Source organism: Oryzias latipes, chromosome 1 (genome assembly GCF_002234675.1).
Source record: "Oryzias latipes chromosome 1, ASM223467v1".
NCBI classification, from domain to species: Eukaryota; Metazoa; Chordata; class Actinopteri; order Beloniformes; family Adrianichthyidae; genus Oryzias; species Oryzias latipes.
The window spans coordinates 34,210,053-34,279,634 of record NC_019859.2 but is presented as its reverse complement, the minus strand read 5'-3'; the positions used below and the strand labels follow the sequence as shown (position 1 = coordinate 34,279,634).

Here is a 69,582-nt window from a genome sequence, read left to right as displayed (position 1 = left end):
GAACAAAAACTCAAATTTTTCACATTTTTGATCTTCTTTGAGCTATGGACTCGAACACCTCACAAGATGAATCCCTGTCCATTCTTGTTGAATTTAAAATGTCTGCTGTTTAGCATCCTTAGTGTTTTTCTTTTACTCTGTTATTCAACAAGTGCCATGCGTTTTAGAGAACGGATAAAAAACAGTTAGTCAGACACACAAACTCTTCTTTTTCCATATATTCACGCAGGCGCTGTGACGTGCAAGGGGGTCTGTAGGAGTTATAGGGATGTTGGAGCCAACCAGCTGTTGTCAGGCGAAAGCAAGGTACCACCTGGAATGTTTGGCCAAATCCGAATTGCTTCCCTACCCATATGGTTTCTCCGTACCTTTACATTTATCCCGTCAACCGGAAAGATATGGGGAAAAAAATTCTACTACCGCTTGATGACACCATCAACAGTGGTAGGTCAATGACATTGAGAGTTGTAGTTAAGCAGCTTTACTGCCACCTACAGGACAACAGCCACTTTGAAGACTTTCAGTCGGGGTTTAGACCTCACCACAGTACGGAAACTGCACTAGTTAGAGTCTCTAATGACTTGTTATTGGCCTCAGAAAAGGGACTACTTTCTATTCTGGTCCTGTTGGACCTCAGTGCAGCCTTTGACACTATCGACCACGGTATTTTACTCCATAGATTAGAGCAGGACATAGGGATCAGAGGATCTGCTCTCCAGTGGTTTAAATCCTATCTGTCTGATAAGTATCAGTTCGTTAATGTAAATGGCCATTCCTCTCAGTGCACTCGAGTCAACTATGGAGTCCCACAGGGCTCAGTCTTGGGACCGATCCTGTTTACGCTTTATATGCTACCCCTAGGAAACATAATCAGGAAACACAGCATTAATTTTCATTGTTATGCCGACGATACGCAGTTGTATTTATCCATGAAGCCTGACCAGAATGACCAGATAGAGAAACTGAACGCCTGCATCAGTGACATCAAGACCTGGATGACAATTAATTACCTCCTCTTGAACCCAGAAAAAACTGAGGTCATTATACTTGGTCCTAAAAACCTCAGAGATACTCTGTCTGCTCAGATAGTCTCCCTGGATGGCATAAGTATAGCCCCCAATTCCACAGTTAGAAACCTTGGGGTTTTACTTGACCAGGATTTATCATTTAAGGCTCACATATCTCAGGCGTGCAGAACTGCCTTTTTTCACCTGCGGATTATTGCTAAGATCAGAAATATACTTTCTAAGAGTGATGCTGAAAAACTCATCCATGCATTTGTTACGTCGAGGCTGGATTACTGTAACTCCTTGTTAGCAGCGTGTCCTAAGAGTTCCTTAAGAAGTCTCCAGCTTGTTCAGAACGCAGCAGCTAGATTGTTAGCTGGAACCAGCAGAAGAGATCACATCACTCCTGTGTTAGTTTCGCTCCATTGGCTCCCAGTTGATTCCAGAATCAAGTTCAAGATCCTCCTGTTAACCTATAAGGCCTTACATGGAATGGCCCCGTCCTATACTAAGGACCTCATAGTCCCTTACCATCCAATAAGAACACTTCGCTCGCAAAATGCAGGACTGCTTGTGGTTCCTAGAATTGGTAAAAGTACGGTTGGAGGTAGAGCGTTTAGCCACCAAGCCCCTGTCTTATGGAATAAACTCCCAGCTCATGTAAGAGAGGCCGACTCAGTTTCTACATTCAAAGTTAGACTGAAAACATTCCTCTTTGGACAGGCTTATTGTCAGACTAGTTAGTATTCAGAGATTATTTAACTTAATGTTAATTTGTTTAAATTAAACTTAATAATAACTATTTCTTTTAAAAGGCTGTTAGAAGTTGAAGCTGGGGTAACTATGGTGCACTGGGGTTCTGTCCTCTTTCCTTTTTTTACTTCTACCCTTCCTCTCCTCTATTTTTGATCATCATTTATCATTTAGTTCTCCATGCCTCTGTTTGGTGCAGTGCGATTCATGTATTGTCCCTCTTTTCCTCTCCCCTCCTGGGGAGTGGGAGTGCTTCCAGACTCCAGTTGGTTCATCCGTGCTCCAGTTCCTGACCGTTTACCTCGCCTTTGCTCCCGCTCCTACACCTGGCTGTGGATCCTGCCTCTGGCTCATCTCTGGCTCGTCTCTGCTCTGTACCTGACCGAGTTCCTCGTCTCTGCTCCTGCTCCTACACCTGGCTGTGGTTCCTGTCTCCGGCTCGACTCGCGCCTTTGACTGTCCCCACAACCACGGCTGGATGAAGCTCGTCTGCTGGACTTTTATATATGTAGTTGTAGATTTAGATAAGTTAATTCTTCTCTAAGATTTCTGGTAAATCGCCTGTCCGTCCTGGGGGAGGATCCCTCCTTCATGTGGGCACCCCTGAGGTTTCTTCGTTTTTTCCGGAATCCGGTTTTTTTGGGAGTTTTTCCTTACCGCGAAGGGGGGTCTAAGGGCAGGGATGCCAGTATAGCTTAGTCAGTTTGTTAGTTCATTTTAGTATTTTCCTATTGAACTCTTTGTATTCACGATCCTTTTGATTTCATGTTTTACTTCGAAGCCCATCGAGACGACTGTTGTTGTGATTTTGGGCTATACAAATAAAATTGAATTGAATTGAATTGAATTAGCGCGACATCAGCCCGAAGTTGCTACAGATCCACCTTAAAAAAACACTTTTGGATACCACTACAGCTCTAAATGCCCCTACAGTTGGAGCAATGGGGAGGAGCAATTCGGATTCGGCCTTTGTCAGTCCTTTGCAGGGATCAAGTTTTCATACTGGAAACAAACGATAAGTTCATCTTTTAATTTGCTCTACGTAAAATGTTCTACTGGTTTAGTTTTAGATTTAAAAAAAAAACTCTTCCTCTCTCCAAACTTTTTTAAGTCTCTTGTGATCGCTATAGATTTTATTAGACAGACAGGTGCTTTGAATGTTTTTGTTAAAGTTTAAATTGAATTGACACACTTTAATTCTCTGTTTTCCATGTTGAAATTTAAACACATTCAGCTGAGTTTTCTTCTGTCAACTATGTGGATTACAATCTGTCAGGACAAATCAGGGGGAAAAATGCATGCAGCTTGATCAGTTAGCACCTCATGTAGCGCCTTGCCAAACAAGAAAACCCCAAGCTCTTCCCAAGCAGCCAAAGGAAGCTCCTCAGCATTCAGCGGGGCGCACACCAAAGACTCCAGTGACTTCCAGTGCTCTGGTTTCATACTTGGGTTGCTCAGATCACTTATCACAGGCAGCTGCAGGAAACAGACAGATTTTAATTAGATAGCACGTCGGAAATAAACCTGTGGTAGCATCGTTCATGATTCCCATCTGCCAAAAAAGAAAATCGATGGCTCCACATACCCAGCCTCTGCTTCATGAACTCCACTTTAACCTTTAAACCCGGGACTAAAGTGTTTGGAGGCAGCTTCTCCAGCTTCTTGACATGCTCGCTGAGTTTTCAGTCTGTGAATAGAGCCGCTCAAAGTCCACTTGCTTTAATGTGTTCTAAGAGTATGTACAAAAGAAGAACTGTTTTTGCCTGTGTATGGATGCAGACCAAGCTTACATGTAAATTTCCCATTAGCATCTCACCTTCCACCGTCGCTCATATTAAGTTTGGCACACGTGCAGAGATTCCGAAAAGAAGCTCCTTCAGCCCAAACTCTCAGTTCAACTTCTGCAGGGTGTCAAATCGGGTCCCTTCCATCTTTTTTCATCATCATTAAAATAGCTTTTCTTCACTGCAGTAAAAGTTCCAACAAAAAACAAAAAAAAAACAAAAATTGCTGAAAAGAATCTTGAATTTCTTCTGGTAGGCATCTGCAGGCAGTTGTGAGGTTCTGTCTGGATTTCACTCAAATAAGGACGCACTTCAGAATAAGCTTCATTGATGTCGAAGAGTTTTTGTCTAGCCACAGGGGTTGCAAGCCAGTTGCCTCTGTGCCGGTCCCAAGCCCGGATAAATAGAGAGGGTTGCGTCAGGAAGGGCATCCGGCGTAAAAATTGCCAAAATAACCATGCGAATCATCCACAACACTTTAGACATACTGGATCGGTCGAGGCCCGGGTTAACAACGACCGCCACCGATGCTGTTAACCTACAGGGTGTCGGTGTAAATTTGACTACTGTTGGTGGAAGAAAGAGGGGAGGCAGAAGGGTCCGTGACCAGAGAGAGAAGGGAAAAGGCAGGAACATAGGTTTGAGAATAGGGACTCTTAACGTTGGCACAATGACAGGGAAAGGCAGAGAGCTGGCAGACATGATGGAGAGAAGGAAGGTAGATGTACTGTGTGTGCAGGAGACAAGGTGGAAGGGCAGCAAGGCACGTAGTATTGGAGGAGGATACAAACTGTTCTATCATGGTGTTGATAGGAAGAGAAACGGGGTAGGTGTGATTCTGAAGGGGGAGTTTGTAAACAGTGTTCTAGAGGTGAAAAGAGTCTCAGACAGGATGATGAGCCTAAAGTTAGAAATTGAAGGGGTGATGGTGAATGTAGTCAGTGGGTATGCGCCACAGGTTGGCTGTGAGTTAGAAGTGAAGGAGAGATTCTGGAGTGAGTTGGATGAGGTCATAGAGAGTTTTCCCAGAGGAGAGAGAGTTGTTATTGGAGCAGACTTTAATGGGCATGTTGGTGAGGGCAATAGAGGTGATGAGGAGGTGATGGGCAGGTTTGGTGTGAAGGAAAGGAATCTGGAGGGACAGATGGTGGTGGACTTTGCGAAGAGGATGGAAATGGCTGTAGTCAACACTTACTTCCAGAAGAGAGAGGAACATAGAGTGACATACAGAAGTGGAGGTAGGAGTACTCAGGTGGACTACATCCTATGTAGACGAGGTCATTTGAGAGAGGTTAATGACTGCAAAGTGGTGGTAGGAGAGAGTGTAGCCAGACAGCACCGCATGGTGGTGTGTAAGATGACTCTGGAGGTCAGGAAGAAGAAGAGAGGGAAAACAGAAAAGAAGACCAAGTGGTGGAAGCTACAGAATGAAGAAACTTGTGAGGAATTTAGGCAGAAGTTGAGACAGGTTCTGGGTGGTCAGGATGAGCTTCCAGATGACTGGGAAACTACAGCAGAGATTATCAGGGAAACAGGTAGGAAGGTGCTAGGTGTGTCATCTGGAAAGAGGAAAGACGGTAAAGACACTTGGTGGTGGAATGAGGAAGTACAGGACTGCGTCCAGAGGAAGAGGTTGGCTAAAAGGAAGTGGGATGTAGAAAGGACTGAGGAAGGTAGACAGGAGTACAAGGAAGCGCAGCGTAGAGTGAAAAGAGAGGTGGCAAAGGCCAAACAGAAAGCTTACGATGAGCTATATGACAGGTTAGACACAAAGGAAGGAGAAAAGGACTTGTACAGGCTAGCCAGACAGAGAGACAGAGATGGGAAGGACGTGCAACAGATAAGGGTGATTAAGGACAGAGATGGAAAGGTGCTAACAACCCAGGAGAGTGTACAGAAAAGATGGAAGGAGTATTTTGAGGAGCTGATGAACGAGGAAAATGACAGGGAAAGAAGGGAGGAAGATGTGGTTGTTGTGGAGCAGGAAGTAGCAGAGATTGGAAAGGATGAGGTTAGGAAGGCTCTGAAAAGGATGAAGAGCGGAAAGGCCGTTGGTCCTGATGACCTACCTGTGGAGGTATGGAAGTGCTTAGGAGAGACAGCAGTGGAATTTCTAACGAGGTTGTTCAATAGGATTTTAGAGAGTGAGAAGATGCCTGAGGAATGGAGGAGAAGCGTTCTGGTTCCGATCTTTAAGAACAAGGGTGACATGCAGAACTGCAGCAACTATAGAGGAATAAAGTTGATGAGCCACACAATGAAGCTGTGGGAAAGAGTAGTGGAAGCCAGGCTTAGGAAGAAGGTGGATATTTGTGAGCAGCAGTATGGTTTCATGCCCCGTAAGAGCACCACTGATGCCATTTTTGCTTTGAGAATGTTGATGGAAAAGTACAGAGATGGTCAGAAGGAGCTGCATTGTGTGTTCGTAGATTTAGAGAAGGCGTATGACAGGGTGCCGAGGGAGGAGCTGTGGTACTGTATGAGGTCGTCTGGAGTGGCAGAGAAGTATGTCAGAGTAGTTCAGGATGTATGAGAGAAGTATGACGGTGGTGAGATGTGCTGTAGGTCAGACAGAAGAGTTCAAGGTGGAGGTGGGACTACACCAAGGATCAGCTTTGAGTCCTTTTTTGTTTGCTATGCTGATGGACAGGCTGACAGACGAGGTAAGACAGGAATCTCCCTGGACAATGATGTTTGCGGATGACATTGTAATTTGCAGTGAGAGTAGAGAGCAGGTGGAGGAACAGCTAGAGAGGTGGAGGTTTGCTCTGGAAAGAAGAGGCATGAAGGTCAGTCATAGTAAGACAGAATACATGTGTCTGAACGAGAGGGATCAAGGTAGAAGCGTTAGGTTACAGGGGGCTGAGGTGAAGAAGGTGCAGGAGTTTAAGTACTTGGGGTCAACAGTTCAGTGTGATGGGGAGTGTGGAAAAGAGGTGAAGAGGCGAGTGCAGGCAGGTTGGAGCGGGTGGAGGAAAGTGTCAGGAGTGTTGTGTGACAGAAGAGTGCCAGCAAGACTCAAAGGAAAGGTGTACAAGACAGTGGTGAGACCAGCTCTGCTCTATGGGTTAGAGACGGTAGCAGTGAGACAGAGACAAGAGGCTGAGATGGAGGTAGCGGAGATGAAGATGTTGAGGTTCTCCTTAGGAGTGACCAGGTTAGACAGGATAAGGAACGAGTACATCAGAGGGACGGCTCATGTTGCCTGTGTTAGCAACAAAGTCAGAGAAGCCAGACTGAGATGGTTTGGACATGTTCAGAGGAGGGATAGTGGATATATTGGTAGAAGGATGTTGGAGATGGAGCTGCCTGGCAGGAGGGCAAGAGGACGGCCAAAGAGGAGATATCTGGATGTCTTAACAGAGGACATGAAGTTGGCTAATGTTAGGGTAGAAGATGTTCATGATAGAGTGAGGTGGAAAACGATGATTCGCTGTGGCGACCCCTGATGGGAAAAGCCGAAAGAGAAAGAAGATGTCGAAGAGTTTTTGATTCTACAATAAAAATAACATATTTACAATTAAAAATATATTTACATGAACACACGACAGAGAATAAAAGAGTGTCATTCAGAAGATTACAGGTAAAAGTACAAGTAAATGATGCCTGACGAGGTGTCGGCACTTTCCTACTTAAGACTGGAGGCAGCGCCGGGCGAGTTACGCCACAGTTTGGGAATGGATTGTAAAAGCTTGGGCTAACGTGTCTGCTTGCACTGTTCTTCAAACTTTCGTAAAAGCCGGCATCATTGATGAGGAGCCGCACGGCAACGAGACGGACTCTGACAACGACGAAAGGCGACCTGGCGTGTTTGACAGAAATTTAGCCCAGCTGTTTTTTTCAGATACAGAAGATGAGGACTTTTGGATGCTGTTTCATGACCGAAAAAAAGAATAGACGGATTAAATCCTAAAGGAGGATAAACAAGCAAAACAGTGAATTCAGGTTTTAATGTGGAGAGAATGCAGAACAAACAACAGAGTTGACTGATAATCTGACCTGAATTTGGAGTTTGACACTCTGAAAATAGAGGTTTTTCTCCAGGAGAGACTTCAAACAGGGACAGTCTTGATATTTAGGTTTTGAAACCTATTAGTTACCATGAAGAACAATATTGTTTTGCCCATAATCAATCACAGCTTGGACAGATTTTAAATAGCAAAAACAAACTTTAGAGGGGGACAAACAGGTTACGCTAGGAGGACCCTTAGACTTTCAAGGCGATCATTTTTACCAAATGTAATGAAATTGCTGTGCTACCATCTTAAATTATACTCAGCATTTTAACCCAAAACTACCAAATTGTTTGTTTTGGGAGAAATTTTACATTTTTCTGCTCAAAAGAAAAAAACAGATCATAAATATGGGTCAGGATGTGTATTCTGTGTAGTCTGGATGTCAAACAGTAGTAAGTGCTTCTTATCTTGGCTCATTGCCCAATCCTGTATGAGAATTTACAACATAATCAAGGCCCTACAGGCAACAAGGAAGTTAACAAATGTAGAAAGGTGGAGATAATTCAGCCTCCGATTTTCAGAGCTTATCTAAAGGAAGGCTTGCTGTCCCAGACCGCATTTTTAAGCCAACCCCTCTGTGAAACTATGTGATAAGAAGCTATTGGCTAAAGTGCTGTCCAAGTTTTTTCACTCAGACCTTTTAGAGCACCTGTAGCCTCACACCTGCAGAACTCCATCCCAGTCCAGCATCACTGGGGTCAGAGGCTGTTGAGCTGTAGGCTTGGTTTGGTGCTGATAGGTTGCTGTGCCCTCTGAGGTTATGGAAGAAAAAAGGTGGAGGAAGTTGATTTTGGGTATTTTCTTCACCTTCACCTAGAAAATTGAAGAACATCCCCACAATGACAAGATGTTGGAGAGATCAAGTCTTTTGGTTGTCGTGGGGACATCTCGGTGTTCAGCTGTAAGAGCTGAATAAAGTTCAGCAAACCTCCTCACTGAGAAAACTGTCTCCACTTCCCAAACCCCAGACGAATTGGAAATAATAGATTTATTTACAGAATCTTTAACTCAAATATCCATTGAATTCATTTAGATTTGGGTAAAAATGTATTGATTTTAAGACTCACAATGTTCTTGTGGCCTATTTTTGATGGAGGACACATAAAGAAAATTATATTTAAAATTGCCTTTCTGAGTATTTCTTTATTCAAATTGTTATGACTCGAGAGCAGATCAAAGAACGCTTGGAAAAAAATGAGTATTTGTGACACTGGCTGGGCCAAAAGCTCCCCTCTGATGCATCAACTTGCAGACAAATAGATCCGTGAACGTCTTTGTTTTCTTTGTCCCGATCTAAACTGTGCGGCTGGATACCTCAGATATTGGTCGCCTTTTCTGTTGTTAGGTTGGGGGTGTGAGGGGCTGTAAGCTAGCAAGAGAACATGTAAACAGAGAGCTCTCAGTTATGGGTGACGGCAATGGTAGCACTTTTCTGACAAAAAGTGCTTAACGTAAAAATGTTTTCCAAATTTAAAAACCAAAAAGCAAGAGAAAAAAAGAAACACTGTAAAACACATACAATGGCCCAACCAATAAGATGTGAAATAGAACTTTGGCCTGATGCTACATGTGGAAACGATATATTGGGGACAAAAGATGATTGGAGTGGAACTTTATCTGCACACAGTTTTTTTTTTTAACTTGTCCTGTCCAACAGCTAGGCAGACAGATGAGAGCTGAGGGCCTCTTGTGTTGGACATATTTTACTTTAACAAGAGGGGTTATTAATCTTCAGACAAACCAAAGGTATGACTGAATAAACCCCTTTTGTAATTGAGGCCAAACTTTCTTAATTTCAATCATGTTTGAAAATCTTTGGTGTTGGACCGGACGGAAAAAGAAAGAAGGGAAGAAGAGAGAGGGACGTTAGACAGAGGGGGGGGGGGGGGGGGTAGGAGGGTGATAATAGGAGGGGAAGGGGGGTAAGACCATGAAGCAGCATAAAGCAACAAGTTTACTGGTTGTTAATCATTATGGTAAGGTTCAAATGCTGTACAAAAAGGGCGGGGCCTGTTCACACACACTCAAATATTATAAACACACCTGCTAGCTGCAAAAATGTCCACCTGTCGACATGTACACAAAACAGATAGTGTTCACACACGCATACTTATGCCTTAAAACCAACTAGTGTGAAATATTTCAGTCATTCAATCATGCAAACTGTTAGTGCAAAGGTGAGCAAACACCTGTGCTCAGGTGAGTGTTTATGTTCTTCTAAAATGGATGGTGGAACGTGACAAGAAGGAGGGAGAGTGCCCAGCCATCCCCACCCCAAGACCCCCACCGCAGCAGCAGCGGCAGCCGGAATCCCCCCAACAACACACGGGAATCGGCAGGGAACAACCGCCGCCCGGGCGACCAAGCCCGCCACCCAGGCCAGGGCCAGCAGGACCGCCGCAAGGCCCCCAGAGCCAGAGAGCAGGGAGGCACGGAGGGAAAGAGAGCGCCGCCCCAGCCCAACCAGGAGAGCAGCCCCCCCGCCGCGCCGGGAGCGCCCAACGCAGGGCCCCACCGGAGAAGGACGCCCACAGCCCCAGACGAGCACCCAACCACCACCCAGGAGTTCCGGGCATCCCCCCGCCCCCACCCCAGGTACGAGCCAGGACCCCCCAAGGGAGACCCCCTCCGCACTCCAGGCAGCCATCCGCCCGGCCCACGGTTGGTCCAGGGAAGAGCAAGGCAGGGGCCCGCCGCCCCCGCCCAGGAGGGGGAACCCCGGGGAAAAAAAGAGGGCCCACAAGGGGTGTTGTAAATATGGCCCGACCAGGCTCGGCCACAGTTGGAAATTTGGCGGGGCCCAGCGCTCAGTAGCAGGGACCAGAACCCACCCCCCAGGAACACGAACACCCCCGGCTCAGATGTAATGTGAAGCCCCCCACCGCGCGGAGAGAGCACCGCCAGGCCCAGGAAGCCGGCACCCCGGGGACACAGCCGCCGTTGCAAAGGGGCCCGTACCCCCCACCAGGGAAGAGGTAGGGGACAGACGGTCCTAGGTCCCACCTTCCTTGCAAAATGTGTGTGCGTGTATGTGTGTTTGAGAGGGTGTGTGTGTGCATGTGTGTGTGTTTATGTTGGGATGTATATATTGAGGGGGGAGGGGTGTGTGTACTAAGGGCGGTGCAGTTAAAATTGGCGGGTAGGGCACTAAGGGGACATCTCCTGATTACTCACAGTGACGTCCCCTCACCCTCCCCAGCAAGGGGCCCTAAATGTCTAAGGTGCGGTTAAAATTGGCGGGTAGGGTGCTAGGAGGACATCTGCTGCTTGCTGGCAGTGATGTCCAAGCACCCCCCCTACCAAGGGCCCTACATGTCTAAGGTGCAAATAAAACCGAAAGAGGGGGGGCCCACTCCATACGGCAACCATAGGAGGGGGGCCACTGCCTAGTAACCCCCCCCCCCCAAGGCCCATCGCAGGCTAAGCCCCCCACCCCCTCACCCTAATATGAGGTTATATGAGGAAGGGGGTAAGTTGGGGACAGCTGGTAGACTGTCCCCCGGTGGTCAAACAGCTGTCCCCCAAACCCCCCCCCCCAGCAAGGGGGCCAGGCCCACTCAGCCCAGGGGCCCCACCCCCGGAGGCGCCGACACCCCAGGCCCAGCACCACCCACCCCACACAGAGAGAGAGGAGCCAGAAAGCGTCGTCCCCCCCGGAGCAAGCCCAGGCCCCCACCCCCAAACGCCGGCCCTAGAAGAGCTCTGGTCAGGCCTCGACGGGACCGAGGCAGCCAACCGGCCGGGGAAACCGCCGATGGCCTCAGCGGAGACCCCGACCCGTCAACCCCCCCTGCCCGTACCAATGCCCCCCCACAGGACAGGGCCGACAAGACCCCCCCCCCACCCCACCCCAGACCCCGCAGCCGAAGCGGATGATACCCAGAGCGACCGGGGGCCCCAAAAGGGTTGTCCCGTCCCGCCCCAGAGCCAGGGAAGGGCTGATACCAGCCCCAGGTGTAGATGGACAGCCCATCCGGCGCCGCTGGGCCCCCCCGAGCAGGGCCCCCCGCCAACCCCCCCAGCACAGGCAAAGGGACCACCCCCCCAAGCCAAGCCAGACCACCACCCCACCCCCCCCACCACGCACCCCCACACCCAAGCCCAGAGCACAGTTTTTTTTTTAACTTGTCCTGTCCAACGGCTGGGCAGACAGATGAGAGCTGACGGCCTCTTGTGTTGGACATATTTTACTTTAAACAGAGGGGTTATTATTCTTCAGACAAACCAGAGGTATGTCTGAATAAACCCCTTTTGTAATCGAGGCCAAACTATTCATTTTAATCATATTTGAAAATCTTTTGTGTTGGACCGGACGGAAAAGGAAAGGAGTGAAGAAGAGAGAGGGATGTTAGAGAGAGAGAGGGGGGGGGGGGTTAGGAGGGTGATAATAGAAGGGGGGGGTTAAACCATGAAGCAGCATAAAACAACAAGTTACTGGATGGTTATACTCATTACAGTGAGGTTCAGTCTATAAGGGCGAGTCCTGTCCACAAACACACTCAAATGTTATAAAACACACCTGTTGGCTCAAAAAAGTGTTCATATGTCAACATGTACACAATACAAATATTGCTCCCACACACATACTTATGCATTTAAACCAACTAGTGTGAAATATTTCATTCAATCACGCAAACTATTAGTGCAAAGGTGAGCTAACACCTGTCCTCAAGTGAGTGTTTATGTTCTTCTAAAATGTATGATGAAATGTAAAAGGAGGGAGGGAGAGTGTCCAGCCATTCCCACACCAAGACCCCCACGCAGCAGCAGTGGCAGCTATAACACCCCCCCCCCCAAACACCCGCAAGGCAGCAGGTAGAGAACAACCGACCCAAGGTGATCACATCCACCATCCAGGCCAGGACCAGCAGGACCGCCGCTAGGCCCCCAAAGCCAGAGAGCAGGGAGGCATGGGGGGACAGAGTGCAGCTCCAGCCCAACCAGGAGAACAGCCCCCTCGCCCCACCGGAAGGGCCCAACGTGGGGCCCCGCCCCAGAAGAGCGTCCACAGCTCCAGACGGGCACCTCATCACCACCCAGGGGTTCTGGGCATCCCCCCAACCCCAGGTACGAGTCCAGGACCCCCCAAGGGAGACCCACCCCGCGCTCCAGGCAGCCACCTATCCGGCCCATGGTTGGGCACAGAGAGAGCAAGGTAGGGTCCAGCCGTCCCCGCCCCAGAGGAGGACACCCAGGAGAAGAGGGGGTCCACAAGAAGTGTTGTAAATATGGCCCGACCAAGCTCGCCCACAGTTGGAAATTTGGCGAGGCCCAGTGCTCAGGGCAGGGACCAGAACCAAGACCACAGGGACACAGACACCCCCTGGCTCAGATGTGATCCCCGGGTCTTGGTCTTGCCAGAGAGATCAGGGATCCCTCTCCCTGCGTGGAGAGAGGACTGTCGGGCCCAGGAAGCCAGCACCCAGGGAACACGGCCGCCGTTGCCAAGGGCCTGGTACCCCCTGCCAGGGATGGGGTGCTCACAGCTTTTTGTAATGCATGTTTTGTAATACACCCCATACCCCAGCTGTCCTTTCTTGTTCTGTATGTTTGTTGTATTTTGCATTTTGGTTAAAAAAAAAAAAAAAAAAAAAAAAAAAAAAGCATTTCCCCACAACATAAAGACGACTATTTGGAGTAAACTACATGACACAAACTTACAGTGCTGATATTACAAAGTTTATTTTTGCAAACTATAAATACAACAAAGGAAAGTGTTGTCGTCAAAGTGTTTCTGTTTCTATTCTGGCCGTCTTCCTGCGTTGAGCGGTCAATATCCCCAGCTGAAAATAAAAAGCTCTGAAAAGGTTAATGGTGGAACATTTATGGAATTACCTTTTGAACATGAAATGGAAGTCTGCAAGGCCCTACCTGCTGTACAGCAGAAGCTGCCTTCTGTTCAGCCTGTGTCAGTCTTCTCTGGAGACGGCCGGCTTTCTCCTGATGTTCTCCCAGCTGCTTCTCATACTAAGACAAGTTAGTGAGGAGAAAACATTGCTTCCTCCTGTTTTGAGCTCCAAAGTTTATCATTTAGTTGAATTACAAATCCAACTACCATTACCACCGCTCTCCAATGTTTCGTTTGTCATCTCCCAATCTTTATTTTACCTACTATATATTGTCAAAATCTGTGCTGTAATTATTGACAGCATTTGAGAACTGGACTGAGTGACCCGTCCCCCTTGGTGTTCCAAACAGGAAGTGGCTCCAAGAAGCCAAAACCTTCTATAGACTTCTATAGAGAAATAAACAGCTGTTACTCCGTCGTTCTATTGGTCAGAAGAACCGTTCTGGATCAGAAACCTCTAACATATTTCTTGCTAATCCTCATTTTTTGTCGGATTTTTTCTGTGGTGCAAGTTAATAATAAATAAATATAGGCGGAGCCTGCTGGCCCCCATTTTCCACATTCCAATTGACCGATTCTCCCAAGCTGGCTTTCATGGGGTAGGGGTGTGGACTTCCAACAAGCTCACTCCTGATTGGTGAGAGCGGTTGCCATAAAAACGACTACTCAGACCGACTTGGACCACTCACTGCATATTACCCTTGTCTGGCTCCAACATGGCGCCGTCCGTATCATAGGAAAATGGCGACTGAATCGACTTCATCTCATTGGAGCTGGAAGTACACCACTCAGCCCGTTTCTCTTACACAGTCAAAGGTTGTGTTGTTTTACAAAAGGCGAGCTACACAAACCTCCATAATTGTATCATGGTCTCTTTCCAGCTGGGCCTGGAGCTCTCGAGAGCGCTGCTTCTGCCGGTTCAGCTCCATTCTGCAGAGGAGAGCAGAAAACGTCTGTGATATCTCGTGCTTCAGCTGTTGTTACTCAGAAGGCCAGATGTGTCATTTTTGGTGCACGTTTCAAACATAGGTGAGATGCTTTTTGTATAGGATTCATCCACAGAAAATGGACCTAAGAATGTTCTGAGTTTTTTTCTTTTTACAGGGTTAGTTTAGAGAAAAAAATGAGTGTTGAGTAAAATAGTTTGTTTCTTTGCTAAAATGTCCACAGCTGCTCTGAGCTGCAGAGACTCTGCAGTGTTTGACTCCATTCAAACAGTGGTCTCTTCATAAGAGACATGGCTATCTGCTTTACTGTTGTTTTTGATTTTAAAGGATCTATGTATTATGTTTTTATTTTTTATATCTTACTTTCGCGTGGTCTGGGACTTCTTATTAGCTTTTAGTTGTTTTCGTGGTAATATGGAGAGTTTGTTTCTCTTAAATAATACGATCTTTTTTTTTTGCGGCTTCATTAAAATAACTACTGACGATGACATCTTACCAAGTTTTTTTTTAATTTACATTCTTTTTCAATCATTTAGATTTTCAATAAATTAGTTTGATATTTACCAGAAAATCTTTTAGTATTTCTTTTGTTTGAATGGAACAGTGCTTTATTTTAAGCACCAAACCTGCAAAGACATGAAGACATTCTATAAAATGGAATACAGTTTTCTTGTTTTTCACTTTAACTCCTGATGACAAGGACAAATATGAGGCGAATGACGTCGATTTCACCTGCTTAGAAAATGGGAGTCCTTGTTGGTCAAAGCTGGTTAAAGTCCCACAAATGTCAGCATAGAGGCTGAAGTCTTACTTGAGGCCTGTGATTTTGGCTTCAAAGGCCTGCACCAGGTTCTTGGCCTCTTCCTTCCTCCGTTGAGCGCTTTTCTGCTGCGCCGCGAGGAGCCGGGTGAGGTCGGCGCTGGAGCTCCGGCTGCTTTCCTCCAGCTCCCTCACTCGCGCCTCCAGTCCCTGCTCCTTCACGCTGTACTCGTGCTCCATCTGTGAAACCTGGAGGAGGAAAGGAGGGGGAGGAGGAGGAAGTTCAAGCCACACAAAGCACAACTAAACCCATGCAGGGAAGCAACCGAAGCGGACCGAACAAACAGAAAAACACAAAAGCGTGGTACTCATTGTTGCACAGTAAAGAAGTCTTTCTTGCATGGACTCTTTCCCTTTAGTAATAGCTTGAGTGTGCGGTTTCACAGGTCTGCAAAGACCTGTTTTTTAATAAACAGAGTCAAACCTTCAACACGAGAGAGCAGCCACGGTAAAAATTTGGACTCACCTCATAACCGGTGAAAAGCAGTGCTCAACTTAAAATCAAATAAAATCACTAAACAATATGATAGCAAGAAATAACAATAAAATCAAATTAAAGTACAAAATTATTAAAAATAAAGTGGAAGAAAGGGGTAAAAATCTCTCATGGAGCTCAAAACACAAATAGTTTGAAATCGACTAACAGAAGTTCACAGAAACTTTTCCAAAGTATTATGGGATGGCTGCACGACCTACAGCTTGGTGGCCATGTTGTGGCAAAGTGGGAAATGTGGCGATTTTCACACAATATGTGAAACGGAGACTTTTGTTCACACATTCCACAAAGTTACGTCTATAACCACAACCAAGGTTTCGTTGACCTTTGAACTCAGTCAGTAGGAGACTGCCATCTTGAATAAAAAAAAAAAAAAAAAACTACAAATTTAAGCTCCTCCTACTGATTTTAATCTATCACCTTCCAACTCCGGGAGCATCATTGGGAAGCTACTCGGGGAAAAATGTAGGAATTACAAACAGTAGATTTTGAATGATGTTAGCGTGGCGAGCACCAAAAGTGACGTTTCCCTCTTGTTCTAATATAATTTACCAGAATATAGTGAAGATTTAATTCATTCGTCTTTGTCCCAAAAATAACAAAAGTACGATATGATATGAACATAATAGTAATGTGGGCGTGGCAAACAAAAAACCTTAGTTGCCAAGGAAATCCAAGGATTCTCCTTTGCAGATTCTGCTAAAAATGACATAAACCCATTTGTCCCCCTCAGGCGATCCAAAACTAAAATGGTTGCTATGGAGATAAGACCAAGAAAAAAGCCTCCATTTTAAAACAATGAAGTGTTGTATTTTCAAGAATTTGTCACATGCAGCTCTGTTTAGGGTGGCAGGGGCAGAAAGGACAGCCAGTGGGGGGAGCGGCAGGTAGTGCCTGAGGGCTATACAACGACAATTACGGTTTAAATTGGTTGAATACTATAAAGCTTTCAACCTATTGTTTACCTGTTTCTCTTGCTTTATTACAGTATTTTCTGCCATTTTTGGCACTTAACTCCTAATTTTTTCAGCTATTTTATCCATTCAACTATTCAAATGTTCAGTTCTTTCTGCTTTTTAACACTTAACATACCTCATACATCAAATTGACCCAGGAACAATGTATTTATTTCAATTTATTTCTAATATAAGTCGCTGCGGAGTATAAGTCGCACCCTTTGACAAACTATGAAAAAAAGGGCGACTTATAGTCCGGAAAATACGGTATTCAAGATATTCCAGGATTTTTGTCTCCATTGAATTACATGAGGAATCTTTGGTGCAGAAGCTAATTTCTTTATTCATTGCCAATAATTAGACCTTAAGTTTCATTTTCATTCAGCAATATAGCATTCAACTCTGCATTTTCCTCTGGAAACGCAGCTCCTTTTAGTTCAAAATGTCTCTGGGTGTTGGGGTGTTTTATAAAGCTGAGGCCCCTTATTATTTGCTGTCGTCATGCCTGTCATAAAGCAGAATTATAATGTCAAAGTAGGAATGACTGCAGCATAAGAGCAGGCGGAAGGAGGAAGGAGCACACCGCTGTCCTCCTCACTTCACCCAAAATGTTCCACTTTTCTGTGAAGCAAAAGCTCAGGGTTTCTGATGGGGATGAACATAACCACTGTGGGGGTAAAGTGGGTGGTGTGACCACACAAACTGAACAGCTACTTAGCCACGCCACAACTGTAAGGAGTGTGTCTGTGTTACCATTCATGCTCTCTTTCCCTGCACTTTTAGTCAACTTTACTAAAAAGAAAAAAAAAAACTAGCAGACATAAACAATCTTTTTCGGCTTTAGGGGATTTCAGAACTTTTCGTGGGTGTTATTGCTTTGAAAATACCGAATAGCTGCTCTCTCATGTATCCCAGAAGTGGGTTGCTATGGCGACAAACAGTAACAAATACCCCAAAACATGTTTGATGAAAAAGTTAAGGAATGTCAGGGACGCTTTTTTTTCTTTTTAGTTTGCAGTCAGAAATAATTTACTTTCATAGTTGGCAGACCTTATCACAAAAAGGGTTCATTTCTTTCCACACGATTTATGAGAACACGGAGTAAACTGCAGCTCAACTCTTACCGACGCTGAAGTTGGCTTCCTATTCACAGCTTCTGACTGGCGAGGGCACTGAAGGAACATTCTACTGCATTTTTCACACTAAGACCACCTAGGACCAGGTCCTGTTCAAAAACCACTGGACCTGGTCTGCTCAAACCTGGATTAAATTATGAGTTAGATAGTAAAGAATACATTAAACACAGTTACTGATGTGTGAAACCTTTATCTGATATGTTAAAATGTGAAATAGGATAATTTTATCACGTTTTATGAGTCCTCCTCAGACAAGGTCCTGTTGAAAAACTGCTGGACCTGGATTAAATTTTGCATTAGTTAGTAAAAAATACATTAAACCTTCATCTGATTTGTGAAAATCTGAAAGAGGATCATTTTAACAAAGGTTTCACAAATCAGTTGGCGAGTTATTCTTCACTATCTAATGTGGGGGTTAAGAACTGCATGTGGCTCTTTAGCGCTGCCCTAGAGGATACATTTTCAAAAATGTTTGAAAATGTAAAAAGATGGGGGAGAGAAATATATTTTTTGTTTAAATATGGTTTTTCTGTTGGGGGACAAACATGACACAAACATTCTTAACGTGTTCCAATGCTGTAACTACGTGTAGAATAAATATTAAATGTCAACATTTCTGTCAACGAGGATTTGCGTCACAGCCTGCGACACACGTTTCTATCAGCAGAGCGGGACGCTAGGCAAGGTGGCTGATGTAAAAGAAACGGCGGCTGTGTGGTGGACCATGGATCCCAAGGACAAAAAAAGAAAATGCACTGAGGAGAACAGAGGATTCGACGTTTCCTGGACAGAATCATTTGCATTCATTGCCAATGCGGAAGGATTGCCTGAATGTTTGCTTGCAAACGTCTGACAGCCGAGCTTGAAGTCGTCACTCGCCAAAACGCCCGGCTTGGCCAAAGCCACAACTGGAGCGAAATTGAAAGCCTCCCAACACTCGAGAAACGTGTCTATGACACATGGAATGCTCTTCCTGACAGTTATAGGAACATGAAGACCTCCGCATTTGGGGTATCATCCAGCTTTGGATCAACATACCTGTGCGAGCAGATATTTTCAAACATGAACTACATCAAATCACAATAATCGCAGCCGCCTCACAGGTGACAGCTTGCAGTCCTGCGTCAAGATTGAAGTTACATCTTACATGCCCGATGTTGAGAAGCTGACCAGTGATGTCCGAAAACAGAAGTCACGTTACACGGGTAACAACACAATCCTGTCATAGGCACATATTCAGTAACAAAGTAGCTGCTTTTATAGAGTGATGTCTTATTTTTGTCAGTACATATTTGGAATGACACTTCGGGATATGATTGCGTTTTGTTGCTCAGGTCTGAGGATAGCTGCGGTGGTTGCATGTCATAAGAGAAGAGGATGCTGCTGCGTTTTACCCTTACACTGACTTGCTTGGCATTTCCACAGAAATCAGACTTAAACTGTATATTTTTGATTTTATATACTTTACCTTTTCAAAAGGCTGCGGTTTTATTTTTCTAAACGCTGCTGCATTTTATTTCACTCAGTTTAGTTCCCAGAGAAGGGGCACGTCGTGCACCTTCGAATCCTCAAAATAAAAATGACATAAAAAAAAAAAATCAGATTTCTTTATTGCATTTCTTTAATTTTATCAAAGCAATGAAACGTAATTCATTCATATTGTAATGAAGTTAAACTTGTACAACAGAGCAGTCACGTTACGCGTCGTTCATAAATAAAAATTTAATCATGAATGCTCATTATGTATTTGTAGCCAACTTAGTCATTTTGATAGTAGGCTAATATAGCTAATATAGATACACATCGCATGTGTTGCCTTCACTATAAGATTCGTAAAAGGCTTTTAATATTTTGCGGCTCCAGGAATATTTGTTTGTTTGGTCCAATATGTCTCTTTCAACATTTTGGGTTGCCGACCCCTGATCTAATGTATAATTGAGTCCAGGTTTGAGCAGTCCAGGTCCAGCTTATTTTCACCTGGTCCACCTGGTCTTAGGTGGCGTCAGTGCGTAAAATGCGATAAAAGGATACCATTTAACATTTGAACAAATCAGATAAAAGGCGTTACAAATCAGAAAATTTGTTTAATGTATTCTTTACTATCTAAATCGTAATTATATCCAGGTTTGAGCAGTCCAGGTCGTGTGGTTTTTGAACAGGACCCGGTCCTAGGTGGCCTTAGTGTGAAAAAGGAAGTGGAACGTTCCTTTAGTGTCCTCGCCAACTAGAAGCTGTGAATAGGAAGCTAACTTCAGCATCGTCTCTTACCAGGACTTTGCACACATGCAAGTGGAAAACAAGTTATGTTTAGTAAAAAGCGTGGCTGCCGTTCAGTCCCGTACGTGTGAAAGCCCCTTCAGTTAAGCCTTAGTCGCATCTGCCCGCGTGACGGTCGACCTGTACGGGTGCTGTGGGTGTCTAGGTTGTGTGTGCACCAACAACCCCCTGTTGTTGGCATTGTGTGGGCTTTGGACAAAGTATTTGTTAAATGTCTTGTCGTTTTGTTTTAAAAATGTGATCATGTTTTTACTGAAGCACTTTGGGTAGCATGAGTTGTAAAAGTGCCATAGCATTAAAGTTTTGGTTTCATTTTGATGTCCACACAAACTGCACTTTGACTGTTCAACAGTCGAGCTGCAAGCCCCGAGCATGCACGTATCTCTTGAACAGCACTAACGGGCCCCTTGTGCAGTCTGCAAGATTCAGGGGGTATCAAAAAGAAGAAGTCCGTACGACTCGCCCGCGTCTCACCCTTACCTACCGTATTTTCCGGACTATAAGCCGCTACTTATAAGGGCGTCCGTGGCGCAGCGGTAGGGCGGTTGACCCATGATCGTAAGATTGCAGGTTAAATTCCCGCCTTGCACGCCCATGTGTCGAAGTGTCCTTGGGCAAGACACTGAACCCCACCTTGCCTCTGGTGGGAGGTTGGCGCCAGTGTTCGGCAGCGGAGCCGCCATCAGTGTGTGTGAATGTGTGTGTGCATGGGTGAATGGGACTGTGACTGTAAAGCGCTTTGGGCTTTCGTAAGAAGGTAGAAAGCGCTATATAAGTATACGCCATTTACCATTTAATTTGTCACCAACTTCCAACCGTGCAGCTTATTCAATGATGCGGCTAATTTATGCTTTTATTTAACCGCCACCAGGAGCGCTCCGGCAGCCTCAGAGGGGAGACTGCCTGCATAATTCTATGTCCATCAACAAGCACGATTGCTTTGACACAAACAGCATGGAGCTCACTTCAGCTCTTAGACACTTCAGTCATGGTGCAATAAAAGAAACACCCATGCTCAGCCGCATCCCACAATCCTTTGGTGCCATTGGACCCAACGTGCACGTGACCGCCAATACAATATGACGTAGCTTTCAAGTTAAAAGCAATCTTTAAAAGCAGTGTGAAAAAATCCACCATCACCAACGGGTTTGGAAAAGCCGGTCTGCTGCCTGCCAGAAGTTTCCTTCACTGTTGTGGAAGGAAACTTCTGGCACGTAGAGCAGCATAGAGCACGCATAGGCGCGTGCCACGCGCGCTTATAAGTCACTGCTGCTCTCTTTTACTGTTATGTTTTTTTAACCAGCCCTGTTATTTCCACATTGCTGCCGTGTTACTGCCCCAAGGAGGGGAAAGCTGCTCTCGCGTTACGCTGCAGCTTACTGCTTCTTCTTAAACATGCACACGGTTTCAGCACATATACATCCTCAATCTACAACACAGTGTGACGAACCGGGGGTTTGCCCCGCCTTAAACCCCTAAGACTCATGGGAAGTGGGGAATCTGAGTGTGAATTTCCACACCATAAGTGAGGGAGCTGTGAGCTGAAGTCAGGTCCATGCTGTTTGACAGATGTGGGCGTGTTCAAATAAAAAGGCTAAACTACTAATAACTCCTCCCTCTCTGAGACTACCGTGGTCTCAGTGACGTGCCAGGAATTGAATTGAATTGCCACAACATGCGGCTTGTATACAAGTGTGGCTTGTGTATGTAAAAAGTGGTTAGTCCTTATTATATTGGGTGGGTGCGGCTTGTAATCAGGTGCACTCTATGGCCTGGCAATTACGGTACCCTAACATGTTGTGTGCCTGTAGCAAAAACCTGTGCGTAAACATTTTTGCTCTACGGGCTCACTGAGTCGTCTACATTTGTGAAATGTTGTGTGCACCGCCTGTATGCCCCAAACAGGTTGATCCTTTCTTTGCCCGTATCCACCCGTAGGGGGCAGTTGACTAAGGCGTTACCTCCTGTTTGGCTTTCTTTTGAACCAGCATGGTGGCTTTGCGCAGCTCCTCCATCTCTCTGCGCAGCTGCAGGTTCTCGTGCTGCAGTTGCAGTCGCTCTTCGCTGACTGACACGCCGTCGTTGTGGGCTGCAGCCAGCGAGCTCCGCAGCCGCCGCATCTCCTCCTGGCACCGAGACAGCTCCTCATTGTGTCTACAGAGGACGGCAAACATCTGACTTCCTGTCCAGTTAGCCCACAAGTAAAGCAGAGCTAGGAATTTCTTACTCCATTTCCATTTTCTTGAGCTTTTTTTGGGTGGTTTGGAGAGTTAGCAGTGCGTCGTCCTTTAATCTCTCAGCATCTAGACACCTCTGATGGAGGGCATCAATCTTCTGGAGCTCAGGCTCTGCCCTACCCTCCTTATAAACCTGAAACAAAAACACGTTTAGCTAAACGGCTGGAATCACCAAAATCTGGGAAAACCCAGGAGCAGGCTTCAGCGTTTTCTCTTTTACCCGTTCCAGCTCCTCCTCCACGGCCTTTCTCTCACGCAGGGACCGCTCAATCTGAGACTGTTTGTCTGCACACTCCTAAAAAAAAAAAAAAAACAGGTTAAAACAGACAGGAACGGGGGTCAAAACGCTGGCAGCAGGCAGAGCAAACAATTTGAGAAGAGACTTCACCAAAATAATTCAGGATTTGATGTTTTTACCAACTGCAGGACGGACAGCTCCTCCGACATTCGATGGATCCGGATGTTGCACTGCTTTCGTTCATTTTCCACCTCGTAAAGACACAAAACTCACATGTATATTATTACCCTAAAGGATTTTAAAAAGTTTCCTTCAAAAACCCACTCTGATCATCTTCTGATCTATTTTCAAAGCGTTGGTCTTTTAATTATAATTATGCCGTTTTCAGGCAAAAATCTAAAAACCCTTGTCGTTTTCTAGGGCATAGTTTCTGCAGAGCGGCAGGAGCTCATCAGAAATTCACCCGAGTTGTGGGCGGGACCACAGGAATGGAGCAAGGAAAACATGGATCTATGTCTGCAGGGGGATACATCAGAAGCAGCGGAGCAGGGAGCTATTTTCCACGTCACAAATGAAATCTTTTTTATACAAAATGTTTTTGTCTACCATGACTTTAATAAAGAAATAATCAGAAATGCAATTTTAAGCTCACATTATTTGAACCTGTTCTACATAATCAGAAAAACCAAAATCATCTTTATTTGTTTTTTCATAAAGCTGGTCTTTGAGAAAGAGGTGAAGATATTTTTGGGACTCATTCTGAGTGAAAACCATTTTTATTGTCATTAATATTTTTGGACATATTTGCTCCAGGTCATCTCTGTTTGACTGATACGCACTCAGGAAATGGTTCTTATGCAACAAAAATGTTGAAACACACAAATACACGCGGTGCATGTGAGTGGGACCACCCAGCTTTCTTTGCATGCAGCTGTCCTTATATGGGCATCAGCAGAGCAGGTTCCTGTAATCACCTGATCAGAACTTCTTCAATCATTCTGATTTCTTATGAATGCAACACGAATACATACGATTTTTGTGGAATTTAACAAACTTCAGGTGGTATAAATGTTTATGGTTTTGTCTAAAGACATTTTTTATTTTTTAATTCAATCATGGTGTTGGCTGCATTTTGCTCCCTAAATGTTTACCTTTTTTGGATCTGTTTAATGTGAATGGCTGAAAGTTTGCAGACTTGACAGGAAATGTCCCACAGCGTCTGAACAGAGAATAAAGCTGGACATGCCATTAAAATTCCATCCTTCGTGCTTAAAAGTCTAAGTGGTTTCTACGTCCTCAGGTAAGGCTCATACTCTGAAATATCTTCGTCTTGGTAAAGGGCAGTCAGAGGGTAAGATGGCAGCCGGCGCCTCAGTCACACCGCGCTGCATTAACAGGATTAAGCAGTTGAGGAGTTTGATGAAGAAGGCTCATTTATCGAGCATTAATCATCACGTCTTTGGTTGAGGTTGCACGGGGTGAAAGTGTGCTGCTTTGCTTTGGGCTACATGATTCATGTGTTTGGAAGAAAAAGAAAAAACGATTGGGCTCAGTCACCTACGAGGCCGTAGCTCAATGTAAAGCTAATTAAAAGAAAAAAAAGTCGGTGGTTTCATCGTTTGATCTTTAGGAGTCTTCAAAGGGAAGCACGCAGCATTGGCATTTCAGTCCGTGACTAAATCCGCCGCCTTTAAAGAATGCGCCGACTTACTTCTAAGCTCATAAGCAGATTTTTTAGCTATGCCCTGAAATATTCACACATGCATGGTGCAGATCTTCACCTCCTTCCTGGTTCTGACAGCAGCCTCCTGGATGAAGAGTTTGAAGGCCTCCTTGGTCTTCTCCAGCTCCTCAGTCTTCTGTTTCTCTCTTAGAAGAGCCTGTCAGGTGAAACGGCAACGATTCAGAGGGGAAGCTGGGAAAAAGCCCTGCCCACTTCTAAAAGCCGCTACAGATGGTCAACCTGGTCCTTGTGCAGCGTGGCCTCCTCAGCCAGCTGAATGTTCTCTCGGACTTTGGACAGAGCTTGGTGTTTCTCCTCCTCTAACGTGGTGCAGCGGGCCTGGAGTTCCCCCACCTTCTTCTCCCACACAGCTTGCTCTCTGTGAACCGCCTCGGCCTCCTGGGAGGCAGCCGTTAGCCTGTAAATGGGGAGGAGAAGTGGAAATCAAAGCACTATAGCTCGGCCTTTCCACTCTGAAACAAGCAAAGAACTCCACGAGTTTCTCCAAGAACAGCAGTGAGGTTTTGATAAATAGAAAACGGTTTCCTGCTTCACACCACTTAAAAGTTCCTGTGCCGGCTAAAATGTGCCCAGACCACCTCGCTTTCATCCACGTCTGCTCATCTGAACAGATTTTTATTTAGTCTAAGGAAATCTTTGCATGGCGGTCGTCCAAACTGGTCATGCTGCTGTTTCACAACAGAGGGTAATGTTCTCACCTGGTTTCTAGTTGACTCAAGGTTCCCTGAAGCTGCTGGAGTCGTCTGTCGGCCGCGCTCTCACGGCCCTGTGCCTCTAACAGCTCTTCCTCCTGCGGGGGTGGATGCAGAATGCATGTTGGACAACTGCAGGAATCCTTTTGACAGAGCCTACAATGACTTGTGGGAACAAAATCCTAAGGATTTAAAAATCTTTTTAATGCAAAGCTTTTTTTTTTAACATTAGTTCAATAAATAGACTCAAACTCTGCTTTTTTTCAGGTCTTTGTATGTTAGTTTGTTCAAATGTAATACGTTTTTCTCCTCCACCAGCAAATCTAATCATTTAAATTTGCACTGAGCAGCTGAAAACAATAGTGCTGCACACAGTTTTTACAGATTTACACTAATTTATAGATCTGGATAATTGAACTGCATGTTTATATATTATAATTCTGTATTCTTCTCCTATTGTTAAGTGGAGTTCTGAAAGGTAAATAAAAGGCATTCATCAGCTTGCTTAAAGTCCCACTTTAATCATCTTGTGATCTATTTTCAAAGTGGCCTTTTAATCACGATGATGCAGTTTTTAGACAAAATTCAAAAACGGTGTCGTTTTCTAGGACATAGTCTCTGCAGAGCAGCAAGAGCTCCTCAGAAATTCATCTCTGAGTTGTGGGCGGGGCCATTATCAGGGCACATCCCCCCCCCCGTTCCCCTCTCGATTGCAGAGAGCTCTCTGTTTACACGCTCTCCTGCTAGCTTACAGCCCCCCACACCGAACATTACATTCAGAACAAACATGGTGATCAATATCAGAGCTATCCAGCCGTCCAGTTTAGTTACAGATTCCAGCTCAGACGAGGAAAACAGAGACGGTCATGGATCTATTGGTCTGCATGTGGACGGTCAGAACGGAGCGAAGCTGGGAGCTTGAGGTCCACGCTGCATATTTTCTATGTCACAAGGAAACTCAAATTACATTTTTTTTACTGCTCCTGCTTCACAACGATTTGGATAAATACTCAGAAATGCAATACTGCACCTAGATTTCTTAATATATGTCCTCAATCATCAGAAAAACATTTGAATCTTACTAAGAATGAAATGCAACCCTTTTTGACACAACTTCCTGCCTTTTTCTGTGCAAAACCAATTAGACGTTTTAATGATCGTCCGTCTCTTGCAGAAAACCCAGTAAAAGTCAATACATGATCCGTTTCTCATCTGTTCTTAAACAGATTCTTTTTCAATCACTTACCCGTCTCTGAATTTGTTCCTGCAGATTCTGCAGCAGTTTGGTCATCTCCTCCACTTTGGCTGTGGCCGTCCTCAGTTCTGCTTTAGCTCGTCTATGGCGGGGAAAAGGGGGTTAAAGTTTAGGCACGACCACAGGATCACCACTGCTGTCTGCAGGACATCTGCGCCAACCGTTAACATTTAAACCAGCTTTCCTGTAGACCAGATGACTGGACATTAGTTTGTGAAAACCGTGTGAAGAATTACAGAAAATGTTTGACTGCTGTCATTGCCAACAAAGGGTATATGTAAGGATTAAAGACCGACGAAGTGTGCATTATCAGAAATGATTTAAGTTTCTGATAATGCACACTTTTAAGGCCACTAACCCGCTTATACCATGGTCACAAATAAATATTCAACCAGTTTTTACTCCTTTATTCTAGTCATTTTTTTGGTTTGCAACACTTTTTTCACAAAAAGCTGACTATTTATTGCGTGGTCGGGCACGTTGTCTCGTTACCGCCCCTTAATCCTCGACAGCAGCGGCGAAGGAAAGCGATATATCTATGCTGATGGTCACGATAAACCCTCAGTTCAGAGACAAAGTTCACCTCTTACTGCTCGTTTTTGTCCAGACGATGAAGCGAAAGTTTGTTTTAAAGAAGCCGGCGCAGTGATACACAACATTTAAGCTAATAATAATAATAATGGATTGGATATATCTGCGCTTTTCATGACACTCAAAGCGCTTACATTGTGTCCATTATTCATTCACTCCTCATTCATACTTGGTGATGGTAAGCTATGGTTGTAGCCACAGCTGCCCTGGGGCAGACTGACAGAGGCGTGGCTGCCATTTCGCGCCTACGGCCCCTCTGACCATCACCGGGACCATTCATGCACATTCACACACCAGTGGAGCCACACTGGAGGCAAGGAGGGTGAAATATCTTGCCAAAGGACACAACGACATTTTGGCTGGTGGGAGCGGGGATCGAACCGCCAACCCTTCGGTCATTGGACGACCCGCTCAACCACCCGAGCCACCGTCGCCCCATAAGTGGCTAAGTGACCGGAACTTCTTTTTAAGGCGTGCGGTTATCACTGTGGCATTTCACTTTTTAATGCACCCCCAGCAGCCAATCAGAACCGAGAATTTACCCAGACCATGGCAATGTGTTTTTCTGGATTTCTTTATTTCTATTTTGTCTATCATAGTTGAGGTTTACCTATTATGAAAATGACAGGCCTCTCTCATCTATTTAAGTGGGACAACTTGAGAAATTGGTGGCTGACTACAGCCTTTTTTGCCCCACTGCTTGACGGTGCTGCTGAGGTCATGATCACTCTGTGGGCGAGTGTCTTCATCTGACACAGCAGGAAGTTGGAGCAGAGACCTGAACAGTGGTGCGATGCATCCTTTTGGCCAACACAGAAAAAACACATGCTGCAACATGGAGTCCTGTCGACAGAACATCGCGGCATTTAGGAGAGGACACGTGCCCAGGGTCCCATAGACCAACCTGTTGGGTCTGAACTCTCTGAAGATGTAAGGGTAGACCAGAAAAACGTGACTCATTCCTTCTGAGGGACAGACAGCAGACCTCCAATGGTTTCTGGCTGCGTTTGTGACTGCAGCTCACAGCTTTTCCAGTAGATCAGTCAAACGCAGGAGAAAGATCTCACCAATAAATGCATCTTTTACTTTGGCAGCATCCAAGTCAAGAAGAAGTGGATCCTTTGCAGTTTTATTTTTGAGCCCACCTTCAGTTCTGAAAATATGTCTCACAGTGAGAGCTCCAGGACGACACGTGTCACTCTCAGTCTGCACATGTTTACGGAAACATGTGGAAGAGCAACAATGGATCTACAGAAATCAATGCAAAAAGCAGGACCTCACTGAACCCACTAACCCTTGGGACTAAAGACATGGACGGAAACTGCTAATAGTGACTGAAACGGTCAAAAACAGACATTTGTTTTTGATTTGAGATCATTGTGTGTGTTTGTATTTAGCTAAAAGGGAGGCACCAAGGATTTTGTGGACTTTAAAGGACTTTAACTTAGAAGACAAGTTAGATCTTAGAAGTCAATTCCATCTCATCTTTCCTTCTATCAAAACAGTTTTTTGCTACATGCGTCCCAGTTTTCACTTCATTAAACAGGGTTTGGATTATATAAGTTCGCTTCCTTCCACTCCCTTCCAAGCAATCTTTGATTTGATGTCTTATCATCCTAAGTTTGATTCGTCTACATATGAATGTGGAACTTGTTTTGTGCATTATTCTTGCTTTGATTGCTTGAAATAAACCATTTTAAATCAAAACCAATCCAATGGTCTCCAGCTGTGATGAATTTCTGGTTAAAACTAACACAACTAAGCTACTTCCGCTTGTGGGCAACTACGTACATCCATTTCATGAAAGCAGAGAACAAATCCGTGTTTTACTTGTTTTTTTTCACATTGTATGTTAATGTTGGTTTACACAATGACATCAAAAGGAGAAAGTTTGCTTCCAAAAGTAAGGGGACACGGCTAAAGACAGACATTTTCATGTAAACAACACCGATCTGCTGTCGACTCTCCAAACTGGACATGACTGAGCGGTCTTACTTGGAAAGCAGAGGTTACATAGGCTCCATAGTTTAACAAACATTAGTATGAACAAAGGAAGCTGAAAGCATTCAAAGTAGTGAAATTCAGTTCACAGAAAGTGTAAAGGCAAATGAATCTTAAAAAGACATTGAGCTAAGTTCAGCATTTCTTCTTCCATGTGCCATAAATCTGTGAGACAAATGCTTTTGATGCATCTTCAGCTGAAAAAGTGTCTGGTGAAGCAGAGAGAGCGTCACGGAGCGGCCCTATTGCTATGCATCAACTCTGAAGCGAGACCGCCTCCCGCCGCCCTGATCTCAGTTACCTGAGCTGACTGTGGAGCTCCTCCATTTCCGAGCTTTGCTCCGCCACCGTCTTCAGGAGCTGCTGGCTCGTCTGCGTGTGGCAAGAGAGACACGACTTCCATTTGTGTTGCATAATGTCAAACACTCCGCCCCCGTTCCTGTCAAAATCAATTTTCCCCCTGAAAAGTCTCTGAAAACTTTCAATGTTCCTCCAGAGGAGAGCCACAGAAGCTGCTGTCAGTCAGCCCGTCTCACCGTCCAATAAGACAGTTTGAATGAACAGCCAGTTAGGGGAAGCCCCAGGCTTATCCAGTCATTAAAAATGCATTAGAGGGATATAACATCACTATACTATCTGCCCACATGCTGTAATCCGACCCAAGTTAGCAGCAGATGTATGTAGAGGGCCAAGTCTGGTTTTGCTAAACGGATCCCGATTTGGGGCGATCAAAGACAGCAGGTGACAGAAAGGGTTGCGCACTGAAAAAAAGAGGAAAAAATACTTTGAGGATTACAGATGAAGCTGACAGACCATTTCTGCAGGAGGACAGTTCTGGTCTGAGGGATTTAGAAACCAATTCACTTAGTAACGAGACTAATTATTAGAGGAGGGTTCATTTCGGAAAGTGCACAGCGTTTCGATCCCGTGGCTAATTGGAAGGCAGTAATCTAACACGCTTTTAATTAAACTCTACTTACTGATTCCAGCTTCTGATTGGCCACTTGGAATTTGTAAGAGTGCTGCTGGAACTGAACAAGCTGATCCTGTGAAGGCAGAGAAAAAAATGGGGCATTCAAAAGTGTTTAAGTGCTGGTAATTACCTCCTGCTTATAGGGAGTATTGACTGAGACAGATTAACTGTAATTAACCTCACTGCAGAATGTGGCTCCACCTAGTGGTGGAAGAGTCCGGTCCAGATCAGTGTTGCCAGATTGGGTGGTTTAGATTCTGAATATGTGGACAAAACTGATGTGGACAGGTGGACATAAAAAAATTTAGCGGGTTTGGGAACAGTTTGGTGGTTTTTGATTCGTAATTGAAATACCGTCCCCTTTTGGAAAAACTGCGACCCGACAGTGTCGTGGCTCGTTCACAACCATTGCTCCAAATCCGGGGATTTCAATACTGAAGCTTTAAAACAATCCGAGTCATCTGACCTTAGCCCCAACAATCAGCATCTTGGATTCCGCTTAGCAAATGTCTAAAACACTGAAACTGAAAATAGCTGATGCTCATGAAGCAGGAGGAGGCTTTAAGATGACAGCACAGAGTTTTCAGATGCCAATGTCCTCCATTAAGAAATGGCGCCAACAGGAACAGTGGAAGACCTCTATTTTTAAATTTGATTCGTGACAAAACTATAGTTCAGATGCAAATCTTAGTTGTAATATAATGTACTTCCGGCTGGACGCACTTAGAGCTCAGACGTTTTTTTCTGCTGCTGACCTTTTAAAACATGCTGGTTGCTACACTAACATCCATAAATACAAAACCCTGAACAAAGTCCAAAGTCTGTGTCTGCCTCCAAGCACCATAAATGTGAGACGTTAGAATCCAGACCAATCAGCAGCTGTTTGATGGCACGTCTGTCACGCCAATCTCAAACTCATGGACGCAAAATTAAAAAGTTAGAGAAAAAGCGAGATAAGATGTCAAAACATTTATGCTGCAAGCGCATAAATATTTTTTTTGAAAGAAAAAATGTCATATTTTCATTTGCTACTTAGAAAGTTTTGTTTGCAATGTGGTGGCGTAAAGATTACTTCATAAAAATCACAAAAAGTAATAACACAAGAACAATTTCCACCTTTGTTCATGATAATAAGTTACCAGAACCCCTAGTATTGATTATTTATGCCTTTTTTCCTTTTTGGTCTTGATGTTTGAGGCAATAGTGGCCTCATGATCTCACGCTTGATCTCCAGTGGCTGCTATTAAGTTGAATTATTATCCATTATTTAATGGTTTTCTGGGACTGCAAGGATGGTGGCTGTATTCTCAGTAAAAGATGTCTAAAAATCTGACTTTCAATCCAAACAGGAATTAATAAGTAATACATGGATAATTACTGCTTATTGCTTTTATCTCGTTTGGTCTGATATTTATCTCCACTGTCCATCCTATCAACATCCATCATCCCCTTTATATATATAGTTGCCCCCCCCATCAAGAAGAGTCCAGGAGGCGCTGAAGCTCACCGTGTCCAAACGCAGACTGTGTTGGGCTGCACTATCAGAGCGAGGAAATTCAGAGAAAAAAAATCCATATAACTGGTTAACCTCATTTCTAGCAGTTTTTAAAGAACTTTTGGTCCAGAAAATCTGGACTCTATCTGGCAACACTGATCTTGATCCAAGGAATATGTCGGCTCAAAGTGGGATTAGGGCTGGGAATCACTGATAAAATCCTGAATTTATTCTATTTCATTTGGAAAATTTCAACATTTAATTTAAAATATGATGTCAAACAAAATAAATGAGCATTAAAAAAGATCCCCTTCAGTACAAAACACCAAAGTGTTCACAGTAGTGATATCAACTAAACCAAAAAAGAAGTTCTAATAAAAGCTGGTTGTAGTCAGACTGATTGGTTTTCTGAACTCAGCCCTACTGTGGGAAACATGTGTGCAGGTTGCTGAACCTTCAGCTGCCGCCTCTCAGCATCCTGGCCTTCGTGGTCGGAGACGGTCTGCTGGTGGATCCGCTGCAGGCGGTCCAGCTCCTGATCGGCTGTCTGCCAGAGCTCCATGGCCTTTATCCGCTCCTGGACTCAAACAGAGACCGCCTACAGTCAGTCCATTTACTGAACCCCCGTGTCCTGCTGTGTGCACACAATACATCTGCTAAAGGTTCTCCTGAAAGCAGAAAGCACAGTCATTTACTGTGTGTTCTTCAACGGACAGATCAAAATCCCATTTTCTAATCCAGCATCCAGGCGCAGGGACAGCTCCCAGCATGCAACTGCACCGTGATCTCGAAAAGCGTTGGACAAATTTCCGTTTCATGTTTGACAGAGAGCTGCATCTTCCTCCTAATAGTTTCAGCTTGTTTTTGTCTTTATTGATGATAATTGTAGAAATTATCAAAAGCGTAGCTCAGATTTCCAACCAGTTTAAAAGAGAAATCAAATATCACGATGGAGATGAAACATTTCAGCTGAACAACTAATCTGTAAGACTGAGAGACACTTGCTGCTTTTCTTCCAATCTCCGCTCACACCCACCGGTTCCCATCGCTCATCTGGCCCACAGCAACGCATATGACAGCAACGCCGATATCAGATTCAATAAAGCAGAGTGTAATCTATCCCTGCAGCCATGGCGCCATGCGCGGTGGAATCCCCGCGTGGCGCTCCAGCCTCACACGGAATCTGTGCACATTTGCACAGCAAGCAGAACAGCTGTGACCTTGTTACTCGGCTCAGACTGAGAGCTGAGGCAGAGGAAAACTGCCGTCTCTGGGCCAGCACAGAGTTTTTTTTCCTCACAGAGCCCCTTCCTGGTTATTCTTTTTCAACAGTCCTCCAGACTGCCAGAAGGCCTTTGGGAGCTTTTCTTTGGACATCGGCTGTTGTCTTACTCATTTTTGATCTTCGTGCTTTGAACAGATTGTGTTGAGAGTCAGGTTTTGTTTTGGCTCTCAAAAGGGATTAATAAGCCAAAAACCCTAAAAAAAAAACTACAAAAACTGCCTTTTCTTCTTCTCTGGTTTAGCAGCTTTGGTTTTTGCCATCCTTTAGGTCTTTATTGTATTTTTGGGGGGGTTCCGACATTTATAGAAGCGCCTTTTTTCATTTATTGAATTTTCTGTTGATTTCATTTGGAGATCTGTTCATAAATTCCCATCAGCCTCTGGGCCAGTGGACATGGAGCTGCTGAAGATGCTGAGCCGGAAAACCCAAAGCCTCCCTGAGGGTTGCATTGTTCCCCGGTGGGAGTTGCAGATGCCCAGACCTGCTCGGACAGCTCCAGCTGCTCTTGGAGGTTCCTGATGATGGCGTCCTCCTCCATTGTGCCGCCGCTCGTCCCTGAAGCCACAGGCAAAGAATGGAGCTGCTTCTCAACGCACTCTTTGAGCTCTGCATGCAACCTGGTGGAGATGGGAGGTGTCAGCAGCAGATTTTGTTTTGAAAGGATATCTTTGAAACTTTAGAATTTTTCTGACTTTTCTGTTGCACACTTGTCTTAAATTAGTCAAAAAGCCATCATCCACTTTATATATATAGTTGCCCCCCCCCCCCCCCCCATCAAGAAGAGCCCAGGAGGTGCTGCAGCTCACCGTGTCCAAACGCAGACGCGCGTTGGGCTGCACTTTCAAAGCGGGGAAATCAAGCTTGGATGTCGTGGACCGTGGTACATAACTAAGCTTAAACTTAAACCGAAGCAGTATTTGACTAAATTCAATCACCTCATCAGTGGTAACTGTTGGAGGTTTTAAAGGAGCTGAGAAAAGGGGAGAACTACAAACAATGAAATGAGACAAACCCTCTGCAACGGTGATCCCTTAAAAACGCGAAGCTCATCAGATAAAGACAGAAATAGACATGAATCCATGATTCAGAAAGAAAATCCCTAAACATCATAAACAGAAACTTCTGGCGGCTTCTGCAGGCTTTGGCGTGAGAGGAGACTGAAACTCATAGGTTTGATGGTTAAAGACCCACTGCAATGAAAATACAGCCTTTTTCTGATGGAGGACATATAAAAAGAAAATTAAACTTAAAGATGCATTTCTGAGGGTTTTCCTTATTCAAATGTTTTAATCAGAAGAGGTCTGTTTGAAATTTGTGATGTAAACAATACGCTCCGCTCCATTCTGGCGCAGACAAATAGCTCCATGAACGCCTGTTTTCCTCGTCTGAGCTGGAATCCTGATTTAAACTGTACAGCTGGATTAGGTCCGTCCATTAATTTGCAAACGAAATCATTATTGCAATATCAAGCTGCGCAATACGCATATTGCAATAAATGGTTAAATGTGCCAAAACAATCTTATGGCAGCTTGAAGTATTTAACAAATCAAATAAATCCTTTTAAGCATTTGACCAATCAGATGGACGCCTTCACGTTGTTAACCAATCAGGATGGAGCCCTTTTATGTTAGATGTTCACCTCCTATGTAAACGAGGGTCATTTGGAGTGTTATTTAAATTAAACTGTTGCAGTGAAATGGAAATTTTGTTTTTGGTTGTTTTGCTATTGGTTCATGTATCCCAAGTTATATCGTCATCGCAATATGGATCATTAATATTGCATATTGCGAGTTTCCTCATACCGTGCAGCCCTACACTGGATAGTATCACCACTAGTGTCAGGTTGGGTTGTGAGGGGCTGTAAGCTAGCAGGAGAGAGCGTAAACAGATAATTATGGATGAAGGGAAGGGGGGTGGGTCTCTGCACCAACAGTCCACAACTTAAGCAAATATTTAAGAAACTAAACATCTTTCAATCGTACATGTTTTACCTTATTCATTTATATGCAATTTAATCAGCATTGTAACTTTGTTCTAACTGTTTAACATTCTTGTCCAGGGCTCCCTTGAAAAAGAAGTTTCACATTTCAATGGGCCCCTGCCTTGGCTAAATAAAAAAATAAAGAAAATAGGTCCTAAAAAAAACGACACAGGCTTTTGGGTTTTGGCCCAAAAATGGCCTGATCATAATTACAAGAGCACTGGGAACACTTTTAAACAGATCCGAAGGTGATTGTAGTGAAGAGTGAATACCTTAATGAGGTATAAAACTCTCAGTTTGTGACGTTTTTCCTGATGTCAGGGTTAAATGCAGAGTTTCTTCAAACACTTTATAAAAAATGTCTTCTGTATATTCGTCACATAGGATTCCTTTTACCACATCATTTTATATTCAGAGTTTTCTTTGGTGTTAGGTAAAAGAAACTCTGTTTGTAAGCAGTCTTTGTAACCATGACTCAGCAATTTGAACCACTTTAACCTCCAGAGCCAGTTGGGATTTGGACCTGGAACCTTCTTCCTGAGGTGACATCACCAATAACCCTCCCAAAATGATTTCTTCCACGCATAAAAGCCTGTGGTTGGTAAAAATCCTGCATCTTTCTACAGATTTGTGGAACTCGTTTACCTTTCGTTTTCCTTCACCACCCGCTCCAGCTGCACTTTGAGGTTCGTCATCTGCTCCTGTTAAACCAGACCAGAAGTTACTTCAGGCTCTTTTCTCTGCAGTCGAGTTTGTCCAGAAGCTTTGGAACCTGGTTTTTCCGTAGCCGCTCAGTCATGTCAGCAATGTGTCGATCGTACTCTGCTATGAGAGGAGCCATCAGACTGCAAACCAGAGAAATGTTCGGCTTTATTTCCACCTTGGAGGAAGCATTTTACACATATCTGCACACCGGAAATGTTTCGGTCTTTTTCAAGAAAAAATAAATCAATAAAATGAAAATGATTTAACAGACCTTCTGTCTGTGAGCCAAGGTGCAGAACTCTCGGCCCGCCAAGCCTCTTCAACCTGTATGACGTGAGAAACGCGACAACATAGATAAGGTTCATCAATACTCTAATACTCCCAAATCCTCAGTCTACAAAACAAAATACACGACGATAAGTCAGAGGATCATGGAGCATTTCTGCCATTTTCTAACTACATGTTTGCTTCTGTAATGATGCTAAGAAACATTGGAACAAATATCTCAGCATGTTCCTCTGTAATTTCTTCTCCTTTATCAACCATTTTCCTCTCTCTACATTCAAAGTGACATTTCCAGCTCCTATTGAATTATTCCTAAGCCACCATAGCTGCCCATCGTCACAGATAAGTCTTTGTTCCTTCAATCCACTTGGTTTTGTTCGTGTTCTTTAGAATGAATAATAACTCCAGTCGCTGTGATGACATGAAGCCCAAATAAACCTTTGTGGAATCATTTAACTCTGCTCAAATGATCAAAAGTGAATGACCTTTATGAGGAAATCAGGTCATCTTAAAGGTGCTAAACAGAAACTGAACAATAGCGCTCACTCAGAAGCCTATTGTAGCAGAAGTTCTGCATTTTTTCCTCCCTTAAGGAAACCGATTATTTGGCCTTGTTGCATCAAAACATTGTATTATTTATAGAGTGTCAGATAAAGCTAGACAAACCTATATTTTTAGCTTTCAGTACTTGTAGTACAAAGAATTGTACTACTAAGACAAATTTGCATTTTTTTTTAAGAATAAAAAAATGAAGCTTGAAAATTTCATTTCACTGCGAATCAGGAGACGAAAGAAAAATGCCGTTTGAAAAAAAGAGCTTTTTTGTGGAGTAGAAAATGCGCTGGGCGGAGCCACAGGCTCCCTGCTCCGCCCCATTTTGATGCATCCGCTTGCAGACAAATAGATCCGTGAACATCTTTGTCTTCTTCATTCCAGCTGGAATCTGTAACAGAACTGTACGCCTGGATAGCCACGATGTTGCTCGCCATTTTTTTGTAGCACCGCTAATGCTAGGTTGGGGTTGTGACGGGCTGTAAGCTAGCTGGAGAGAGAGTAAACAGAGGGATGACGGGAAGTAGGGGCAGGCTTGCTCTGCTCCAACAAATTCAAATTCAAATTAATATTTAATTATATAGCATCTTTCATGACGAGAAGACAGCTCAAGGTGCTGTACATATAAACAAAAACAAATGCAATAAAATACACAAAGACAAACACCAGTGGAAAATAAATAAAATAAAGAGAAACCAGACAGTCCAACCCACAACTCAGAAGCGAATACCTATTGAACCACTGCCGCTCTGCAGAAACTATGTCCTAGAAAACGACACAGGCTTCATAATTAAAAGACCGCTGGGAAAACTTTGAAAAAATATGCAAAGATGATGGGTGTGGGATTTAAATATGTTTTACCTGAGATGATGTAGACGGAGGATGGAGTCCATCCTGATACTGGCGGAGAGAGAGATTTAACCTGCGCACTGGAAGTAAAACACATCATTAATGCTCCATCATCTGCAGACGATATTACCACGTAATTTAACTTCTGAAAAAGACCATTTCCCAGTGAAATAGTGATAGATATAAAAATCCAAACTAAAGCAAATATGAAGGAGTGTATTGTAAACAGTTTTTCCTTACCTTGATCGCGCAGGTAGTCAAGTTCTGCCTCCATCATGCTGATCTAAATCACAGCAGTTTCTGTAGAATGATGATGGCTTCAAGAAGAGACAGACACCGTTTGTAAACAAAGTCAGGCACAAATTAACCAACCGACTGCATTACAAACCCTCGAAACACCCAGCAGAGGACATATACTGGTTGCTCTAAGTAACGTCAGCATTTGCAACAGTCAGAGACAGATCGGTAACCGCTTAGCTAGCAACAAAGCTGTCGTTCCGATCCACAAAAATACCCAAATACCGCAGAGTAACTTCACCACACATGGGGCACAAAACAAGTGACATAACTGTTAAATAAAAATGAAAGAACAAAGTTGACTTGTCTTACTTTGATCGGCTTTTCCGCCGCTTGTTTTGAAGCAAACAACAGCCAATGGCGACAGCCGTGTGCACCGCTAAAATACGTCCGTCTGGACATCAGCAAAGCCCTGTAGTTCCGGTCAAAGACAGGAAGCAGTCCACAATGCACGAAGTGAAGTCAGTGTTATCTCTAATTTGTAGAACGTTTTTTTAAGTACACTACTTGAAATCCAGTTGTTTTTATTGTTGTTAAACCACTAAACAACATTAATATTTTAGCATATTTTGTTAGTAATTCTAAATTGACCATGTTTGCTGTGTAGTTATGTTGGAAGCTCTACCTCCATATTAGCCTTATTTAGTAGATGGACTTCTACATTTATGAGGAAATATGTTACTGATTGACAAAGCTCTGATGGAAGTAGATAACGAAAAGCTTAAAGGTTCCAGCAGCGGCGTTGTGTGGAAACAGGCTTTGACACCATGGCGTTGAGTCGTGGACTTGGGTTTTTAATGCTGCTTCACCTTTTACTTTGCTGTGAATCTCTGTAAGTGTGTGGCGCTGTGTGTCCTCACAACCCACTGTCTGACCTCTGACCTCTCTCTCTTCGCAGATCTTTGCCACAGATGGAGTTCTCCATCAAGCACACCTGGGACAGCAACCCCGTGGACCACGACCCCATCAGGGTGGTCTTTTCCCCTGGGCTGGGGGGGTTGAAGATGTATGTGTATGGTCCGTTCTTCAATGATCCTGCGGCTCCTGCTGGACCCCCCAGTCAGGCGTTCCCGGGACTGTGGGATTATGAAGGTATGTGAGCCAACGGTGGAGCCTAACTGTAGTTTGTTTTTCATCCATTCTACCCCCGTATTGGAAATAAAAGCTGCATGTTCTTATTCAATGCCAAACAAACTAGTAATTGAGTGTTTGTTTGTTTGTTTGGTAAAAATAAGTCTCAAAAATTGCAAAAGGATTTTGCTTTAATTCTAATATGATTTTTTGCCCCCCTTACATCTTTAGCTAGAAGACAGAAGAGACAAAAAAAATCCTCTAAAGTTCAATAATTACTGCATGTGTTGGTTCATATTCATTCATTTTTAAAAGATACAGTCTGTTCTTTATTTGTAGCAAGAATAACAATCACAATAATTGTATGCTCTTTCTCAAAATGTCAGACATCTCAAAAACAGGAAATATTGTTTATCAGATTCCTTTGACGCCTCGATGATGATGATTAATAATGAACCTTTAAAGTTTCAGAGGTCGCTTTTATGGCCGGCTGAAATGAATTGCATTTTATTGCAGCCATGTTGCTCCGGGGCCTGTAACATTACATCTTTAATTAGTCCAAAAGAAAGACTGCGATCTCGGTTCCTCCCTTTGTCACGCTGTGTCCGCATGAGGCAACGCTAAGTGTTTAAACAAGCTGAAATAAGACTGCATTGAGTCCAAGAGAGATCCACTGCGTTCACGACACATTGTGATTATAGTTACTGCATTATCGTTATCATGTCGATGCATCTATTAAGCCCGGTAATGAGGTTAAGTATTAACAGGGCCTTCTAATTGACCTTAAAGTTGGACTTCCGGTTAATGAGACATACCAACATATTTGGCCTCATTAATGCTTCGTAATAGATGTAAAACTAACCCCATCATAGAGGAGGAAGATAATGAGCTTGTTGCCAGGTTAATGGGTATGCTGTTGCATTATCCTATTAAAACTTTCTGTTCTGTTTTTCTTGCATATTCTCACATAATTCTTGGGCTGTAATTAAAAGAAATGATTTAATTATTGTCTGTTTTTTTCCTAACATAGTTGCAGCTGGGGTTAATAACAGCTGTTAAACAGTTTGCCATTGTGAGATTGGAGGTCTTATCTTCATTTTCTCTCTTTAATCTCGTCAGTTGTGGAGTCTTTCTTCCTTGATAGCACTACAGAAAATTACCTGGAGGTGGAGCTTTGCCCGTGAGTAGCAAGCTAAGCTCTTGTTGTCCGTGGTCGTTTGTTTGGGGGTGCTCAGGAAGTCTCGCACATCTTTTTCTGTGTTTCAATTTTAGGCACGGACAGCATCTGATCTTGCTGCTGTCGGGAGTGGGCCAAGCATTCACGGTAAGCCAAAAAAAAAGGTCTGGAGCCGTTTTTAGGTTTGCTGATGAACAACGTCTTCCTTTGCTCCTCACGTCTTCCTTCAGCAACAGCTGCCCATGGTGTTCACCACCACAATCACAGGAGACCGGTGGTTTGGGGAGGCTCTAATCCCCTGGTCCTATTTTCCTCCCAATGTCAACAAAATGAACTCCTACGCTATTCATGGGTCTGGAGAGAAGCGGACGTACGAGGCCCTTTACCCCATCCCCAAAGAAGAGATACAGGAGGGCCAAAAGCCCAACTTGTGAGTATGCGGACTCCTACAGTTCAGGGCAGATCCATCTTTGCAGATAATTTCACTCCTGCTGTATGTCTCAACTCCCAAAACATGCAATCAATGCATGTTTCTGACAGGAAAACTGATATTTTCATTCTATCCATCAGTCAATCTATAGATTATTGATTAGAGATAAATAAATTAGGTGAGTTCTGAGGAAAAGGATTTATATCCGCAGTTGAGGTGTTTTCATTTAAGCATTGGTACGGTCCAGTCCGGCAATTCAGGGGAGTGTTTCCACTCCAAGTTGGACCGCCACGGCACATGCCTGCTGCAGACCAATTGCGTAGTTTGAATCATAGTAGTGCAATTACAGTAAAAGCGAAGCCATCAACAACAACAACGGAGGTCATCCAGCCGTTTCTCTTTTTCCCGCTTGGCCTTTTTGTTCTTAGAATGTACAAAGCATTTAATGTTGAAGATTACGGGCGGAGAAGAGGAATACGCTGGCGCTGGTTCGGCTCTTTCTATTGTCGTAATGACTGCCTGCCAATCAATGGGTTTCAACAGTAGCTCCGTCCAAACGGTCCATTTTCCATAGACCTAGAACCAACGGAGGCCCAAAATGGTACTATTTGGTCCTGCCCCAATGGGTCAATTTTATAATGGAAACACTCAAAATACCGGACTGGACCGGACCATGCAGTGGAAACGAGGCTTTATTGCACTGAGGCTTTCTGCAGGCCAAACAGAGCTTCATTTGCCTTTTTTCTACAGTTTTAAATCAAATCAAACTTTATTTATAAAAAACAAAGGAAAGAAGCATTTCGTTTTTTATCTGTCAGTGGTTGTTCAGACTTCAGAAAGTTTCCTTTCTCCAACCCCATTTTTTCGTCTGCGCCTGAGTCACCCCGATTAGAATAAAGAAATAATCAGAAATGCAATGTTCTGCCTAATTTTCTTAATATGTGTCCTTCATCATCAGAAAAATTTCACAAGAACATGTTAAAAAAATATTATTTTCATCAGAGTGGGTCTTTAAAGTAAAAAAAAAAAACGGTGCAAGAGTTTGAAACTTTCCTTTTAATCTGTCATCTTGGGACTGTGAAACATTATTTACAGTTATAATTTTAAGTCACACACAGATTTGAGAGTCCCTGCTCGTCTTTTTACCCGTTTCACCTGTGAGAAATGCATGTTGTTATTGCTCATTATTGTGACACAACTGCGTATCAGTTACTTTGATTAGCTGCTGAATTTATTTTGAAGTCTTTAACTTTTTAGCTATTACTTTCCTATAAATACATCCAAATCTCAAACTCTTCCTCCAGATCTTAATAAAGTTTATTCAAACAGCTTAGATGTGCAGAAATGAGTTCCCTGGCTCCTTTGTAACCGTTTTCTGTCTGTCCCTTCAGCCACCGTCTGGAGTATTTCCAAGAATTCCGCCTGCAGAGCATTATGGGAGAGGATTGGATCCAGCCAGAATCCGATCTGTGGCTGGGAAAGCCATGAGCTGTCAGAAAGAAAAAAAAATGCAGCTTCTTTCTATTTGTGTTTTCTTTTCACTTTCTTTGCACATAAACGCAAACTCACCACAACAGCAGCGGGGCAAAGCCTTTTGGACAGGAAGCAGAGAGCCGACTGTCTTCAGGAATCAGTCATGCTAAACGAGATGACAGGAAAGGTGTCATCTGTCTGTCACTCACATCAGATACACACATCACAGCTCTGGACATCAGCTCTGGCGGCCTGAACAAAGTGTGGCCTGCAGCGCTGACGTGCTCGCGGACTTCCAAGGCTCAGCTTGACATTCTGCTCCGCTCCTGCTCAGCTCGTACATTTCTTCCAACATTTGCTTCTTTTGCCCTCATAGTTTGTCTTTTGTCCAAAGCTCCATTCTCCATTTATGATTTTACTCATTTTCAGACCAGCCCTTCACCTGACTGCAAGGTAGTTCTCTAACAGAATTCTCCTAAAACAATGCCACAACGATGAGACACAGCAATACATTGAATTGTGGTTGGATGAATGCAGGCTCATTAAAACAACTTTTAACATGACGCACATTGCTTCTCACTGTTTTCCAGTCAATCCAAATGTCATAAACACTTATCAGGGTACCTTCTCAGCCGTCTTCCTGCCAGGAAACGCCCTGCAGCATGACCCCACCAGAACAAAAAAGAGAGTAAAAAGTGTTGAGTCTGTATGGGGCGCCGAATGTAAAAATTAACCTCATGAAAATTTTGTGTCACTTTTACCACATTTAGACATTTCTTTCCATTTATGCTGCATTTATATCACATTTTGTCTATATTTATCACCAATAAAAAAACAATCTGTGACATGAGGATATGTACTTTTAGAGTTTAAAATTAAATCTAAATATTAATAATAAATAATAAATATTAATGTATATGTAAATAATAAATGTAAATGTTAAATCGAAACACATACCTAAATCCCAAACGTAAATATAAATGCTAAGTGTATATGTTATATCTAAATGTAAACCTAAATGTTAAATGTAAATGTTAAATATAAATATAAATATAAATGTAAATGTTAAAAATAAATGTTAAATATATATCTAAATGTTACATTTAAATGTAAATGTGAAATGTAAATGTTATATCTAAATATAAATATTAAATCAAAGACTAAATAGAAGTATAAATGTTAAATGTGATTATTAAATGTAAACCTAAATATTAAATGCAAATGAAAATCTAAATGTTAAATGCTAAATTTAAATGTATATCTAAATGTTAAATCTAAATGGTAAATCTAAATCTAAGTCTAAATCTAAATTTTAAATGTAAATGTTAACTCTAAATGTAAATGTTAAATACAAATTTTGTATCTAAATATAAATGTTAAATCTAAATCTAAATATAAATATAAATGTTAAATGTAAATGTTAAATGTAAATGCTAATATTAAAAGTAAATGTAGATCCAAATGTTAAATGTTAAATGTAAATGTAAATGTTAAATATAAATGTAAATGTTAAATGTAAATGTAAATCTAAATGTTCCGCCTAAATGTTAAATATAAATGTAAATGTTAAATGTAAATGTAAATCTAAATGTTCCGCCTAAATGTTAAATATAAATGTTGACTTTAAATGTTTGGGAAATATGCTAATGAGGCCACGCCCCTCACCGAATAGAGCGGTCCTTGTTCAGACGAAAGTTGAACCTTAATCATGGCAAACTCTTTGAGACCTGAGGATATTGAAAGGGCCGTTGTTTCAGGAGTGCGAGCTGCATTGCAAGGTGTCCTGGCACCTACACCTGCTGCTGCAAATCTGGTAAGTGGAAAAGTTAAATAAAATAAGATAAAATAGTTCTATAATACTATTATGTGGAAACGGATTTTTAGCTAGCTAAACAGCTAGTCTTTCCAAGCTAGTCTTAATTTTTTTTTAGCTAACAAATGGCTAACGTTATCAAGGCATCTTTTGACATTACAGTGTAATAATATAATGCTATTTTGTAATTTCCTTGACACATAATGATGAAAGATATCTCTGAGTAGGCCTGCTATGTATGTCTGTGGTATTTTTATGCCACTTTACATCACTGCAACTCTAAATGAAAAAAAGAACATTGGCGGGGGGGGGGGGGGTCTTTTTATTTATTGCTTGTCTTCTTTCTCATTACAGATCTTTCTTATTTGCTAAAATCTGCTACAATCACTTATTTTCAATGTAAACTTTCTCTGTTACATGCTCCTACTCTACAGGTTAACACATCATCACCATCCACAAGTTCTGCCGCTTCACACAGACCGGTAAGAACATCATCAGTTGTTTTCTTCCATTGAGTACAGTGATTACATTTTTTACAACTGTTGTTTTTTATTTTTATAGTTTAGTGTTTAACTGATTTTTAAAATGTAACAAAACATCCATATGATTGTTCTTTTACCACCGCCCACCTCAGGTCAACACTCTGCCGCCACCCATAGCATCCACAAGTTCAGCCACATCTGCAGGGGCTGGCACATCCCAGAGATTGGTAAGAACTGAATGACTTATTTGCTTTTAATGAGTAGAATTACCATCAACTTTGTTGTGAAAGTGTACCTTTTAAGATGTTTTTTTATTTGTTCGCTGAATAGATTATTTTTTGTTATATGTAGAAGTAATTCAATTTGTCTGTTTTTGTCCCTTTTTTCACCTATGGTGTTAGGTTGGAACAACCCTAATTTCCAAAGAGGACATTGAAAGATTAATATTCTTGGGGACAACACTCTCAGAAACGGCATCAATCTTGGAAATATCAAGACCAACGTTGTACAAGCTTATGAGAGAGTATGGCATAAAACACCAAAAATTCAGTGACATTTCCGATCAGGAACTGGATGAAGTAATTCGTGCAATAAAATCAAATCACCCTCATGTTGGAGAGGTTATGCTCAATGGACATTTGCGTGCCAGGAACATCATAGTTCAAAGACATCGTCTCAGAGACTCAGTGCAAAGGGTTGATTTTGCTGGAGCACAGTCTAGGAGAACATCAGCAGTGCAAAGAAGAACATACTCTGTCCCCTTTCCAAACTATATATGGCACATTGACGGCAACCATAAGCTCATAAGATGGAAATTAGTCATTCATACCGCAATTGATGGGTACAGCAGATTTTTGACTTTTCTGCATTGTTCTAACAACAATCGTGCTTCAACTGTCCTGGATCTATTTAGGAAAGGTGTGAACAAGTTTGGATGGCCTATGCACATAAGAACTGATCATGGAGGGGAAAATGTTTTGATTTGGGAGGACATGAGAGTGCACAAAGGAGTAAGTTCTGTGTTGACAGGGAGCTCTGTTCATAATCAACGTATTGAGCGATTTAATCGTGATTTGAACTGTAACTGCCGAAACGTGTATGCGCCCATTTTCTATGAGCTAGAATCCCTGAACATGCTGGATGTAGACAACCCGACTGATTTATTTTGCCTCCATTATGTATACATTCCCAGAATCAACTGCACACTTGAGGAATTTCAGGCAGCATTCAACAGTCATTCCATCTCCTCTGAGGGAAACAAAACCCCTGTTCAGCTTTTCACCCAAAACACTTGTTTTCCAATGCCGAATTCTGCAACTTCTGCTTCGGTAACTGAGAGAAGCCCAGAATCATGACAAAGCTCAGATTACCTCTTCACACCACTTACTGATCAAGACTTGCAAGAACTGTCTGCAAACGTGAACCCACTAGAAAATGATGGAAACCAAGGAAAAACACTGTATCAGAAAGTGCAAGAATTTATAAATAATAAACTAGCTACTGGGTAGCACTGTTGAATGTTTTTGACATCTATGCAAGTTCACTGATATTGTGATTAAAAAAATATCACCAAATATTTGGTCTTTTATTTCCCTGCAGAGTTTTCAAAAATTCCTTATACAGACGTATCATTTTTTAACAACACACTGGTTGACAAAATTGTTGGTATCCTTAGTTAAAGAACGAAGGTCCACAATGCTCGCTGAAATTACTTGAAACGTTCAAAAGTAACAATAAATTAAAATTTATTGAAAATTAAATAATCCAAATCAGCCATTACTTTTGAGTTGTTGATTAACAGAATTATTTAAAAAAAAGAAAACTAATGAATTAGGGCTGGACAAAAATGATGGCACCCACAACCTTTTGAGGCAATCACTGCAATGAAACGGTTTCTGTATTTGTCAATGAGCCTTCTGCACCTGTCCACAGGTATTTTGTTCCACTCCTCATGAGCAAACTACTCCAGTTGTCTCAGGTTTGACGGGTGTCTTCTCCAAATGGCATGTTTCAGCTCCTTCCACAGATATTCAATGGGATTCAGATCTGGGCTCATAGAAGGCCACTTCAGAATAGTCCAACGCTTTTCTCTCAGCCATTCTTGAGGTTTTTGGCTGTGTGTTTTGGATCGATGTCCTGTTGGAAGACCCATGACCTGAGACTGAGACCAAGCTTTCTGACACTAGGCAGCACATTTCTACCCAGAATGCCTTGATAATCTGGAGATTTCATTTGACCTTCACAACTTCCAGACACCCTGTGCCAGATGCAGCAAAGCAGCCCCAAAACAGAACTGAGCCTCCTCCATGTTTCACAGTAGGGACAGTGTTCTTTTGGTTGTATGCTTCATTTTTTTAGTCTACCAACATGGAGCTGATGTGCCTTACTAGAAAGCTCCAGTTTGGTCTCATCTGTCCAAAGGACATTTTCCCAGAAGCTTTGTGGCTTGTCAACATGCATTTTTGCAAATTCCAGTCTTGCTTTTTCATGATTTCCTTTCAACAGTGGTGGTGTCCTCCTTGGTCGTCTCCCATGAAGTCCACTCTGGCTCAAACAACGACGAATGGTGTGATCTGACACTGATGTACCTTGATCTAGGAGTTCACATTAAAGGTGAACTCTAGGAGTTCACTTTTAATGTCTTTGGAGGTTGTTCTGGGCTCTTTGGATACAGTTCCAACTATCTGTCTCCTCAATTTGTCATCAGTTTTCCTCTTTCGGCCACGTCCAGGGAGGTTGGCTACTGTCTTACGGGTCTTCAACTTCTGAATAATATGTGCCACTGTCGTCACAGGAACTTTAAGCTGCTTAGAGATGGTTTTATAGCCTTTACCTTTACGATGTTTGTCTATAATTTTGTTTCTAATGTCCTGGGACAATTCTCTCCTTGGCTTTCTGTTGTCCATGTTCAGTGTGGTACACACTTTTTCACCAAACATTAGTTTGTTTTTTTAAATAAATCTGTTTATCAACAACTCAAAAGTAATGGGTGATTTTGATTATTTAAATTTCAATCCAATATAATTTATTCCTACTTTTGAACTTTTCAAGTCATTCCAGTGAGCATTGTGGAATTTCTTTCTTTAACTGAGGGGTACCAACTATTTTGTCCACCACTGCAGTTCATTGTAAGAGCAAGTCAGGGCACTAGAGGAAATACTGAAAAGAAGGACTTGGTCTACTCTAAAAGCAATGACACAACATCTAGTTTAATTGTTTGTTTAATGTTTCATCATTTGAGTTTGTAATTGAAACCTTTTCCATAAAGAATGAACATCCAATAGGCTTTACATGTGAGACAACGTATGCAAACACTTTCAACACACAACCATGTTGCTCTGCTAAACAAACATCTATTGACATTTCAAAAAATAACCTATTATTTGAAATGGATCAACATGAAATAATGGGTGTACTCTCTCTGGTGTTCAGAAAATGCATACTTTTCTACAGACAATACCAATTCCTTCCCATAGAAAATAAATAAATATAAGTTTCCCGAACAAAGAGATCCAAATCTATATTTTACCATTTTTCCTCTTTTGTAACTTTTCATATTTAACTGTTGTCTTGAGTGGCTTTACATGGAAACAGAAAAAAGAAAACCGTTCAACATTTCCTGTTTTTGTTTAATTAAATACAATTTGCTCATCAAACAGCAGAAACAGATCCTCAACAAAGACACAAGTAGCACATTTTCCTGCTTTTATGAATTAACTAAAATTATTAATAACATTTAAACATAGCAAAACTCCATACAAAGGCAAATTTTTTATATTTATTAATACAGAAGTAAAAAAAAAACAGAAAAACATCACTGAGGTGTTTTGGATTAATACAAATAACGTATCCATTCTTCTACATTTCTTCTCTTCTCCACTTTATTTTCCCTTCTTACTCACCTGGACCCTTTTCCCTGGAATATATTTTCATGTTTATTTAAACTGCACTAAAATTTGCTCCATTCATAAGCGCTACTAGGAAGTTATATTCAAACTCATCATTGTCAGCTAGATTTTTGGAATTTACAAAGATTTCAAGCTCATTTGAGCACGTATGAGCGACTGGAAGGTACTTGTTTTCATTATGAACAAAGCTTAACTTTGGACTTGGTTGAAATCCAACTGCTGGAACTCTGCTACTTCCAGTCACAAAGGCGAGAATATGTCCAGGATTTAAATTTCTGAGAAAGGTCTTCTCTGCTTCTGTCAGGGTTCTGCCATGAAGACATTCCTCAACTTCTCTTTCTGTCATTGTAAGATATTATTAGAAAAAAAAAATTAGAAAAAACAATATTCAGATTCACTTGTTCTTCATTGCAATAAACTGTTCTTTTAATACTGCAAAACTGGTTGTCTAAAATTTCTACAAAGTTTACATTTTCAATATGACGGGTAAATGTGCTAATGAATTTTTATATTTTAAACTCCACATTTTCCCTTACCTGAAATTTTTTAGACAAATTATTCACTTTATTTGGAACCATATAAAAAATGTTTTTTTATTGAATTGAATATAATTCCATACCTTCGTAATTTTGTATACTAAAAAGAAAAATTAAAATTTCCAAAATGATAATTAAATATGCCAGCAGTAGCTAAAATGTAATGCTTACTGAAAATCAGCATTTAAAAGAAAAAAAAATGTATAAGACTTTAGGTCTTAGTGCAAATTAGAGCAAATTATGGCTTGTCTGCTTTATTTATTTTACCTTGAACACTATTGAGGAAATCTCTGAACTTAACCACCATCAGCTCTTCTTTTGGTCGTTTGTTGCTTCCCAGAACGGAGTAGCTGGGCTTCAGAAGGGTAGCAACCACATCTGCTGTAAGATCACTGCGAACCTTGGGCATCTCTAAAAGAACCCGAAGGGGAAGGTTCTCTTTCAGAAGTGGTAAGAGCTGTAAAAACATAACATCTAGTTATTTTTATACATTTCTGATCAACTTTTACCTACAAACCAGACACTAATGAATGTCAGCCTAGACTTACCTCATAACATTCCAACCCCTCAGCTAACTGATCGTAGCAGCTCTTTCGTTGTAGTAGAACATGGAAAATTATAGCATTTTTAACAAATGCATCCTTGTTGTCCATGGTAACAGGGTTTGGAAGACCTTCAATTTGGTACCTCCATGACTCACAGGATTCTATTGCTCGTTGCAGATCATCATCAGTTGTTGCTTGATCAATCTTAAAATGTCAGAAGGAGAAAATATGTGTTTATGAAATGTCATCAATTTGTATTTTAATTGCCAACACCTTCCCTGACACTTTACATAGAAAAATAGTTAGAAAATGAATGATAAAATTATTACAGAGTTTAACCACTTTCATAAACATACTGTCTTGAGGCTGTCTCTAAGTTCCACATCGGCAACATCCTCTGGAGAAACGCGGATGTCGAACATACGCCCAGTCAGCAGGTAGTCCAAGACAACAGACGAAAGGAGAGCAGGACATTCTCCACCTTGGACAATGATGGTAGACATCATCTGACCAATAGTGCGGTAGACTCGATTTTGGACATGCGAAACATTTAGTCTTGGAATGAAGCCATTGGGGGACTCTGCAGATCAAATAAAATATGTTCATGTCAGCTTTAAACAAACTTAATTTTATTAAACAAAAATTATCTATGCAGTCTGTTATTAACTTAAATTTCTCATTTAACTAATGAAAAATAAAAAAGAATTCACCCTCAAATGCCCCACTTTCTTGGAAAATTGCTTTAACAAGCAAGCGAAAGAGTTCTCGACGGGGACCTCCAAGATCTTCTGCATCTTCTGTGGTGTTTTCATCACTGGCAAATGTTACATAAAGCATATCGGTGCTTTCAACAAATCTTGGTCGCCTGAATTGTCGGATCGCAGATGTCCACACATTTCTTCGGCTGACAATGATTGACCTAAATCCTTCTGTAACAACCATTTCACTGTGAGCTTTTACAATTCCAGTTATTTCTTCTGTTGTCAACGTTTTAATAGACCTTGAAAAGATAAAACAGCAGATGTCATCGTTACAAAGATCAGGAAAATGAAAATATTGTCAATAATTAAATGTAATACTGAAATAATTAAAACCTCGACTCTTGTGGAACCTGGACAGTTTCTTCTTCCAAACTGCGTCTGATGGCTTCCTCGACTGCCTCCTCTTCTTCGAAATCAAGTGGTCTTGAAAAGAGATTCAAAAAGAAGAAGAAAAAGCTAAATTGGACGAAAAAAATGTAAATGAACTGGTTTTTCTAACAAATCCAGTATAAAACATACATGAAATCAGAGAAACGAGTGCCTCCTTGTTCGGTCTCATGTTCTCGATTTGTGGCATCTGCCTCCATTGGTTCATATGGACCGTCAACATTAGATTGCTCCAATGTCTCAAGATCTAAATGGAACAGATTGAGCAGAAGACACATTATGAAATGATAGTTGGAAAAAAAAAGGATGCAAACGACTCTCTGGAAATGACCAATACGTTGATCAAAATCAATCAGGTAGTGTGGGATTGCTGATGTAACATGGGGGTTGGATGGAAACACAGGTTGATAATCTTAACCTTGAAACTACCCACCTCTACTCTGAAAAGTTGGACTTTCAAAGTCACTGTCATCCGTGTCAAAAACTCTGTGCTGAATGATAAGATGTGGAAATTTTGTGTAAGAAAGCAATTTTAAAAGCATATAAATTGTAATTTAGACATAACAAGCATGACTAAATGTTCAAAGTTAATTTGTGATTGCAAAAACAATTTACAACAATAAAAAGTGTCACATGTAAAGATGATGCTGTGCTTAGTTATGTTCATATCTAAATAATTTTAACAAAAATCGCATGCAAATAATATTACATGAAAAAGGTTTACCAGTACTTTCACTATCAAGCTTACCTGTGTTGGCATTTCCATTTCAGCCATAATGTAAAGACAGGTATTTGAGCAAACAGAAGAAACTTCTTTCCCCCCCAGGGAAAGTTGAGTGTGACATTGGGCTTCATTAATTTTTTGCACCCTTTTATTGTGCTCAAGTACTGAAAAGGGAAAACATCATGCTCGGAGATGCCAAATGATCCTCTGAAGATAGCAGAAATTTCTTCTCTGAGCTGATCTTCAGACCACTCGGTGGTAAAGGAAATTTTTCCAATTAGACCAGCTTGAGCCAAGCGACTTCTGTTTTCTCCTCTAGGTATGACGAAAACTGATTCCCTTGGAGAAAATGGCAAACATACAACGTCTTTTGTAAACGTTTTCACGTTTTTTCTTTGCTGATATCCTGATCGACCTCTTCTTGATTGAAAATATGATGGAAAAGGAACCTGTTAAGAAGAGAGGACACAAGATTTATTCTTAAAAATTACCAAAACTAGATCAAAGTTAATGGAAAATGGCGTATACTTATATAGCGCTTTCTACCCTCTTTCGAAGGCCTAAAGCACTTTACAGTCACAGTTCCATTCACCCATGCACACACACATTCACGCACTGGTGGTGGCTCCACTGCCGAACACTGGCGCCAACCTCCCACCAGAGGCAAGGTGGGGTTCAGCGTCTTGCCCGAGGACACTTCGACAAATGGGCGAGAATCTAACCTTTAATCTTATGATCATGGGTCGACCGTCCTACCGCTGCACCACGGCTGCCCAAATGGGTCAGCAGCAGTCATTACTAAGGTATAAACCAGTGGTGGGCAAACTTAGGCACGGTGGCCATATGCATCCCTAAAAACAATTAATCAAGCCTGCCAAATTGTAATTACTTATACTAATTATCCTTACTGTTTTATTTGCCCTGGTATCTACCCATATTAATTCATTGATCTTTTTGTAGGAGCAGAACGTTATTGGGCATTCATGTGGTGTTGGAAGATGTTGTTTTCAGACATTTGCGCATGTTTTCCAAGTCTGAAAGTCTTTTTTTTTTATCATCATAATTTCTCTAATTTTGCCTTTTTCTCTGACGGACATCCACCCTTGGGTGCAATTTGCACAAACATGAGAACAAAAGCCAAAGCTTTGAAATAAAACCTGTTTTAAAGATATAAAGTTTTAATCAAGGTTAAAGCATGTTTTCGTCCATATTCTAAGTTATTTCTTTCTATTATGATACAGATTCCCAAAACACTCCACACCATCTATGGCCCACGAGTTGAAAAGTTTGCCCATCTCTGATATAAACTTACAGAACTCATATAAACAGGAATATATATTCGGTAACAAAAAATAATCTATTCAGCGAACAAATAAAAAAACATCTTAAAAGGTACACTTTCACAACAAAGTTGATGGTAATTCTACTCATTAAAAGCAAATAAGTCATTCAGTTCTTACCAATCTCTGGGATGTGCCAGCCCCTGCAGATGTGGCTGAACTTGTGGATGCTATGGGTGGCGGCAGAGTGTTGACCTGAGGTGGGCGGTGGTAGAAGAACAATCATATGGATGTTTTGTTACATTTTAAAAATCAGTTAAACACTAAACTATAAAAATAAAAAACAACAGTTGTAAAAAATGTAATCACTGTACTCAATGGAAGAAAACAACTGATGATGTTCTTACCGGTCTGTGTGAAGCGGCAGAACTTGTGGATGGTGATGATGTGTTAACCTGTAGAGTAGGAGCATGTAACAGAGAAAGTTTACATTGAAAATAAGTGATTGTAGCAGATTTTAGCAAATAAGAAAGATCTGTAATGAGAAAGAAGACAAGCAATAAATAAAAAGACCCCCCCCCCCCCCCCCCCCCCGCCAATGTTCTTTTTTTCATTTAGAGTTGCAGTGATGTAAAGTGGCATAAAAATACCACAGACATACATAGCAGGCCTACTCAGAGATATCTTTCATCATTATGTGTCAAGGAAATTACAAAATAGCATTATATTATTACACTGTAATGTCAAAAGATGCCTTGATAACGTTAGCCATTTGTTAGCTAAAAAAAAATTAAGACTAGCTTGGAAAGACTAGCTGTTTAGCTAGCTAAAAATCCGTTTCCACATAATAGTATTATAGAACTATTTTATCTTATTTTATTTAACTTTTCCACTTACCAGATTTGCAGCAGCAGGTGTAGGTGCCAGGACACCTTGCAATGCAGCTCGCACTCCTGAAACAACGGCCCTTTCAATATCCTCAGGTCTCAAAGAGTTTGCCATGATTACGGTTCAACTTTCGTCTGAACAAGGACCGCTCTATTCGGTGAGGGGCGTGGCCTCATTAGCATATTTCCCAAACATTTAAAGTCAACATTTATATTTAACATTTAGGCGGAACATTTAGATTTACATTTACATTTAACATTTACATTTATATTTAACATTTAGGCGGAACATTTAGATTTACATTTACATTTAACATTTACATTTATATTTAACATTTACATTTACATTTAACATTTAACATTTGGATCTACATTTACTTTTAATATTAGCATTTACATTTAACATTTACATTTAACATTTATATTTATATTTAGATTTAGATTTAACATTTATATTTAGATACAAAATTTGTATTTAACATTTACATTTAGAGTTAACATTTACATTTAATATTTAGATTTAGACTTAGATTTAGATTTACCATTTAGATTTAACATTTAGATATACATTTAAATTTAGCATTTAACATTTAGATTTTCATTTGCATTTAATATTTAGGTTTACATTTAATAATCACATTTAACATTTATACTTCTATTTAGTCTTTGATTTAATATTTATATTTAGATATAACATTTACATTTCACATTTACATTTAAATGTAACATTTAGATATATATTTAACATTTATTTTTAACATTTACATTTATATTTATATTTATATTTAACATTTACATTTAACATTTAGGTTTACATTTAGATATAACATATACACTTAGCATTTATATTTACGTTTGGGATTTAGGTATGTGTTTCGATTTAACATTTACATTTATTATTTACATATACATTAATATTTATTATTTATTATTAATATTTAGATTTAATTTTAACCTCTAAAAGTACATATCCTCATGTCACAGATTGTTTTTTTATTGGTGATAAATATAGACAAAATGTGATATAAATGCAGCATAAATGGAAAGAAATGTCTAAATGTGGTAAAAGTGACACAAAATTTTCATGAGGTTAATTTTTACATTCGGCGCCCCATAAGTCTGACGCTAATATAGACGTTCAAAATTTTATAAGCTAAATATAAAGTTTGAATGAACTCAGAGCGCAGGCTGGGGTGCCGAAAAGGGAGTAATGGGGGGGCGTAAATGTGATAGATTCTAAGTTCCCAGACTAAGAAGGCCTACAGAGGCCACTAACAATGATGAAATGATAAAACAGAACAAATAAATTCAAAAAGTCATTAACCAATAAGGTATCACAAATATTTTATTTTCAATGTCATGGTGGCACACCCCATGTCCGTAAATATGAGAGAATAGTATGTTATTTAAATAGCAATACATTCAAATATTTATGATGCTGTTTTTATTAAATAATAATCGACATCCCCTCGGTCAAAATTATTTTCCAGAAAGTCTGAACAGAGTCAAGTACATCAGAAACAGCAGCTGCAGCATCAGTCTCCAGCTGTCCCTCCCCCCAAACTAGAACTAGCCTCAGAGCTCCCAAACCAGGAAGTATGGCAGCATGTGTCTCATATTTCAAAATAAAATTCAATACCAGAAATGCTTTTTCATTAACACAAATATATTAGGGTGAGGGTGTGATGCGCCTTCGGGGGGGGGGGGGGGGGGGGGGGCTACTTGGCAGTGGCCCCCTCCTATGGTTGCCGTATGGAGTGGGCCCCCCCTCTTTCGGTTTTATTTGCACCTTAGACATGTAGGGCCCTTGGTAGGGGGGGTGCTTGGACATCACTGCCAGCAAGCAGCAGATGTCCTCCTGGCACCCTACCCGCCAATTTTAACCGCACCTTAGACATTTAGGGCCCTTTGGTGGGGAGGCTGAGGGGACATCACTGTGAGTAATCAGGAGATGTCCCCTCAGTGCCCTACCCACCAATTTTAACTGCACACCCCTTAGTACAGACACCCCTCCCCCCTCAATATATACATCCCAACATAAACACACACACATGCACACCCTCTCAAACACACGCACACACATTTTGCAAGGAAGGTGGGACCTAAGACCATCTGTCCCCTACCCCTTCCCTGGTATGGGGTATGGGGCCCCTTGGCAACAGCGGCCGTGTCCCTTGGGAGCCGGTTTCCTGGGCCCGGCGGTGCTCTCTCCGTGCGGGGGGGGGGGTTAACATTACACCTGAGGCGGGGGTGTTCGTGTCCCTGGGGGGTGGGTTATGGTACTTGCCCCTGAGCGCTGGGCCCCACCAAATTTCCAACTGTGGCCGAGCCTGGTCGGGCCATGTTTACAACACCCCTTGTGGGCGCCCTTTTTCCCCAGGGTGCCCCCCTCCTGGGCGGGGGCGGCGGGCCCCTGCCTTGCTCCTCCCTGGACCAACCGTGGGCTGGGTGGGTGGCTGCCTGGAGTGCGGAGCGGGTCTCCCTTGGGGGGTCCTGGCTCATACCTGGGGTTGGGGCGGGGGTTTGCCCGGAACTCCTGGGTGGTAATGGGGTGCTCGTCTGGGGCTGTGGGCGCCTTTCTCTGGTGGGGCCCTGCGTTAGGCTCTCACGGCGCGGCGGGGGGGCTGCTCTCCTGGTTGGGCTGGGGCAGCGCTCTCTTTTCCCCCATGCCTCCCTGCTCTCTGGCTCTGGGGGCCTTGCGGCAGTCCTGCTGGCCCTGGCCTGGGCGGCGGATTTGGTCGCCCGGGGGGCGGTTGTTCCCTGCCTGCTCCCGTGTGGCGTTGGGGGGGTTATAGCTGCCACTGCTGCTGCGGCGGGGGTCTTGGTGTGGGGATGGCTGGGCACTCTCCCTCCGTCCTTTTACATTTCATCATCCATTTTAGAAACACATAAACACTCACTTAAGCACAGGTGTTAGCTCACCTTTGCACTAATAGTTTGCGTGATTGAATGAAATACATAGCTGCTGCAGCGGGGGTCTTGGTGTGGGGATGGCTGGGCACTCTCCTTCCATCTTTACACAATCCTCCATCCATTTTAGAAGAACATAAACATTCACCTGAGCACAGGTGTTAGCACACCTTTGCACTAATAGTTTGCGTGATAGAATGAATGAAATATTTCACACTAGTTGGTTTTAAGGCATAAGTATGCGTGTGAACACTATCTGTTTTGTGTACATGTTGACATGTGGACATTTTTGCAGCTAGCAGGTGTGTTGATAACACAAACAAAGTTTGGCCTCAATTACAAAAAGGGTTTATTAAGACATACCTTTGGTTTGTCTAAAGATTAATAACCCCTATTGTTAAAGTAAAATATGTCCAACAAAAGAGGCCCTCCGCTCTCATCTGCCTGCCCAGCTGTTGGACAGGACAAGTTCTAAAATAAATAAACTAGTGTTTCATGCCAGTTTCCCTTTGAACATAGCGGTTTCCCTGACCGGGAATTGAACCCGGGCCGTGGCGGTGAAAGCACCAAATCCTAGCCATTAGACCATCAGTGATATCACATTATAGAAGTAAAAGCTGTAGAATGGCAAGCTGTAATGTCTAATGTTGATCTATGACATGGAAAACATAGCCCATACACTACTGAAGTGTAGAATTGTCCATCTTCTTTTCTATGTTGCCAGAGAAATCATTCAACGCTGTGAAATATTTGCTTTCCTTGGAATACCTTTTTTAGGATGTGGTCAAATGACAAGGTTGGTTCAAGGCTTAGATAAGTCTCTATTGAAAAGTGGTGTATAATGTGTCATTATTGGCATAGGCTAAACTAGGATTTCACATGAGTTCACCTTTAAACATAGGGGATTCCCTGACTAGGAATTGAACCCGGAGCGTGGCGGTGAGAGCGCCAAATCCTAGCCATTAGATCATCAGGGAAATTCCTGCTTGAGTCAAACAACATTTTTAACAGATTACAGGAATTGTCATAAATTGCAAAAGACTGCAATTTTGATGTGGCCTACTTTTAGATATTTCTCATTTTTGAAAGAGTGACCATTTATTTTTGCCGTAGCAAATTTCTTCAGTTTGTTGTTTATCTTGTCTCATTTCTTCTTTTTCTGTTGTAGAGTGGAGAAAGTCTAATCTGAGCTTACTGTGGTTCCACAGAGGTAGATTTGAAATTTGCTGCACTTTTACTTCTCTTCTGTCAACAAATCAGTGATCATTCCCGCCAGAAAAAAATACAACATTTCAATATATCCTTTGTCTTTTGTGAGCATATTGTCTTTTGACCCTAGAAAGCCTGAAACTTTGATCTTCTGCTGCAGTGTCCCTCTCTCATTCTCCAAAAAGTGTTGTGGTGATCACCCTAATAACTGGACCTTCAAGTTGCGGATTAGATCTGGGTCGTACGACAGCACACAGTTCTGCTCCCTTCCCCCTCTCCGGTGTATTACACATGTAAAGAAAACAAGTTTTAAGGACCAGGCAGCACTGGCCTATAAGGCAAAGTCTCCAAAGAAGACATCTCCAGTGCACCTGCATTTTCGGCACTGTTGGTTTTCTTCAACATGCTGATTGGCCTTTTTGAATTGGGTAGACTTTCCTTTTACAGATGAAGGCTTCTCCTCATTGTCCTCATCTTCAACAATCATTAGTCTTTCAGTCTGCGTAGGTGTAAGTCTCATGAGGAGAGGCTGTTTCAGCTGCAAATCCATTGGTACTGGCATATCCTCATCAGAGAAGGTATCATAGAGGATGAACGAACCCTTATTCTCAACAACAGAATCTTCTTCACCACTTCCAGAGTGTACGTCTGGGAGTGCTTAAAAATGAGCTAAGGCTTCCAAAGGAGCGAATTCCTTGACTGAATGTTCCTTGATGTTTGTCTTCTTGACTGCAACATGTGTCTACTTTAAAAAGTCAAACAGATGTCCAGATGGATCAGGTAACTCTGCCCCACACAAGCTGCTAGTACTGGTGGGCTGTTAGTTCAAATGCACATTAATTACTGCATAAACATATACATGGGCAAGTAAATGGCTTGTGCCACTGTGCAACAATGATGGGCTCTTGGACTAGAGGCGGGAACTCTTCACTGCACAAATTTGCGCAGGCTTGGAGATTCTACTTTTATTGTGGGGCAGAAGCTCTTGTATGGGCATTGGTGGTATAGTGGTAGCATAGCTGCTTGCCATGCAGTTTACCTGGGTTCCATTCCCAGCCAATGCATTGATTGTAGTTTTTGTTATGTTGAGTAACCTTTTTGTATTATAGTATTTAAGTAAAACATGTAGAATGTCAAGGTCTAAAGCCCAATCTTGATCTATGACATGGAAAACATAGCTCACTCACTAGTGAAATGTGGGCGTTTTCATCTTCTTGCCTATGTTGCTGGAGAAATCATTCAAGGCTGAGAGATGCTTGCATTCCTGATGTGGTTGATACGCAAGGTTGGTCTCTCTTTAAGAGTGGATTAGGATCTGTGTCATTTTTTGGTGTAGGCTAAACTAGTGTTTCGTGCCAATTTCTCTTTGAACATAGTGGATTCCCTGACCGGGAATTGAACCCGGACCGTGGCGGTGAAAGCGCCATATCCTAGCCATTAGACCATCAGGGAAATTCTCCTGTGGAAATGCTTCAAGAGAGTTGGCATTGGTAGCATAGGGGATGTCATAGCTGGGAAGGCGAATGGCTTGGGCTACTGTGCAACAATGATGGGTCCTATGACTGGATGTGGGGACTCTTCCTTGTGCAACATTGCACAGGCTTAGAAATTCTAGGTCTAATGCGGTGTGGCTTTGAAAGAGTTTGCCTTGGTGGTATAGTGGTAGCATTGCTGCCTTCCAAGCAGTTGACCTGGGTTCAATTCCCAGCCAATGCATTGACTAGTGCTTTTGAGAAGTAAACCTCTTGCTGAATATTATTGAAGTAAAAGCTGTAGAATGGCAAGCTGTGATGTCTAATGTTGATCTATGACATGGAAAACATAGCCCACACACTACTGAAGTGTAGAATTTTCCATCTTCTTTTCTATATTGCCAGAGAAATCATTCAATGCTGCGAAATGTTTGCTTTCCTTGGAATACCTTCTTTAGGATGTGGTGAAATGACAAGGTTGGTTCAAGTCCTAGATAAGTCTCTATTGAAAAGTGGTTTATGATGTGTCATTATTGGCATAGGCTAAACTAGGGTTTCATGTGAGTTCACCTTTAAACATGGTGGATTCCCTGACCGGGAATTGAACCCCGAGCGTGGCGGTGAGAGCGCCAAATCTTAGCCATTAGACCATCAGGGAAATTCCTGCACAAGTCAAACACCATTTTTAACAGATTACAGGAATTGTCATAAATTGCAAAAGACTGCAATTTTGATGTGGCCTACTTTTAGATATTTTTCATTTTTGAAAGAGTGACCATTTATTTTTGCTGTAGCAAATTTCTTCAGTTTGTTGTTCATCTTGTCTCATTTCTTCTTTTTCTGTTGTAGAGTGGAGAAAGTCTAATCTGAGCTTACTGTGGTTCCACAGAGGTAGATTTGAAATTTGCTGCACTTTTACTTCTCTTGTGTCAACAAATCAGTGATCATTCCCGCCAGACAAAAATACAACATTTCAATATATCCTTTGTCTTTTGACCCTAGAAAGCCTGAAACTTTGATCTTCTGCTGGGTTTCATGCAAGTTTTCCTTTAAACATGGACCCTGGGAATAGAGGCAGGGTCTCTTCCCTGCGACAATTTGCACAGGCTTAGAAATATAAGTCCTAACGTGGAGTAGTAGATGATTCTCTCATTTGACTGATCCTCTGATTGGCCAGGGTCGCGTGCATCTTGTACCTTTTGTTCTTGAGGATGGTTTCCACCATGGTGGCTAATCTCTCCACCACCAGCACCTCCACATAGAACCTGACCACTGATGCACACTTGTCCACCAGTTTCTGTAAGCTGTTCTTTTTTGTTGCTTTGGTATTGCTCTCCCAAGTAACCACTTCATTTCACTAAAAAACCTGCACTTGCATTAATTGAGCATTAAACATTCTTAGCATCATATTAAAAGAAATGTTAATGTGACTTGGCTAAATCCCAGCCTTGTTAGTAATGAAAAACCCACAGTTCAACACTGCTACACTTTAGATTCAATTCAATTCAATTTTATTTGTATAGCCCAAAATCACAACAACAGTCGTCTCGATGGGCTTCGAAGTAAAACATGAACTTAAAAGGATCACGAATACAAAGAGTTCAATAGGAAAATACTAAAATGAACTAACAAACTGACTAAGCTATACTGGCATCCCTGCCCTTAGACCCCCCTTTGCGGTAAGGAAAAACTCCCAAAAAAAACGGATTCCGGAAAAAACGAAGAAACCTCAGGGGTGCCCACATGAAGGAGGGATCCTCCCCCAGGACGGACAGGCGATTTACCAGAACTCTTAGAGAAGAATTAACTTATCAAAATCTACAACTACATATATATATATATAAAAGTCCAGCAGACGAGCTTCATCCAGCCGTGGTTGTGGGGACAGTCAAAGGCGCAAGTCGAGCCGGAGACAGGAACCACAGCCAGGTGTAGGAGCAGGAGCAGAGACGAGGTACTCGGTCAGGTACAGAGCAGAGACGAGCCAGAGATGAGCCAGAGGCAGGATCCACAGCCAGGTGTAGGAGCGGGAGAAAAGGCGAGGTAGACGGTCAGCAACTGGAGCACGGATGAGCCAACTGGAGTCTGGAAGATGTGTTAGTGTGTTTACAATAACACCCAGTCAAAAATTTTGACTTTCAAAATTAATTTAATATGAGTAACACAACTAGAATGAATCTATGTATAAAGCTCTCCAGAATTTAAGGAGCACTGTTGGTTAAAAAAAAAAGAAAACTTTCTCTTTAATTGTTGCTTATAGTGTGGGAAATACTGTGACAGACCACAAGAAACTTCTTTAAATCTGTAAGTTTAAGTTTGGATCTTTTCACTTTGAAACATAACCATGTTGTTTCCGCTTTGATGTTAATATATTTGTCTATTTTTGATCATTAAAGATTTGAAAAGTTGGGTTTGGAATTGATTGATGAGTTCATTCTCCCCTGGCAGAAATATGAAGTTGGCATGGCTTGCTTTTCCACCTCCCTTCAGAAGAGAAGATCACAGTCCAGCGGATTCTCAGTCCACAGAGAAGAGACCATGGCTTTGGGGGAGGGGGAGAGGGGGTTCAAATCTGATTCTTCTGTCGGTGGCCCAGTGAGCCTCCCCTTTACTCTGTTACACATCCTAATGGAGCCAGCGTATTTATCTGGAGCTCCACCTGTATCAACGAGCAGCAAACTGCTTCTCCAGACCGGGGGTCGGTTGGGGGGGGTGATTGATTTTCACGTTGGCTGTGTTGCTCTCCGCTGTGGCAGCCTGAAAGCTCATATTGAGCCCTATCAGCTTTAATTGGCATTCTCGCCTTTGAAATAGGTGCTGTGATTAGGTCTAGAGAGCTGGCCGCTTAAGCCCTCCTTATCATTGCCTGAGGTGCCTTGCCACCACAGTCTGCAGAATTCACCTACACACACCAACACGCACACACATATGCACACACGCAGGGGTTGTCACGCTGTATTCCAGCAGCATGTTTTCTAATAAAATGTGACCTAAACTTGTGTTTCTGGTCACATTCAGACACAAAAACAGGATCTTGATAAGATACTTTGATGAATGATGACTACCCCCCCCCCCCCCCCCACCTGAGCTCAGCCTGAGGACACCCCCACCCCACCCCTCCATCTCCCTGCTAAGATTTAAAGCCAGCTTTCTCTAATTAGTGTGAAGGGATGGGAGCAGACGAGATGCTTCTCCTCTACCTCTAAAGCCCCGGCAGACTTGCAAACATGAGCGCCGCCTTCCCCCCATCAGAAAGAGAGCCCAGCTCGCTCTAAAACAGTCAACATTAGCTCAGGGCTTGATTTGCCATGTCAGAAAGTTTCCGGTGATAACCGCAGACCTCGTTCCTTCATTTCTTTTCTCTCACAGAGTCGTGGATTTCATTTCTGTAAGTTTAGAGTGTTTGAGGCTGCGAGTGAGGATAAAGCTGTGATGGAAAATAGAAAGCTAGGGATAAAGGGCCGATTACACAACTTAAAGAGGACAAGAGGCTGAAAAAAGAAAACTGTAATGACTTTGTCTTAGAGATTCTGGGTTTGAGCCCCAAATAAAAGATTCATAATAAAACAACACTGTAACTATTTCTAACCTTTGCAAGCTATCAGCAAGAGCAGAATTAGATCGTATGGGTACTGTGCAATACACAATGCTTGTTTAACTGACCTACATTACACAACATCACACAACACATGAGCCATAGACCAAAGCTGCAGCCACAAACCCAATTAACTTTTAACACGATACAACAAGAACTGCCTTTATGCAAAAACAAAATAACACAATTGCACAAAGAAGGCCTAAAAAATAGAAATTTTCTTCCCCTCAGCTGGACAGATGCACCTTCTTCTGAGGCTGGAATCAGAAAAAAAAAAACAAGGAAGACTAAAAAAACAAGAATTACCTGCTTTTGGAAAAAGAGAGAAAAGAATGACTGCAGGAAAATAAGTCCCCTGGCCTCTAGAATGAGCCAAAGAAGTCCAGGCCTGTGATAGCATAACCAAAGGCAAGGCCTACAGTCATCAACCTAACTTAAATTTGAAGTTTTATCAAAAGAGGTCAGGCCTTAGAGGAAGTCTACCTCCCAGACCTGAAGGTTTGCTTCCCTTTCTACGATAAGAAAGTGCTCAAGTAACAACGGATCCTGCAGTTTCAGACCAAAGTGAGCTGTTGGGAAAATAACAACTTCTGAGATCTTCAAGATTCAAAACCTTTTCTGTGAGCTGAAGTGCTGATTTTAACAGGCAATCAATGAAAAGAAGCTAAAATTGGTGAAATATGAGCTTTCTCTTGAGAGTTCTCATTAAAACTCTGGCTGCAGCACTTCAGATCAGCTGGAGATTTTTCTGAGACACTTTCAGTGAACCTGATACATAAAACTGCAGTAAAAAAATGGATGGACTGGTTATTAGGGAAAAACAATTGTATGGATGTTAACAACGCCACAAGGATTCCAAGGCAGTGTAAACAAACTGGAAACTGTTGCGTTCGTGTATTTTATAACTGTTCCTTAAAATTGAAGTTAACGTTAAAGGTTTTTCTTTTTTGTTTAGGTGCTGTCCAGCGTGTGAAAGTTTAGTGGTACAGGTATTCATTATGTCTAATTATCATCCAGCAAGTCCATCACCAATAAAGCTGCATGGCCTGTGATGGGGTGTGTGGTATTGGGTACAGAGAAGGGTCTGAACATAAATGCTTCTCGGGAGTATGTGTGCATTTGTGTGCGTCCGCGAATGCTTGACGAGTTAAGCACTAATTGTGGGTGAAGCCTGGTGGAGTTGCGCATACAAGAATGGCACGGTCAGAATGTGGGATGAATCTGTAAGAGGCCGGGGGAGAGGAGGAGAGAGTTGCAGAGCTGAGTGAATGCCAAGGACCTTAATGAGGGCCAGGCAAGTTCTTCCTTTGCTCAAGAACACTGCAGTGAGCGAGCAGAAGGGCAGAACGAGGGGAATAGATAAGAGAGAAATGCAGAGTTAATTACAGGAAAACATTTGAGATCCATTTTGGGGACTTTTCTTCCCCATTTAACATTCAAAAACATGTTTAAAACAACATCTTCAAGCTATGAAGATGAATGAACGTTCGTCTGAGTCAGCACAAATACCAACACAATCACGCATAAAAGCAAGGAGCAGCACTGAAGTTTATTAATTTGTCATGAGAGAGAGAGAGTAGGATTTATCAATTATTACTTTAGAAGCATGAGAAACAAATAATACCGATACGGAAAGTGAAAAAAGACCTAAACAAAATAAATATTTCTTTGTTATCAGTGCAGAATATAAATCACGAGGGTTTTGCCTAATTGATTCTATTACATTCCCACCTACCCGCTTGACTCTCTCATCCATCCACACATTGTTTATCTTCCTTTTAAACGAGATGGATGAAAAAGGTTGTTATTGGATGTGAAGGTGGCTGAATTTCATCCGTTTTAACAAGCACATTAATTGCCAATTAGAGGCAGCAAACAGTTATCAGAAAAAATCTGTTTGTGCGCAAGAAACAAACTTTAAAAAATTGAAGTTTTCTTGTTTGGGAGATATGCGACAATGATGGAACTTTTCTTAAATAGTCTTTTTGTTTTTTTAAATAAACCACATTAGATTTTAAGGTAAGTTATGTGCAGCTTGATATCACTGGCCACAAGTCAGCGAGTTGACTAACTCTTAATTGGGAAATAAATCAAAGCATCTCCATGGCAACACACAACTTAAAATGGCCAAATGAGAGCATGCTGATGGTGTCTTAGTGTACAGAGGTGGCGTTTGTGGATTTGTGTGCGTGGGGGGTATCCACTCATGCATATGTGTTAACACCTCCTCCTGCTCATTACCAGAGAGCCTTGTTAGGTAAGCAGCTGCTGTGTGCTGCACACTGCACGCTGTACCCATCTATTCATCTTGTTTTGGACTGCTCTTACAGAAGCAGCCATTGCTCATACATCTGACATAGTATTTGCTAAAAAAAAACCAGTGTTGATGGAAAATAAGTGACCCCCACCAAGAAAAAGAGGCCAATCTTTTTATTTTCATTTTTACAACAAATGATTCAAATCCATATTTTGTGTCTCTCCTGAAGCTCTAGATTATACGTGCTTCACCTCCTGAGCCTCTTCCTCCTCGTTCCAGTTGGCCTCATGAAATGAATGAAGGCTGCAAAGCATTAGCACAGACAAATGGATAGACTGGCCTAACACAATCTGGCCCACTTCGGTAGACAATTTAATATAGAGTCACCCACAGTGCAGTTACCCCGCCAGGGTCCTCCACTAAATCTCACTTTGACTCTCCATGATGGATATAGATTTGACGTATCAGAAAACCCTGTGTGCGCACGTGTGTTTGTTGTGTGGATGATGGATCAGGCAGGCGATCGGCGGACGGGTGAGCTGTGAAAGGCAGCAATGATAATTATAGTATTTATCTTGGTTTGGTGTCATGGCTGCCTATGCTGCATTATGAACAGATAAAACTGAACCATCTTTCAGCACCTGCTCTTCACTTATTAAAGGAAATGCACCAAACGGGGGAGAGACGACATGGATAATTGATGTGAGCGTCTTCAAAGCTAGAAGCTTGACAGTGGAGGTTTTCATTCTTTTAATTTCATCTGCCACTTCAGCTTCTCTCAGCGTTTCAACCACCGACGTCTCTGGAATGCATCATAAATCAGCTGCAGACGTCATCTTCAAGAGCGTTTGGGAAAATCTGCTTTTTGCAGCCTTTTCTCACAATTTCGCCGTTGAACGGATCGTGGAGGGGGTGGGGAGCAGACAGCCGTTTTATGCTATAACTCATGGTAAGGAAAATATTTAAAGAGGTACTCTGAAACATGTCAACTAAGAGCAAATTATTTTTCTTTCTGGGTAAGGAAATAATAAAAATGCGAGTCTTTCTCACTTGAGTAATGCTGGATGGATGGAACCAGATGGAATCTGGTACATAATCAGGAGCACAGCCACAGAAGGACTTTACAGCTCAGTTCTTAAGGAGTAAGCTGTCTTTTTTAATAGAGATCACGATTTACCTCATCTTCCTCTGAAGCTGCATATTTAGACGTCCTTTTGTGCATGAAGTTGCCCATGGAGACAGTTTCTACTGTAATGAGAGAGAAGCCAGAGATCTCATCTGAGCCTTTCGCACACATGTTTAACACATCCGGATACACGCGTTGATTAAAAAGGTCAGGCTCGCTAAAAAAACAAACTTGCACGGCAGCTTAGTTTGTATTTTAGCAATGCATCACTGGAAAACTTGGTGACACAGGTGAAAAAAAAAGGGCTTTTTGGGGTAGCCCCCCCATTTCCTATATTACCACCAAGTAGTTGACTTTCTTATAACCTTATAAAGAGATCAATAGTTCCGGTCAATAGTTCTCCAGCTATTCTCGAGAAAGTTTTAAAGCCTTTTTAAAACTTATTTTCAAGTACCTTTGTATCTGACTATCTTAAGAAGAATACTAATAAAGTTTGTAACTTTGTGTTGAACCTCTTCAGTTAAACCCTACAAATGTATTTGTTAAACATTTTACTGATGTTGACCCATTTAAGTTTATTTTTGTTGCAAAATTCAAAGGGATTCACATATATTTCACATTACATGCATTAATTGTTTAATTTAATTCCCACTACCGAGGTCTTCGCTATTCATGCCTAATCATAAACCAAATGCAAGTTATTCAAGTGTTGATTACATTTGGCAATTGAGTTGTTATTGCGTTCCCAGGCTCCAGCATCTGGAACAGGTAAAACCAAATGGCTCAGGCCTGAGGAACCAGTGCTGCCTCTTTCCTCCCAACAGCATCCTATTAACCAAGATAAGAGACATATCAATGGTTTGAAAGGTACTGGATGATTAGAGTACAGCCATTTATCTCCTTCAACTCAATTTATTGTGCCTACTATCCTTAAGCGCATCAATCAGCATAAGATAAGGCCTTTATAGGTGACAATTTTACTAAGATGCTCTAATTGGGCCTCACTAGAACCCTGTTTTGGCTGAAAAATCCCAGGTGTTATTTTGATGTAGTTACAAAAAAGCCCAACACTTCTAAAAAGAAGCTAGCTGATTTGCTACAATAGCAAATTTCCATTACACATATGTGCAAAACTTAATCAAATTCTACAAATTCTGCAATTACCCTGTTTCCATTAAATCATAAATGTGAAGAAACCCAAACCAACTCACACGATAAATCATTCAAATGCACGACAACGGGTCTGAACAAAACTTTGATTTACAGCAAATACATTCAAATTTCTACCATGGCTCTAGCGCTCATCGTCATCAATCAAAGGAGACGTCTGCGTCTTCTTCAGGCCGTGGAGTGGTGAGCTCCTTACACATGGGAGGGGCTTCAGGTGAAGCCATAGGAATATGGGGGTTGGGGATTCTAGAAAGGAGCTGTGGATCCAACAAGTCCACGTGACATGCTCAACTTTTTTTTTTTTTCTCGATAAAGGTCAGTTTTAAAAAAAAAATGTTTCCATTAAGGCCTGTTCACACCGGGACGAATTTCGCCGGCGATTTTCGCCGACGTTTAACGCCTCGTGACTAAACAAAGGGCACCAACGAGAGTGTGCACACCGACGCGAAAAAACGCGACGCGTTAAAGCGTCAAAAAAAAAAAAACGCCTCGGGTTCGTTTTTTTTTTTCGACGCGTCGCGTCGAAATCTACTCGACCAATGAGAATGGCGCTTTTGCTCACGTGTCTGGAGCTTCTGAAGTTACAGTAAAACACAACTTTGGGGCGCTCAAACACAAAACTGCCTTGCTGAGCACACATACCAGCGAAGAAGATAGACGCCAAGTAGCGTCTACACAGCCGCGAAGCAATAATGACGGACATTCTAAAATATCCCCGAACCAAGCACCAGTTGGACCTACTGGTGCTTGAAATATTCATGTTTTCGTTGTTTGATTCTGACAAGCGTGTAAATACTTGCTCTCTTCTTCTGAGTGAAAAGCGACTTTAAGAAGCGTAAAGTTGCGCAGCGCCACCTTGTGTACAGGAGTATTTCTGTTTTACATTAAGCGCCATCTAATGTCAGGGAATGAAATTGCATGTTCGCTCCACTCATCGTCAGCGAAAATCGCCTGGGTGTGAACACAAAAAACGTGGCGAAAAACGCTGGCGAATAACGCCTGGCGAATATTCGTCCCGGTGTGTACGGGCCTTTAGGCTCAGAGACACAGCTAATGTTCTGGGTCTCATAACAGACGCTTTCCTTCAGGAGATCCAACTACGGCTGATCAGACCGAGGTCTACGTCCAATATTGTCCCCAGTGGAGACTTTCGTCCTTTCTTGTATTCTAAAACTATGGTTGGTCAACCAAAAACAGTTTTCTGTACCTTATATTTAAAAGCTTTCAAGTAGAAGTGACTTGCATTTTTTTGGTAAGGTATCCCATGAAACACAAGTTGTTTTGAAAGCCACTAAGAAAAGATGTGTAATTCTTTTTCATTCTTTTTAAAGTGAGGACATTCTCTCATCCCTGTGGTTGTGACATACAGAAAGATGAGACGCCTAATTAGTAGCTTCTGAACTGTTGTGTTTAAACTCTCCTGCGTTTCCTCTGAATCAATGGATGTTTTCTCAAAGGATGATGCTGGTTTAGGCACCAGGACATTTTTGCAAAATTTAGGAGCAGCAGAGATAGAATTAGAGCATGCAAGCAAACCAAGTTTCCCACAGGAGTTCTGCATTTTGCAATAGCTCCGTAATCCCCATTTCTTAGGTTTTAAACGCTGCTTTTTTCTAATTCTTGACTTCTACGTTGCTTTACAGGATTTACATGCAACATTTATGTCAACAACAGATACACAATTCAGTCTTTTAAAGTTCAAGTCACAATGACAGGAAAGGAAATGGGGAAAATATCAAAATCTTCTTTCATTATCCATGATTTCTGTAAAGAGCAATCCTTGAGTTTTAAAAGAAACGATGTCGCCTTCAGCTCTTCTTCGTTCAATACCTCCTTCAGTGTGGAGATGACTCATGCCATTAAAAAAATGCAAAAGCATATTATTAACTGATCAGAACACATGAATCTTCAAAGGTTCTAACTTTGTAATTTTCACCTTGTAAAACTGTGCACATTTGGAGTTGAATGACTTTTGCTCAACAGTTGGCTGTGCATCAGCAAGGTGAGTATTTTCTGAGTGAGGAAACTGTCAAAGGAGCATTGTAGAAGCAGAAGGTCAATCATGTGGAGTGTTAACATTCAGCCTTGGCTTCTCTGCTTTGAAAGGATTCTAAGCAAGTTTCTTCAAATGAGAGAAGTGTTTCCTGGAGGGCTGGCATCTCTGATTTAAAAACGTGTTCTGAATTTACCCAGAGTGGTACCATAAAGTGGATAAAAGGCAGGGAAGCTCACAAAGAAGCGGTGTGGAAGAATAGTGCAAAGTGAGACAGCTGAGAAGCACAATCACCAGAGATATGGGAAATAAAAGCAGCAGAAAACTCATCAGAGAGGGAGAAAAAAAGGAAAACTAGTTTAGTCTAAACTGGGCCGTGAAAGATGCTCGGTTGGAATCATTGAATGAGACACTTTATTATTTGTTCGATTCAAATTCTCCTGTTTGCCTTTCGTTTGTACCCGTTCTTCATTTGCAGCTCTCCTCCCTTCATCCAGTTTCCACAGTCTCATTTCATTTTTTATCTTGCAGATGCGCCTCCTCCCTTGCTGCCAGTCAACCCTGATGCTGAGGAGACACTGATAATGCTCAGACACCCACTGAAACTAAATTAACCAGCTCCCTGCCTTCATTTTGATCCTTTTCCTTCTTCTTCACTCTGACAGCAGCTAGCAAAAATGTAATTAAAGTGTGATGCGTCAAGCTTTTAACCTAACAGGAGAAAACCGAAGAAAGCGGTTTTAGCCATCTGCTGTGTGTTTGTGTTTGTTCTCAGCAGTTTGGATAATCTCATTTCCAAGAGCAGGAGTGCTTCATTTCGCTAAGAAGGGCTCCACGCAAGAGGCTCAGCGAGTGAGCCAAAGAGGATGAACTGTCATGGATCCCTCTGTCCAGCTTCACACCCGTAACGTGTCCACACCAGTTAATGGCTTACTTGCAGCTTTAAATGAAAACACAATCACCTAATAAGGGTACAGGAAGGGAGGCGGGAACAATCTGGGTTTATGAGAGAGGGAAACATGATTGGACGTGAAGTTGGAATTAGGGCAAAGCGGTCTGGTGTCAGACTCTGTGAGAGTGACTGACTGAGCTGATGAGCGCCACTCTCTCAGTGGACCAAATCCCATCCAAAAGCTGTCAGTCACATTAGGGGAACA

The 69,582-nt window shown here is 42.2% G+C and overlaps 4 protein-coding genes and 4 non-coding genes across 11 annotated transcripts; 4 read left to right on the top strand and 4 right to left on the bottom strand.

The window, feature by feature from the left end:
- Window positions 1-13,217: 13,217 nt before the first annotated feature.
- On the bottom strand, window positions 13,218-37,619 carry sclt1 (sodium channel and clathrin linker 1). The gene is made up of 22 exons (XM_004066286.3): window positions 37,532-37,619; window positions 37,163-37,239; window positions 36,935-37,002; window positions 35,508-35,560; window positions 35,304-35,376; window positions 35,177-35,232; window positions 33,032-33,167; window positions 31,720-31,842; window positions 29,778-29,843; window positions 29,099-29,169; window positions 26,197-26,287; window positions 24,957-25,048; window positions 24,478-24,655; window positions 24,296-24,394; window positions 22,694-22,765; window positions 22,497-22,571; window positions 22,267-22,409; window positions 22,001-22,193; window positions 15,167-15,363; window positions 14,260-14,338; window positions 13,432-13,527; window positions 13,218-13,343 (listed from the first exon to the last, which is right to left on the bottom strand). The coding sequence occupies exons 2-22, from the start codon at window positions 37,197-37,199 to the stop codon at window positions 13,284-13,286; spliced, it is 2,058 nt and encodes a 685-aa protein (XP_004066334.1). The 5' UTR covers window positions 37,200-37,239; window positions 37,532-37,619; the 3' UTR covers window positions 13,218-13,283.
- Window positions 37,620-37,629: 10 nt separating this feature from the next.
- On the top strand, window positions 37,630-41,933 carry c1h4orf33 (chromosome 1 C4orf33 homolog). 2 transcript variants are annotated; one of them, XM_020706063.2, is made up of 6 exons: window positions 37,630-37,680; window positions 38,118-38,311; window positions 39,410-39,470; window positions 39,563-39,614; window positions 39,698-39,897; window positions 41,289-41,933. In XM_020706063.2, exons 1-6 carry the CDS (start codon window positions 37,667-37,669, stop codon window positions 41,383-41,385), a joined length of 618 nt encoding a protein of 205 aa, XP_020561722.1. In that variant the 5' UTR covers window positions 37,630-37,666; the 3' UTR covers window positions 41,386-41,933. The 2 variants fall into 2 exon arrangements, with proteins under 2 accessions (XP_020561722.1, XP_004066330.2); XM_004066282.4 differs by lacking the exon at window positions 37,630-37,680 and adding an exon at window positions 37,918-38,051.
- A 1,053-nt stretch (window positions 41,934-42,986) lies between these two features.
- Window positions 42,987-45,239, top strand: LOC111948334. Its single transcript, XM_023960850.1, has 4 exons — window positions 42,987-43,183; window positions 43,618-43,665; window positions 43,818-43,892; window positions 44,067-45,239. The coding sequence occupies exons 1-4, from the start codon at window positions 43,079-43,081 to the stop codon at window positions 45,018-45,020; spliced, it is 1,182 nt and encodes a 393-aa protein (XP_023816618.1). The 5' UTR covers window positions 42,987-43,078; the 3' UTR covers window positions 45,021-45,239.
- A 1,629-nt stretch (window positions 45,240-46,868) lies between these two features.
- Window positions 46,869-52,965, bottom strand: LOC105354742 (G2/M phase-specific E3 ubiquitin-protein ligase-like). 3 transcript variants are annotated; one of them, XM_023960833.1, is made up of 12 exons: window positions 52,704-52,965; window positions 52,214-52,261; window positions 51,987-52,061; window positions 50,551-50,975; window positions 50,236-50,293; window positions 49,935-50,049; window positions 49,749-49,838; window positions 49,365-49,654; window positions 49,011-49,234; window positions 48,658-48,858; window positions 48,377-48,566; window positions 46,869-47,912 (listed from the first exon to the last, which is right to left on the bottom strand). In XM_023960833.1, the coding sequence occupies exons 4-12, from the start codon at window positions 50,575-50,577 to the stop codon at window positions 47,605-47,607; spliced, it is 1,503 nt and encodes a 500-aa protein (XP_023816601.1). In that variant the 5' UTR covers window positions 50,578-50,975; window positions 51,987-52,061; window positions 52,214-52,261; window positions 52,704-52,965; the 3' UTR covers window positions 46,869-47,604. The 3 variants fall into 3 exon arrangements, with proteins under 3 accessions (XP_023816601.1, XP_023816609.1, XP_023816594.1); XM_023960841.1 differs by lacking the exon at window positions 52,704-52,965 and having other exon boundaries at window positions 52,214-52,380; XM_023960826.1 differs by lacking the exons at window positions 50,551-50,975; window positions 51,987-52,061; window positions 52,214-52,261; window positions 52,704-52,965 and having other exon boundaries at window positions 50,236-50,540.
- Window positions 52,966-56,126: 3,161 nt separating this feature from the next.
- trnae-uuc lies at window positions 56,127-56,198 on the bottom strand. The gene has a single exon. It is a non-coding gene; the product is annotated as a tRNA-Glu (tRNA).
- A 1,607-nt stretch (window positions 56,199-57,805) lies between these two features.
- Window positions 57,806-57,876, top strand: trnag-gcc. Its single transcript has one exon. It is a non-coding gene; the product is annotated as a tRNA-Gly (tRNA).
- Window positions 57,877-58,192: 316 nt separating this feature from the next.
- trnae-uuc lies at window positions 58,193-58,264 on the bottom strand. Its single transcript has one exon. It is a non-coding gene; the product is annotated as a tRNA-Glu (tRNA).
- A 193-nt stretch (window positions 58,265-58,457) lies between these two features.
- trnag-ucc lies at window positions 58,458-58,528 on the top strand. The gene has a single exon. It is a non-coding gene; the product is annotated as a tRNA-Gly (tRNA).
- Window positions 58,529-69,582: the final 11,054 nt, after the last annotated feature.

What these genes read in the sequence shown, in the direction of transcription:
- sclt1 (XM_004066286.3), bottom strand. Translation starts at nt 37,199, where the DNA reads ATGATGGAGGCAGAACTTGACTACCTGCGCGATCAAG. An exon ending in CTCCGTCTACATCATCTCAG is followed by an intron (nt 35,561 to 36,934) that starts GTAAAACATATT and finishes CACGTCATACAG; the next exon opens with GTTGAAGAGGCTTGGCGGGC. An exon ending in CAGCTTCTGCTGTACAGCAG is followed by an intron (nt 13,344 to 13,431) that starts GTAGGGCCTTGC and finishes TTTTATTTTCAG; the next exon opens with CTGGGGATATTGACCGCTCA.
- c1h4orf33 (XM_004066282.4), top strand. Translation starts at nt 37,987, where the DNA reads ATGGCGTTGAGTCGTGGACTTGGGTTTTTAATGCTGCTTCACCTTTTA. An exon ending in CTGGAGGTGGAGCTTTGCCC is followed by an intron (nt 39,471 to 39,562) that starts GTGAGTAGCAAG and finishes TTTCAATTTTAG; the next exon opens with GCACGGACAGCATCTGATCT. An exon ending in GAGTGGGCCAAGCATTCACG is followed by an intron (nt 39,615 to 39,697) that starts GTAAGCCAAAAA and finishes GTCTTCCTTCAG; the next exon opens with CAACAGCTGCCCATGGTGTT.
- LOC111948334 (XM_023960850.1), top strand. Translation starts at nt 43,079, where the DNA reads ATGGCAAACTCTTTGAGACCTGAGGATATTGAAAGGGCCGTTGTTTCA. An exon ending in CACCTGCTGCTGCAAATCTG is followed by an intron (nt 43,184 to 43,617) that starts GTAAGTGGAAAA and finishes CCTACTCTACAG; the next exon opens with GTTAACACATCATCACCATC. An exon ending in CTGGCACATCCCAGAGATTG is followed by an intron (nt 43,893 to 44,066) that starts GTAAGAACTGAA and finishes CTATGGTGTTAG; the next exon opens with GTTGGAACAACCCTAATTTC.
- LOC105354742 (XM_023960826.1), bottom strand. Translation starts at nt 50,344, where the DNA reads ATGCTTTTAAAATTGCTTTCTTACACAAAATTTCCACATCTTATCATT. An exon ending in ACTCGTTTCTCTGATTTCAT is followed by an intron (nt 49,839 to 49,934) that starts GTATGTTTTATA and finishes TCTCTTTTCAAG; the next exon opens with ACCACTTGATTTCGAAGAAG. An exon ending in TTTCCTCAATAGTGTTCAAG is followed by an intron (nt 47,913 to 48,376) that starts GTAAAATAAATA and finishes TTACAATGACAG; the next exon opens with AAAGAGAAGTTGAGGAATGT.